This window comes from Natrix helvetica (assembly GCF_964273705.1).
Source record: "Natrix helvetica genome assembly, chromosome: 3".
NCBI lineage: Eukaryota > Metazoa > Chordata > Lepidosauria > Squamata > Natricidae > Natrix > Natrix helvetica.
In genome coordinates, this window is record NC_138549.1 from 32,498,184 (window position 1) to 32,570,272 (window position 72,089).

The 72,089-nt window shown below is 37.5% G+C and overlaps 1 protein-coding gene across 1 annotated transcript; it reads right to left on the reverse strand.

Moving 5' to 3' along the window:
- Positions 1–4,273: 4,273 nt before the first annotated feature.
- SLC5A7 (solute carrier family 5 member 7) lies at positions 4,274–34,222 on the reverse strand. Its single transcript, XM_081947621.1, has 9 exons — positions 34,098–34,222; positions 32,725–32,949; positions 25,707–25,820; positions 23,917–24,072; positions 18,838–18,986; positions 11,116–11,259; positions 9,426–9,579; positions 8,424–8,641; positions 4,274–6,824 (listed from the first exon to the last, which is right to left on the reverse strand). The coding sequence occupies exons 2-9, from the start codon at positions 32,900–32,902 to the stop codon at positions 6,204–6,206; spliced, it is 1,734 nt and encodes a 577-aa protein (XP_081803747.1). The 5' UTR covers positions 32,903–32,949; positions 34,098–34,222; the 3' UTR covers positions 4,274–6,203.
- Between the last annotated feature and the right edge of the window lie 37,867 nt (positions 34,223–72,089).

Below are 72,089 nucleotides of genomic sequence, written 5' to 3' on the forward strand. Positions count from 1 at the left end.
CATCTTGAAGGTCCAGAGCCATCTTCACGGTCTTGTCCTTCTGAATAACATCATTAGATAATTGTTCAGATTTCTGGTACTTGCTAAGATATTCCTCAGCCTGAGTTGTTTCCTCATGACTGATTAGAAAAAAAGCAGTTTATTTACATACAGATACAAATACATGTGTGAAAAATTCTCTGAGTAACAAATCAATTTGTTAATGCAGTTAATAGTTGAAAAAGTTAGGAAAAAAGTTAGACTTCCATATGCTTGGCAAAGAACCTGGTTATTCGTTGTGTGTCTAAAGAGAAGTGCAGTTAGAACATTGTATCTGGTTTGTTCAGGTTCCTGCCTTAGGCATGAACGTTGTATTCAATATCCTTGATCAAATAATAATTACTATTATTTTTGCAATCTAACATGTTTTACTGGATTCTGTAAGACTACAGAATAATCTTGATGAAGATGGTAATTTTAGGGGGGTTCTCTTTTTGACATGAAATATGAGTCGTGAGTTGTGAGACCTATTTGGGATACATCCTGGAAAATTACTCTAATAATCACATCTTAATAACTTTGCAAATGTTTTTACCAACAGAGCAATTCAGTTCAATATATTGCATTGTAGAAATCATACACAGTGCACACTGCTTAATGTTAAAAATAAATGTATATATATTTAAATAGCTGGACAAAAATGAAGCCAAAGTAGACAACATTTGATATTTTTTCCTGAATTTGTGGGTATTAATATACTGCTGTACATGCAGAGAGAAACCGCGATATTGACAGCGGAATCCTTATTTGAGTCAAACATTTTTAAAATATATATATTTATTACAGACAATATATATTTATTTATATAATATACATTAATAAATAATAACTATAACTATTACCCTGTTTAAATAGCAGACTTACAATTATATACTGACACATTTTATTGGATCAAATCAGCACAAAGTGTAGACAGGTAATTGATCATGTTTCTTCCTATGACTTAAAATATTTTAAATGTTAATGATCACTCTGAAATTAAATAACTAAAATCCAACCGTTAGAAGTATTTGATTAATATATTTCAAGTTTACATTCACTTCTGTCTCTCATAACATTCATAACATAGGAATTGCCAGTCTTGTCGCTAATGAAATGAAGTAATTTTTTTAAAGATTATTTAGAATTACCTGCCTAAGCATAGGAGCTATGTAACAGGAGTTACAACAGGATGTTTTTTATCTACTTCTGTTACTATTTCTAAGCAAGCAAAGCCTTGGAACTTCAAGTTTATGCAAAATTATACTACTGCGAGCAGGTACAATGAACTTATTCTCGAGTTTCAAAATGAGCAAATGGCAGCTTATTTTCATCTCTGATGCTATTTTGCTCTGAAGAAGTCTTTTAATGGAATATTTTACTTGCTTGACGCTGCAGTCCTAGATCAAAAATAGCTTTTCACTTTTGCTAGAATTATATTTTAACAGCCACATCAGAATCATGACAAATTTCCACCAATAAATATAGAAATAATGCTAATGAATAAGTTTAAGGTCATGAACCAATCTTATTATGAGTACAAGGCCAACACAGAAGAAGTTCATAAGCTTAATAGAATTTGCTCCCTCCATTTTTCTATTAAACCTCTGAGTTTTCATGGTTGGGTGAATTGAGAGCATGTACATACTTGATATAGAATGATGGTCAGCTACCAGTACAAGTTACAGACTTTTCCATCATATGAAAAAATAACCTACTTTGTTTCTGTGACCCTGACTCTGTATTGTTTCAATAATATGGTATAAGGATCATAAAGATTGCAGATTTCTCTTTTTATGGAAAATTCTGCTTGGACATTTTGATAAGATGTTTCTCCTAAAAATATCTAGTGCAATAATAGATGCTGATAAAATATATTAAGTAAGAAGTGTGAATAATAAGCTGAACCATCTCCTTTAGGAGATCAATAAGGACATTCAAACATTGAATATACACTTCCTATACACAAATTTGGTTTATCCTATTCTACAATGCAGTATTGTGTGATGAAATATGTTCATCTTTCTTATCTTGAAATCTGAAAATAATATTTAGGAAGATGATCAATGTTAGCTGAGTCATAAAACTTAAATATGAAATTTGGATCTGCTGTTGACTATGAAATGGTACCTGGGTTTTGCAAGATGCAAAATATAAATATTTAAAAGCAACATGTATACACATTATCGCTAACTCCTAGAAATATGTATTTACAGAAATTAATATTAGAAGTTGTAACAATATATCCTGCAGAATACCCTTCAGGAAATCTTTAGACACACACACACACACACACACACACACACACACACACACATATATATGGAATACTTTGGGATATTGACCTTTAAACCTAAAAAATGGAAGCATATTTCATTAACTGGATAAAGTCAGGAATAACCAATATGTTACATTGGATTTTTAAAAAATCAAAAAATATTTTAAAAAGACATGACAATATGCTGCATACCAATCATATAATTTCTTTGGCAAAGGAAAATAGAACTGGAGAAATTTTACATTTCTCCCTCTGTAACCAATGGCAGATTGCTGGGGCTGATTTAAGTGAGGAGAGAAATACAATAAGAGATTCACGCATCTTTTCCTTTGTAAAATCAGGTCATGCTCCTATAGTATTTGGTAAATTTCATTTCCTGTCCTACCATTTTCCCATGTCCCGTGTACAGAAGTGGAAGTAATACAATTAACTAGCCTCACTAGTTAAATACATGACCAACTTGTTGAAATAACAATCTATGGCTTGTAGCAATCCATGGCTGGTTTATAATTTGTTTAATTTGGTAGGCTTGGAAATAAGGCTATATTTTTCTAAACCTAAAGAACATATGGTGAGGATGTTTGTTGGAGACAGTTTGCCAATAATGTTTCAGTTCATAGACAGAAATGAAATTACAGGTTTTTAAAAAATTAAATATAGAGACAATTAAATTTGCTAACTTATATATGTATTAAAGAAAATTTGCATATAGACTTCAAATTAACCTCTTAAAAACTGATGAAAAGTGAAAATATTCAAAATCCTGATGATTTGTTTTCTTTTAGCAGCAATTTTATAGATTTTACCACAATTTTATAGATTTTAATCAAAACATGCAATTGGTTAATGTACTATATCTTTCCTCCCTCAAGTTTAAAATGTCTTTTAATAGACTAGCAAGGCTTTTATACATATACAGTTTTAGGATTAAATTGTCTTCTTACAAGCATTTCAATTTGAGGTGTGTCACAGGGAAAATTGATTTGGTTTACTTTTATGTTTTTTTTTAAACACATGAACTGCCTATTTCGCTATGATGTTAATTGTACTGGAGCTGATAGTCTGTGTATTTCTCTAATGCTATGGTTCAGCAATGCTCATGTAATTGTAGCAGCCATTTTCTATCTAGACTCCACCTGGAAAATACTTCATGAAGAGCAGGAAAGTAATGGGGAAAAGGCAGCAGCTTAGGGAAATAATGGAGTTCATGAATCTCCTCCAATTTTATGACTCATTTAAAATTATCATTCTTTTGATGATTTAGTCATTTGTGAATAGCATAAAATGGGTGTGTATGTTCTGATTATCCTTAGTAGTTTTCACTTTCAAGAATACAAGCCATCTTTCCAGCTTTTCTTCTCCGATTGAATTCTAAATTCAAATCATTGCCGTAATTTATTTATTTTTACTGCTGAGACAAGAATATCACACATTAAGATATTTAATTACCTTCTGATGGAGTATCTAGTGTATAATTCACACTTCAATAAAAATTATATTCTGACCAAAACTAATTTCTTTACCATAAATCAAAGAATTGTTGCCACACTGGTATTGATCCATAAGAGAGGCAAAAATAATGCAGAGAGAATGACTTGAGACATCCAGCGAAGGGAAAGAAGTCACTAGTTGTGGGAAAGCAGCAGAGGGAATAAATATAATCAGCCAATGGAGAAAAGCTTTGGGGTGTACTGGATCTCAGTTAGTAATGTGACAGCATTTCTCTCTTTCCCTCTGCTTTTGAGAAGAAAGGAAATGTTATTCAGGAAAATATTCCCTAATGGCTGAGCACACTTATAGCATGTGAAATATACAAAACTATTGCTTTATGGATGAGAATTCAGTGTGGAACCCAATTTAAAAGTAACAATTCACTCTTTTTAAAAAATTATATCTGAGAATTTAGAAAAACTGTCAGCAACCATGAAGGTTTCTATTTTTTATTTTGCACTGATTGGTCATTCTAGATCAGATTTTTGGACTTCAACTCCCAGAATTCTGGGAGTGGAAGTCCACAAGTCATAAAAGGGCCATAGTTTCCCACCCTGTTCTAGGTATTGGTGAATGGAGGATGTGTTCTTGCTTCCCAAAAGCCTAATAGTTCCATCATATATTTAAGAGAATGCATCAAATGCTGAAACACATTTTTCTGCTATTTTCCTGTAATAAACTTCAAAAGGGTGCATAAATCCTCTTGCATACATACAAAAGCTTAATAATGGCCTTGCTCAGAGGACAATATACCACATTTATCCAAATTAAAACTGCTCTGGAGAAACATGGATATAATTAGGTGAATGCACGCATGATATCAAGTTATCAAGGCTTATATTGATACTGACTACAAAAGGTTATATGAGAAGCACACATATACACACACTGAATCCACAGTTAGATGTTATACAAACTTATGATATGAACGCAAAGTCAACGTAGTCCAATCAAGCAGTTAGCTACCTAACAATGTTCCACAATGGGAAAAAAAAGCTGAAAATCCAGACAATTCAATGCTGCCAAGGAATATCATTTCAGATGACAAAAGGGATAGCAAACGTTTGAATAGTGTTTTACATAAAATAAATTCTCTTCACATTTAAAACTAGCATGCTTGGAAGGAATTAATGAGCTAGATTTTTTTTTAATGAATGTTTTAAAAATAGAAAATGTGAAGAAAGAGAGATGCTAAAACTTTTGTTCTCTTCCCAGGTCACTTTGAGCACCATTTAGGAATTCTGAATATTTTTAAAAGCCCTCAAGGGGCACTTAAGATATCACTACTTGAAAACCAGAGTGGTTACATCATAGTTGTTATTTTTTACACGCTTTATAAAGGGGTAACTGATGACAGAAAAACCTTAATTTTCATGAAGGAAAGGAATGTTATTAGTAGAATATTTCAATTTACTAATTGTAAAGGGCTGGATCTATAGTTTAAGAGATATAAAATATACATGTTTTTTAAATCTATTAATTACAGGAGCACGATTTATTGCTGGAGATCATAGAATCTGTAAGTTCCTTTCTTCCTTATTGAATAACTTGCTACCAGATAGGACACACAAGCTGATATCGAAGACTTGTTTCCCCATCTATTCTGAAGGCGAGGGGACAATCCTTGTTTTTTCCAATCTAGAGAATTTTTTTTATGTTGATTAAAAAAGATCAACATAATTTTTCCTATTAAATGTGACACAAATTAATTATATATTTCAATGGTTCCTCTATTTGAGAAGATTCCATCCAAACTATAAGCTTGGACAGCAGTCGATGATCTCATTTTTTCCAATGACATCACTAAAATAGCAGTGCTACATCTTGGCTTTGTGTTATTACATTTTGTTTAAAATGTGCACGTTAAAATGTTAGGATCTTAACACAACATTTGGTTTCTTATTTCTAAAAAACCCAAGAAAGATTCACTACTAAATGTTTATGCTTGAAGTTAACGTTCAGTGGTGCAGTTTTGGGAATGCTGCTGACTTTCAGCAGCTCAATCTTGCTCCAGGATGTGCAAAATAAAAGCTGTCCGTTAGCAGATGGAGGCGAACTGGGAACACGGGGATTCTGAATTTGCAAATTACTTCTAGCTGTGCAAATTAGTGATATAAATTTTAAAGAAACCAATTTTTTTCCCCTGGATGTTGCATTTTTCTCTTATTGACATTCAGATACTGTGGTGGAATGAGATAAATTCTACCCAACATGTTTTTGATAATACTGTATAAGAGTTTAATCCAAATTGTTCCTCTTTCAAGACACAAACTAAAAGAGCTACATGGTAGTGGGTGGTTTTTGTTTTTTGGTCTCCATCCATTTCTTCTCAAGCTACGTTTAATTTCCCATGGCAGCATATCCTGTTGCATTATGGGTGAGGCAAAAGCAGTGTTTTTCTTCATCTGGGCTGTTGTCATTTCTCCTCTGCAGTGGATATCTCTGGACTTGAATCCATATCACTGAAGGCCTCTTTATTTGTAAAAGTAGAGGTCAGAGTCAAACTGTGTCGAGGATTCACTGGTGCCAGTTCATTCAAAGCTACATTGTCACTTTTCACAAGAGTAGCCTTGTCCATGTTCTCTTTACTGTACTTTGCAACAACAGCATCAAGGAAGTCTAGTTTGGGTGATAAAGTGCCACTTTCAAATAAGTATTTTGCTAGATAGGATACTGCAATATTTGTAAAGAAAGAAGTAAGCATAGCCAATGACTTAAAAGGAAATCTCTGAACGTATTCTCCCTCATCACGATACCAACCAGGATACAAAATTAGAGGCTTTAAGGATAGATAAGGTTCTCCTCCAGTAATTCGAAGTAGGAGCCCCAATAAGTATCCTACAATGGCACCATAAGTATTTGTTCCTTTGACAAAAAGAACACATAGAAGTTGGGGAAAGATGATGATGTAAACCAGGTCAGAGCTGAGGTACCAGAGACCATATATGGATTTAGCTAGCAGAGCCATCACTGTCGCTGCAGCTCCAAACATAAAAATGGTAATTCGCATGACCCAAACTATTTCGTTGTCTGAAGCCTGTAAAATATAGGAACAGTATGATTTTGCTTTCTACTACAAATATTTATATAATACATAGGTATCAACAGAATTATATGAATTCAAAATGATAAAAAGTGTTGTTAATTAGAATACTTATGACCCATAAGCAATTTGACACCTATAAGATGACCAGCAATTAAAGAATCTTAGACATATAAGATATATCTAACACAAACAACAATTTAATATACTGGATCATGATAATGCCCCTCCCTTCACAATTCTGTTCTGTTCTGGCAACCAATTCTGGTCTAAAAGGAATTTTTCCTGAAAGGTAGGAAAATGTTATTACAGTTTTATGGTTGGTTAAAAAGCCATCTGGACTGTGATTAGAATGGATTTGACATTTTTTATCCATCTATCAAGTCCTTCCCAAGGACCTAGGATAAATAGATGTGTGAATTATTATTATTATTATTATTATTATTATTATTATTATTATTATTATTATTATTATTATTATTATTATTATTATTATTATTATTATTATGTAGTAACAGTAATATATCCTGGAATTTTATATATATAAAACTCAAGATAGCAAACTATTCTCTATTTGTCCAACCTGGAACGAGATTATTATATGTAACTTTTTCAGCCTGTAAACTGTTGGGGAAATTATCTGATTGTGAATGTGGCCAGCAGAAAAAAATCCAAATGACTGAAAACTCCTTTGAATACATGCAGGAGAATCGTTTTCAGCTGCATTCAGGTCAAAAAGGCACTTTCAAAATTTTGTTTTAAATGCCGTGCCTTCATAAATGGTAACATTGCATTTAGCGCAAGTTATACAGCCGTGGAAAAGTTTTCACTTTGCAATTCTTTCTTTGGTCATAAAGCCAAAATCCTATAAATTTTAACTCCAATATTATTCCTTCTATTTAAAGAATTATTCACCTGGCTATGTTTCACTTAATTCATAGTTGCCTACTCAGTTACTCATAATTAAATGAAGTAGGTTTCTATACAAAGGCCACTTATTTGGAGCATATCTGCCTATCTCACAATTTTCAATATGAAATATACAATAAGAGTGCATTGAAAAGATTTGCCTGTATAAACCAGGGGTAGTCAACCTTTTTATACCTAACGCCCACTTTTGTATCTCTGTTAGTAGTAAAATTTTCTAACCGCCCACCGGTTCCACAGTAATCGTGATTTATAAAGTAGGGAAGTAACTTTATTTATAAAATTTATAAAGCAGAGTTACAGCAAACCCCTACCGCCCACCATGAAAGTTGGAACGCCCACGAGTGGGCGGTAGGGACCAGGTTGACTACCACTGGTATAAATCATTAACTCAATTTTAAGAAATAAGATTGCATCTCATAAGGTATAGGATTGATTTTTCCCATTTCAATTTTGAAGATTAAAAGACTTTTGCTTCCAGAACATCCAAAAGTTTGGAACATCAGAAGAAAGTGAGCATAATTCCTTCACCCTTTAATGATTGTCATAGATTGAACACAAAATGGTTCAAGATACTCTTTCCTTCCTATATATGTGAAGTATCAACTGCCAAGTACAGCTCTTATAACATTACAAAATGGTACTGTGTTTATAATATAGTCTTACAGTTTGCCGAAATGAAAGCTGGTATATATTCCGTGCAAACATAGAACTTGCTGATAAGATGGAAGAGTCAGCAGAGGACATTACAGCAGCAGACACCGCCCCAAGGCCAAAGAACGAAATGTACACTGGACAAAGATATTGAAGGACAATTGGTAATATCATGTCGCTTTTATCTTCAGCTTTAGGGTCGTGACCAATATATTCAGTCTGATTCCAAGCTGTAACATAAACATACACTAATTACGGTACTAATGAATAGACCTGTACCTGAAAAAAGAAATCAATAACTAGAATACTTATGCTCATAAACAATCCGACATCTATAACATGACCAGCGATTAAAAAATTGTAAACATATAAGATGTAGCTAATGGGAACGTTTATTTAATGTACAGGATCATGATAATGCCCTTCCCTTTACAATTCTGGTATCTGTTCTGGTATCCAGTTCTAAAAACAGGTATTTTTTTAAAAAAACAAACAAATAAATAAAAAGCTGGATTTAATTGCTGGATTCTGTGGTCTATGCCTATATTCACAATCATATGTTACAAAATATACCTTCGCTAGTTTTATATTTATGGTTTAGATGTCAAATTTGGCTAGTATTATGCCAAATTTGCCATTGTGAAATCTAGTAGACTTTGAAAGGCTTCAGGTTAAGCATTTCATTCATTTTCATAAAGGTCAACTATATCTCATGGGTATAATTAACATTTAAATAGATCAGTTGCCCAAATGGCCTTTCCAAGCTGAATTCTATTCTTCTATGAAAATGTTTAGGATAGTATATTTGTTTTAATAATATTGGAAACTACACCATAATGATAGAAATAGTACTGATATATTACAAACATTGTAAGGTTACTACAGCTTTGAGATAACACATCTCTACTCTGGATATTCATTTATTGCCAGATATTCACTTTCAAAATGTGTAAAGACTCATTTCTTGAGCCCCCAGAACCATTAATTTGTTATTATAATAAATGCTTGATGTACCTGTTGATGCACCAATGGCACCAATAAGCACTGGAGGTATTGCCATTATAAGACATCCAAATGCTGCCAGAAAAGAGAGCATTTGTGCATACGTAGCTGATGAAGAAGAAAGGACTCGCTGGAAATAGGCTTGCCATGGGATTCCTCCTAACATCTACAAACAATCATAAACATTGCAGTTATTCATTCCTGGTAAATAGACACTCACATGAATACAAGCAAAAATGCATTTAGCCAACATGCTCCTTTATCAAACCTATTTGCCTAGCAGCCAATCCTACACCTCAGCAGTAAAACAGTGCTTTAAACCTTGTAGGCACTTTCTTCCAAGCAAAGTATGGAATATGACTTTTAAGCTGACCCAGAAAGAAGGTTGTCCCTTTAAGCTAGATTTCCCCCCAAATCCCATTATTCTTTGGGTTACATATCAAGAAAGCAGCAGGGGAGAAGATTTTTCATGATTCCTTCCTTCTTGGCTTGTCTCTAATTCAGTGCTTCTAAACTTCAGCAACTTTAAGATGTGTGGACTTCTAGTCCCAGAATTCTGGGAATTGAAGTTGAGACATCTTAAAGTTGACAAGGTTGAGAAACACTCTCTAATTCCTTTTCTTCTGGACAGAAAATAGTTCCAGAAAGGGATCTTCAGTGATAGGATTGGCAAATCTCAAGAAATAACTGTGTGTAGAAGCTGTTATGTTAAGCTGTTTATGCACATAGAAGCTGGTTTGGCTTTAAATATTCACTGGGTTAAAAACCAATTAGTGATGCATCATTTTTCTGTTAATTTTGCACAAGGAGTTCAGGCATGTTACAGAAATTGTATTGGAAATGTTATATATTAAACCTATTTCATACTGCTCCCTCACACATTTCTATCCTGCTCTGTAACCCAGAAATACTGTATATCTTCCTACTTCAAGATTTTAAGTGTTTTTTTTCTAAATACGTTTATCCAATCTTTCAAATATGCATCTATCCAATCACACTTCTATTGCAGATCTACTGAATAGAATAGAATAGAATTCTTTATTGGCCAAGTGTGATTGGACACACAAGGAATTTGTCTTTGGTGCATATGCTCTCAGTGTACATAAAAAGACAAGATACATTCATCAAGAATCATAAGGTACACCACTTAATGATAGTCATGGGGTACAAATAAGCAATCAGGAAACAATCAATATCAATATAAATTGTAAGGATACAAGCAACAAAGTTACAGTCCTGCAGTCATAAGTGGGAGGAGGTGGGTGATAGAAACAATGAGAAGACTAATAGTAATAGTAATGTAGCCTTAGTGAATAGTTTGACAGTGGTGAGGAAATACTACCATTTGAATCCTATCATACTCACTATTAGAAGAGTACCTAAGATACTTGCAACAATCTTTCTGCTTTTTTCATACAAAGACTGTTGCAAAAAGTCATATAACTAATTACTTATCTTCAGCATACAGTTAAATTTAAAGGGTTTTTTGTGCAGTTGTTCAAAGTTATTTTGCTAGGGCACATAATTGTACAGTTCAATCATTTTGGATTATAACCAACACAAGTCCTTGTTGGTTGGAGTTGATAGGAGCTGATCTCCAAAACATCTGGAGGGATATAGGCTGCCTCTCCCAGCATTAGACAATTTGTAGTTTAAGAGTTTGGAAAATAAAGTGGTTTGTGGTCTTTCACAAAAATCTCACCAGTAAGAAGAAATTGTCAATCCATCTGTATGCGTCAGGGGATTTAATGGTTCCAAGCCAGGGTTTTTGATATACTTCATGCACAGCGGTGTACCCAATGTCTGTTACTGCAGGATGGGTCAAGGCAAATGGGATGCTGATCCACTGTAAAAAAAAATGAAGCAGACAGTAAAAGAATGGCATAAACATGTCTTTGTTTTATTTTTTTCATTCATCATTTTTAGTTGCAAAACATTTTTTGCAGGCAAGAAAATACCAACATGGTTTTGTTTACATTTCTTCTCATCTTTCTACCAAACCTAACGGAAAAGATTGGTAACAATACTGTAAAATGGAAATATGATCATTTAAAGATTAAAATATGCCAATGAAAAATGCATGGAAAGAAACCCATCCAGAGAAAATAAACACTTTGTACCCGCTGGCTGCAACTTTCTCCTTCACACAAATTAGATTACATATCAGAGAGTCATATCTTAATTTTTTTTAAAAAAACAACCCAAGGTCTTTGAGATTAAAAGACAGCAAGCATGGAACTAAAGTGATCTTTTTTGGCAGGAAGTTTCAAAATTGGTAGCAGAAGGTCCTTTCTCTGATTCTACTATGTGTGTCTCTGACAGTGAGAGAATACGACCTAAAACCTAAACAAAACTTTTTTGTTTAAATGGCTTTCCTTTAATCACTTGGGAGAAATGGTAGGCAACTGAAATTATTTTCCTGAAAACATATTGCTCACATTATCTTCTTGTGAAAGTAGGAGAATTCTATTTTGAATTCACATTCTACTTCTAGAATGAATTGGATCAGAGAATGAACATTGCTGTTTTAGGAACAAAAGGTATGAAACTATAGACTCTTACTTAAAAAGGGAACACACAATACTAGGAATACAGAACAAATTCAATGGCCCTACCTGTTTCTTGGGACTGGGAACTCCTGGCTGTATTTATTAGGAAATAAGCATCAGTGAATGCAGCTCAACCTACTTAAGCAGAGGACTGAGAGTGCCAGTTTTATAATAGTATTCAGTTCTGTATGTGTGTCTGTGTATACGGGCATGTTGGAACTGTAGAATGAAAAGGAAGCATTATGTGAAGAGAACAGAGGCATCGGCCCACATTTGCTCTCTTGCACACACACTCCTGATACAAAGTCTCCATTGCATTGCATTGCATTGCACTTATTGATGTGACTGGGCAAGTCTTTTTAAGAACACAATAAGTAAATGTTTGCAACTACACATCTTTATCAAGTCTTTGGTGCTCTTTGAACTTGGTTGTTTGCTTGCAGATGTTTTATCACCCAACTAGGTAACATCATCAGTGCTATTGGGGTTTGTTCTCTGTTATTAGATACAGCTTGCACTATCATTGTTGGTGGTTGTGGTTTTTTTCCTTGGCAGTTTCTTGATTAGAGTTGTTTGGGGTTTTTTCCTTGATTGTTTGCCTAGTGTTAATCCCAGTTTATTGGGTATAGACTGCTATAGAGGATCCTTCTTAGCTTTTTTAATTGTCTTTTTTGAATGGAGTGTAAATGTGATTTATCTCTTTGTCTATTGATTTATCTCTGTGTGTCTATTGATGACTGATCTGTTTGAATGACGAACTCCCACGAATTCCTTAGTGTTTTTGAATTTAAATTGGTCTAGGATGTTTCCCAGTTTCCCAGTTGAAACTATGGCTGAGTCTATCCATGTGTTGTGAAATTAAGGAATTTTCATTGTGTCTTCTGCTTGCTAATTGGTGTTCATGAATGTGCTCACCCAGTCTTCTGTCTGTCTGTCCTATATATTGGCTGTTACAGTCCTTACACTTTATGTTGTAGATGAATCCTTTTTTAAAAAAAAATCTTGGACTACTGGATCTTTTGGTTTAAGATGTTTTGGTTTTTTTTAGTTAGTTTGTGTACCACCATAATGCCACCTGGTTGTAATAGCCTGTTGTTTCTGAGATGTTTTTGATGTATGGTTTTTAATGTATCCTTTTCATAGCTTGTGTTGTGAGATATAGTGTTGGAGTGGTTAAGCACTTTTTAATAAAGTTGCATGCTATTTTGTTGGAAAGTATTTTATAGTAATGAAGCAACTGCAAGCAAGCAACCAAGCTCAGAGAACACCAAGTTCTCCACAGTTCATTTCTGAACTAAATATACTGTATTCTTTTCTACTGGATCCAAGAATCCAGAGATATAATGGCAGCATGCAGCATTAGTGCTGTTGCACATAGATGCTAAGTGGATGTTGACTATATGTTGTTGTTATTATTATTATTATTATTATTATTATTATTATTATTATTATTATTATTATTATTATTATTATTATTATTATTATTGCATCAACAGAATTGTATCACAGCGGCCAGTTGTTTTGCCGGATTTGGCATTAATTACTAGTCGAGCCCCACCCAGGGGCCTAGGACGTCGTAACGTATTTTCGTAATATGTGGAGAGCAGTGCGGCCTTTTGCTTTTGACTGATGGTGATTTTGTCAATTTTTAACTGTTTTAAATGTAATTCCAGTGCTTTTGGAATAGCACCCAGTGTGCCGATTACCACTGGAACTACCACTGCTGGTTTGTGCCATAATCGTTAGATTTCGATTTTTAAGTCATTATGGCACGATTTTCATCTGCATTATTATTATTGCATCAACAGAATTGTATCACAGCGGCCAGTTGTTTCGCCGGATTTGGTATCAATTACTAGTCGGGCCCCACCCAGGGGCCTAGGATGTCGTAACGTATTTTCGTAATATGTGTGCGGATCCAAGCAGTGCGGCCTTTTGCATTTGACTGATGGTGATTTTGTCAATTTTTAACTGTTTTAAATGTAATTCCAGTGCTTTTGGAATAGCACCCAGTGTGCCGATTACCACTGGAATTACCACTGCTGGTTTGTGCCATAATCATTGAATTTCAATTTTTAAGTCCTGGTATTTTGCGATTTTTTCATATTCCTTCTCGGCGACCCTGCTATCACCTGGTATTGCGATGTCTATGATTGTAACCTTATTTTTCTCAACCAGTGTGATGTCTGGTGTATTATGCGCCAGTATTTTATCCGTTTGTATGCGAAAATCCCACAAGATCTTGACCATCTGACCCTCGACGACTTTTTCAGGCTTATGTTCCCACCAGTTTGTTGCTGTTTTAATGTTATAATTTTTGCACAAATTCCAGTGGATCATTTGTGCCACTGAATTGTGCCGCATTTTATAGTCAGTCTGCGTGATTTTTTTACAGCAGTTGAGTATGTGGTCAACAGTTTCATCAGCCTCTTTGCAAAGTCTACATTTGGCATCATCAGAGGATTTTTCGATTTTGGCCTTAATGGCATTTGTTCGGATAGCTTGTTCTTGCGCAGCCAGGATTAGTGACTCTGTTTCTTTCTTTAATGTACCTGTTGTTAACCATAACCAAGTTTTTTCACTGTCCACTTTATCTTTTATTTTTTCCAGAAATTGGCCATGCAATGCTTTGTTCTGCCAACTCTCCATTCTTAATTTTATCACATCTTTTTTGTATTCTTGTTTCGTCTGTTGGGCCTTCAATAGATTTTTGTTCTTTACTTCGATTAATAGATGTTCTTGACTTTCTTTTAGATAATCAGCCAGTGCATGTTTTTCTTCTTCAACTATTTGCTTCACTTGTAATAATCCTCTGCCACCTGATTTTCGGGGCAGGTATAGTCTATCAATATCACCACGTGGATGTAAACTGTAGTGCATTGTCATTAGTTTCCTGGTTTTTCGGTCTAAAATGTCCAAATCAGCTTGTGTTCAGTTAACTATACCAGCTGTGTATCTTATAACTGGTATTGCCCAGGTATTTATGGCCTTGATTGTATTTCCACCATTTAATTTAGATTTCAAAATTTTCCTAACTCTGTTGGTGTACTCTCTCCTGACAATAGTTTTTACTTCTCCATGTTTGATGTTATCCAACTGCAAAATGCCTAAGTATTTGTAGGCTTCATTTTCATTGCATTTAATTAGTTGGCCATTGGGCATTTCAATTCCCTCACATATAGTGATTTTGCCCCTTTTTATGGATACAGTGGCACATTTTTCCATGCCAAACTGCATTGAAATATCGGTGCTGAATACTCGGACTGTGTTTGTCAGTGATTGGATTTCTATTTCTGACTTTTCATAGAGTTTCAAATCATCCATATATAATAAATGTGAAATTTTTTCAGCTTCTTTGGCTGTTTGGTAGCCTAATTTCATTTTTTTTAAGATTACTGATAGTGGGATCATCGCGATGATGAAGAGAAGAGGTGAAAGTGAATCACCCTGGAAAATTCCTCACTTGATATTAACCATTCCATAGTTCTCATTCCCTACTGCCAACTCAGTTCTCCATTGTTTCATCGCCTTTTCAGTGAAGGATGTAATATTTTTACTAATGCCAGTTGTTTCTAAGCATTTTATGATCCAACTATGTGGCAATGAGTCGAATGCTTTTTTATAATCAATCCAGACCATATTCAAGTTCATTTTTCTTTTCTTACAATTTTCTAATATCATTTTATCAATTAGGAGCTGATCTTTTGTGCCCCTACTCCTTCTTTTGTTGCCTTTTTGCTCTACTGGCAAGATGTTGTTTGTTTCCAAATAATCCATAATGTTATCTGCAATAATGCCTGTGAGTAATTTAAAGGTTGTTGGCAAGCATGTTATTGGTCTGTAGTTTTCAGGTATTGTTCCTTTAGTTGCATCTTTCTGAATCAAGTATGTTTTTCCAGTTGTCAACCATTCATCAATTTGATCATTTTGTAAAATTTCATTCAGTTGCCTGGCCAACATTGCATGTAAACTGGTCAGATATTTGAGCCAGAAACCATGTAATTGGTCATTTCCAGGTGATGTCCAATTCTTTACTTTTTTTACTCGATTTTTGACCATCTCAGTTGTTATTTCTAATACTTGCATTTGTTTGTTACCAATGCTTTCCTCAAAGTCATGTATCCACTTTGCTTCCTTATTGTAGTCCTTTGCATTTCCCCACAATTCTTTCCAGAATTCAGCTGTGGCCTGCTTTTCTGGTTTTTGACTTTTGGTGCCACCATTCACATTAAGACTTTGATAAAAACGCCGTTGGTCTGATCGAAATTGTTGATTTTGTTTATACTGGATGATTCGTGCCTCATATCTTTCAATTTTTCTAGCTGTTGCTGTTATCTGCTGTTTTACAGTCTCTACAGCTTCATTGATGTTTCTTGTATCCAATCTATACCTTCTGATTAGCTGATCTATGATTTTTCTGTTTTTAAGCCGTTGCTCATGCATGTTCTTTAAGTTGCTAGCATCTGCCCTTAATTTTTTGACTTTTTGTTCTAATCGGATTTTCCACTTTGGCTTTGATGCTTTTTCCATTGTGTGATTAGGTACTTTGATTTTAATGCCTAGTTCATTAGTGACTATTACAGCTGCACTGTACATTAACTGATTTGTTTCCAAGATGGATCCCGATTCAATTGTTGAAAGCACTGCATTAACCATTTTCATGATAGGACCCAAAATTTTCTTAGGGACAGTTTTTAATGATGGTAAACGTTGCCTTTCCTCCCTAGCCAGAAAATGCTCCATGATCTTGTCCTTCAGTTCATTTTGTTTTTGAGTTGGTTCATCAGTTGGTTCAATGGTAACTAGTTCTGGTGGTAGTGTTTTTATTTCCTCTCCGGCAGCTTCCTCTAAGAGTTCTCCTATGATTTCTTTAGTTGTGTCATGAGTATCACTTATTTCCTCTTGTGATGTTTTTTTTTTTTTTTTTTTCAATTTGCCTGAATTTCCTCAAGTTCAACTTCGGTAAACATTTTATTTCGTATAATAAATCGCCTTTGATCTGCTAGTCGTTATCCACTAACATTTGAATCTGGATATTGTTGTTTCCATAAATCATACATTCGCTTTAAATAGCCTCTTTTTTTTGGCTCTGAGTTGTAATAACAGGCCATTATGGCACGATTTTCATCTGCACTATATTTCTGTCGTTTTGTTGGCTGTTCCACTTGTAGCCCACTTGTCGACGGATGCCCAGGGACCTCAACATCCGCCGCGGCCCTTGTTAACCCGCGCGACGACCGATGCGGTATAGAATTTTTATTCGTTTCTTTCTATTATTATTATTATTATTATTATTATTATTATTATTATTATTATTATTTAAACATGAAACTCAATCAACTGAACATTCTCACAAATACCATTGACTGGTGCTAATGGTTGATACAGGTTGCTGCCAGCGTCCTAGGTATCAACCAAGTACCTTCTTAAAATATACGATGTTCCGAGTAACACAGTTTTTTGCAGTTCTGCTGATATTATTGCAGGAAGCTGCAATTTGTTGATGTATCTTATAAAATTCTTGGACATAGTACCAAGTGCCCCAATGACAATGGGTATTATTATTATTATTATTATTATTATTATTGTTGTTGTTATTGAAAGACCTTCTTAAACATGTGATCAGTCATGCTTAAATCTGATCCATAAGGCAGCAGATAACCATAAGGTTAAGATCAGATAGTGTATTTAAAGTTGAAGACAAGTCTTTTCTAGCGTAGGGAAGAGGGAATGGCTAAACAAAATATAATGGAAGATAGAAATGTGTCAATTCCTCTAACATTGGGGGAATGATTTTGCTGCCTGGGGTCAAGGGTATTTATTTCATTTTGTATTTGGGATTTTGCTTCTATAAGTTACCTGGAGTCACTGTGATTGAGTTGGGTGGCCATACAAATCTTCTTAATATATAAATAATAAATTAAAAAACCATAATCTATAAAAGTTTATTTTCTGGGAGAGGTATATTCTCTGATAGGGATCTTTACCTTTTTGTGCAAAAATAGATAGAGAATAATATTTCTTTGCATATATTTTCTATAAACAAAGGCAAACAAAAGTTTCCTCCATCACAGTGCCTCCTTCTGCATCAAAGAAGGGTATCTTTTCTCTGTGGAAAGAAGATACCTGTTTGCCTCATTGTGCACAAAGAGAGGCAGTACTGAGGGTATGCTTTACTGGACTAAGCAGAGTTTAACTGAGAGGCTGGGATTTTGCTTTCAGTTTTACCTATTGACATAATCGATAGAGTGGAAGGGAGATAATTCTGATCTTGAGCTAAATGAAGGCATTCTCTTCCTATATCAAATGTGTGCACAATAGGAGTAAGAACAGAGGGAGAAGCAGTAGCAAGGTTTAGAGAGCTGTAGATATCGCATGCCTGTAATGCACCCTCTAAGTAAAGATGGTGCCCTTGGAAAACATTATGTGGCAAGAAGTGAACGATTTAACTCAACTGACAGCCCAATCAGATTCTGTTCTTGTATCCTAGATAGGTGTTCAGAGCACTGGCAAATCAAGAACCATCATTATGTCACCATCCTTCCTGGCCATTTCTCACAACATTTTCTCTTGGGTACAAATCAACTTCTCTAATTATCTGCAGTCTTGCAATTCATCAGCAATTTTTAAATTGATTTCAATCTATGCTCATATTTGATCCTTAATTAATATAAATCACAATTATGGTTGGTGCTGATTTATTCTAAAACAGTAGTTAAGACAAGAATAATATAGACTCTTAATATTACCTTTCTTCCACCCATTAATAAGCATGTTCTTGTAATCTGTATTGGCATAAAGCATCTATTTCCTGTGCTTGACGTAAAATACAATTACCCTGGTATTACATATGGAAAAGTAAATAAAAAACTCACCAGTCCAAAGAAAATGCAGAACAGTTGGACCACATCAGTGTAAGCAACTGAATAAAGTCCTCCCATTAAGGTATATAGGGTTGCAATGGAGGCAGAAATAATAACTGAAATGGTGTTGTTGATGTCAATTATCACACTTATGGTGGCACCTGTAATAAGGCAGAGAAATAAATGTCTGCTAACAATTTGTGTACTTTTCAAAGAGTTTCAGTGTGACTGAGAAGTTCATTTTTGTACCTGTTTTTCTCTGTTTCAAAAACAAGATTATAGTTTCATGAAGAAAAAAAAAGGATTGACAATATTTGCAGAAGACTCATGTAGTCTGATGTGTATACTATCTTCTCAAGGATATAATGAAGCTCATAACTTTCTAAATTAAATGTCAGTGAAAAGATCTCCAAGTGGAGAGAGAGAGGGAGGGAGGGGGAGGGAGAGGGAGAGAATAAGAAAGGAAAAATACAGTGACTCCAGAGAAAAGAAATAGGGGAAAAAATAGGGAGTGTTGAATGAAATTCTGTAGCAACGAACTGGAAGAATATAATTGTTATGCTGGTAGATTCTGTTTACAGTGAAATATATTACTCTAACCATTGTTTCTAAACCAAAAGTTAAATATGAGAATTGTAGGGATTGCTCAGCACATTTGAAGTGAACATGTGGTATCCAGGATATACTCCTGATAATGTTACTTAACCATTCAAATGATCCTGTTAATATTCAAAGTTTCATGGACAAAGCATAGTGCTTTAATGTGCTTGAATGTGACGCTGTCCTTGGTCCTGACTCAATGTGCGTATAAGTAGCAATCATTCCTCAGCATCTAAAGCAGTTCTTAATTATAAGTTGTCTTTTTGTGAGCATAACAGGCTTTTAAAATATTTGCTTCCACAATGTGAAACATGACAGAAAGCTTTCACGTACAGTAACTTGTATTAAAAGAGAACTTGCATTTTAAATTTCCTGAAAATTGTTTAAGCCACTCAGTTTTCATCACCTCAGCATGCAGTTTATTCTTGGTTTCTTGAGCTCTTGCAACAAAATTATAGTTAAAAACCTCCCTGTTGCTTTCTAGATAATCAAAACACAGTTGGAAGTAAGGCTGATTATTTTATTTATTTTAAAACATTTCACTGGCAACCCACTCTTTATACATTCCAGTAATTATTGGTTGTTGGGTGAGAAAAGTTGCAAAGGAAAGTTCAGAGATTTATCAGAAAGATTCCCTGTACACTTACTTGATTTATTTATTATATAGTTTTGTATATTAGCCCATTCAAGCTATACAACAGGAAAATAAGGACCAATTATTATATTTAACTGAGTTGATAAAGTGAGTTTGGAAAGAGGGCACAGGAATCTGTGGTAGCAATCACAGTAGTGGTGGGAATAGTAGATTGGTATTGGAAATTGTTAAGTTGTTATTAGGAAAAAGATATTAGAACTATAAGGGCTATTTTGTCTTCTGATAGCTGTGTCAGTTTTAGAAAGTTTCCAGCCATCCAAAAAACCTGGTCTTCCTTTAATGAAATATGAAGGAAAATAAAAATAAAATAAACAAAATAAAACAAATCATCCATCATGGATGAGGTGGCTTAAGAAGGCAGGTGAGCGGTTGAGGGTTTAGTTTCTTCCTGCAGCATCCCACTAGAGGGCAAGTAGGAAGGGACATGAAGCAGTTGTCTTCATAAAAACTTACCTTCCTTACCCAGATGTTTCAGAACAGTGATAAATATTAAGTGTGTGTACCTCAGACTTTTGACAATCTGGATGCCACCTTGCAAACAGTTAACCTTGATTATATTTAATCACTTCTCTTGCATTGTTAGAACATATCTGCTTCAGGTTGTGATATTTTGTATTGTCAGTTGTAACTGGAAGGATATAACATATGCCTTAGTTATAATAAATAGCCCCCTAAGGCTATTTTCTTTCTGAGGCTTGTTTCTTTGTTTAAAGGATGCAATTCTTAAACCTCATTTGAGAAGCCCATTCCAGATACCTTGGAGATAAGGAATTATAGGCAAATTTTAACTCTTCTTATTTAAAATGATCAAGACAATGGTGGCAGCTTCTTCCTTGCAGGCAATCCTGCAGGAACGATTTTCTTGACCCATTTCGGTTGACCTATGGGGTTGAGATGACCTTAAAATGGCTTGAAGAATGATTTTTGTTTGGAGACTGACAGAGGGTGCATGACTTTCTTGATACTCCTGGACTTGCTTAGTGGCATTCAGTACTATTGTACATGGTAACTATGGGACGGATTTCTCATGATGATCCCGATAAAAAGAAACAATCGCTACTAAAATAAAGAACAGGTACAGATTGCCTCACTTTTTACAGAAAAGGCAAATCTTATCCCTTTGATAAAAGCTGCATTTAAAAAAGCTTGAAGAAAAGGGTAAGAGTTTCACTACCATAGGCTATTGATATACAGTATATCTGGGTTTTTTTAAAGTCATCACTAGAATTCTTGTGCTATGACCTTAATCTACTGCCTAATAAATACAGCTAATTGGAGTTCTTAGATTCTTGTGCTATGAATTAACTGATTTCAGCCTGGATTATTAGGAGAGGAATTTGAAGGAATTCTTCTCAATCACTAGAGAGATTTGGAAAGAGAAGGCATGGTTATACAGGTTTTCCATTTCTATCTTTCAGTTATATTTCAGATAATATCATTTTTAGATATTTGTTCCTTGAAACAAGAGCCATTATATCAGTTTGTTCAGGACTCCATTCTGTCTCCTGTGTTTTTCAATACCTACTTGAAAACATTGGGGAAGATTATCTGATTTTGTTTTGCTAGGCAGTATCAGTATGCTGATGCCTTGAAAAACCCAAATGAATTTCTCTGTGACATTTTAGGAAATTGTATACTTTCCTTCAATTTCTGCCTGAAGTCAGTAATGAACTGGAAGAGGGATAATGCATTGAAATAAAATCCAGACAGGATGGAGGTGCTCATTGTGAATGTCCAGACTTCCAAAGTTATGGTAAATGTGTATATTCAGAAAGGGATTACGTTCTCCTAAAAAGAGCACATCATAGTTTAAAAGCAAGCTTCTGGTGCAAACCTTTCTTCATCTTCACAGATTGAGGAAATAGCCCAGAGTGCCTTTTATCAGCTTTTGTTGATATGCCAACTGAGTTCATTTCTGAAAGATAACGGCCTTAAAAATGTGGCCTTTTTATTATATAGGGCAGCCTTTCAGAAAGGGGTTTATACAGCTCCTTTTAAAATTCTATAGAAAGCAGCTCAGGATTGAGCCTTTGCATAGTTTTGGATTGTATTTCCTGTAGAATGGAGGCGCCTGACATCTTTGTTAGCTATTTAAAAATCCTTTAAAGCAATTGTTTTTCTTGTAAGCTTTTAATAATATAAATACTCAGTACTATCAGTCATTAACGTCTCTTGCTTGCTGAAGTGGCATTTTAACCGCTTTTAGCTTCTCAATTTTACATTTGTTCATTTATTTTAAATTACAAAATTGGCATGAGTAGTCAGCAGTATACCTCTTAAATAAGTAAGCAAATAAATATCAGGGAAAAGAATCTGCCAGCTGGGGATTTCAAATTGCTCACTCTACGTAGGAAGTGGCTTTCTTTAGAGCAGTGGTTCTCAACCTTCCCAATGCCACGACCCTTTAATACAGTTCCTCATGTTGTGGTGACCCCCAACTATAAAATTGGTTTCTCAGTTCCTAAGACCATCAAAAATATGTGTTTTCCGATGGTCTTAGGCGACCCCTGTGAAAGGGTCATTCGACCCCCAAAGTGGTCCCGACCCACAGGTTGACTGCTTTAGAGCTTCTTGTTGGAGTTTGCCTTTAAAGCCATACATAGCCATCTTAGATGTCTGATGAAGAACTTAATTGATGGGCATTAAGATCTTTTGATAGGTCTGGAAGTTGAGACATGGTAACTGGACTTAAGTTCAGTTGCTGTCAACTTGTAAAGAGTTTCCATGACTATTATCAAGTTTACACGGGAGGGAGAATTCCATGCATACCTTTGACCAGAGTTGGATCTCAGACTCATGACTCAACAGACAACTCTACCTGGATAACTGAAAAACTTCATCAACATCTTTAGATAGGTTTTTCTGAAAATGATCTTGCAATCAGGAGCTTATTTATCTAGCATATGAGTAAAGTCCTTCTCTATATGACTTTTGGGTGGTGGAATGTCTTCCCTTGAAGTTTTGTTCATTCCATCTCCCTTTGCTTTCAGAAGAATGGTTTAAAGACAGAGCAGGCACCTTGCCAGGCTGTAGGTCATAAATTTAAATTTATATGACATATATTATTAGTTGCCAATCTGAGTGAAAAAATAAAGTGATATAATCACTATTATTATATCAGGGTAGTAGATGAACCATTGTGCTATGAAAGGGTTTTGTAATATCCAGATTTGTCTTTAAATTGATCGTGTTTTGTACTGTGTTTATTTTTTGACTTTTATTGTGATTTATTTTTACTGGTGTAGTTCACCCAGAGTCATAAATTGTGAGTTGAATGATTTGATATAATCTAAATAGATAAATAAGTAAAATTATTCAATTTTATGTCTTCAGTGGGGCTCAGGCTAGTTATTCATTGGGTACACATTTAAATGGCTCTACAACTTTGCAGTGATAAAATTTCAGCCTGCACAAACCTGTATGTTGCAACTAAATAGCATATATATATGTATGATATATGCACAAGTAGATTATATAAACTTTCAGATATTAAAGTATTAGCTACATAGGCCAAATGTTTTAAATGTTTAAAAATACATTTTGAATTGTGCCATCCCCACTCAAAATCTCTCTAAATCCAATTGTACAGCTAAATCCTTATGATTACTCTCCTCAAATATTACTATAAAAAGAGAACACCTGGCTTTTCTACACAGTATTTTACTATCAGTGTTCTGATTAGTACTACTACCACACCATGGTTACCTTTTAAATTTGGGAAGGCTTGTTCAATTTTTAAGCTTTTTTTTTAAAAAAAGAACGTTTTTATCAATTTGCATATTTTACCCTTATTCAGACTGATTGTATACAATTGATTTGTTTGCAGAATTTCTTACCTAGTGCTGAAAAGATGGCTGCTGCCCAGAACATTTCTCCCATCAAGGCAGGTATGAAGATAAGCCCTCCCATCCGTTTTCCATACATTTGCTGAAATGGATCCAACATTGTCACATACCCTTTGGAACGCATGGGCTTTGCAAAAAACAAGCCACCTAAAAGATTCATTTAAAAAATTGGATTCGAATTATTTTTCTGGATCAAGTAGCTAGCTGTAAAAATGGAGGAGGTTTGGATTAATATATGTAATATATTATATATATATTTATTAAATTAATAAACCGCTCCCTCTCCCCGAAGGGACTTGGGGCGGTGTACAAACACAGCTAAAAACCACATACAGAATACAATATTGAATACCCATAAAACAAATCCAGTATAAAACCGTTCTAAGACAAAAATTAAAAACAATCTAAAATATCTATCCCCAGGGATTAAAATACCGGCCAGAAGGATTGGGAATTAAAACTACGGTTAGGCCAGGCCAGCTAAATGGAACAGGTGGGTCTTTAATTTCTTGCGGAAGGAGCGGAGATCGGTAGTTGTTCTAATGTCGGGGGGGGGGGAGGTCATTCCAGAGGGTCGGGCCCATCACAGAGAAGGACCTACTCCTGGGCGTCGCCCGTTGGCATTGCCTAGTGGACGGCACCCGGAGGAGTCCCTCTCTGTGAGAGCGAATTGGTCGCAGGGATGTATGGGGTAGGATGCGCTCCCGCAGATAACTAGGTCCTGTGCCATGGAGCGCTTTGAAGATGATAGTCAGCACCTTGAAACGCACCCGAAAAACCACAGGTAGCCAGTGCAGCCCGCGCAGGAGAGGTGTTATATGAGAGTACCTAGTACATCCCATGATTGCCTGCGCGGCCGCATTCTGGACCAGCTGCAGTCTTCGGGTGCATCTCAAGGGGAGCCCCATGTAGAGAGCGTTGCATATCAGTCTGCTTATGAGAGACATAACTGGTATCTAAATAATTTTCCATAATATAACAATCCAATAAGTCTTTTCCAGGATTGTTGAAGTAGCTATATAGTAATGGAACTGAGGTTCTTATACTTGTTACTATTACTGATAGATAATGCAATGACTAGTGGAATGTAATCAGTACTAGGTCTTTTAGTAAAAGAATAGAAATTATCACTTGGACACAGGCTTAATGTATGCAACTCCTTTAGTTAGTCTTATGTAGAGCAGTCATCCCAACTGAGGAAAAAAAAATGTAGTGAAAAGTAATTCGTTACAAAACTGGGTTGGCACTATTAAAGCAAATGTTGTATTCCCATTTGCTTAACTGCTTTAATTTGTACTCCTGGCCTGAACAGGAAGTTGGACAATGGCCTAAACTATCCCAATCTTTTGATTCTATGATTCAGAAAAATGAACAGGACTTAATTTCCACCACTTTTCAATTTAATCTAAAAGTGACTAAAAGTTTAATCTAATAGTTTAATCTAAAAGTGACTAATTTTTGATGCCACTCAATATGGAGAGGAAAATAAGAGAAGGATCCCCCTCTAAGTTTCCCATACATTAAAAAAAAATGCTGGCCACAACAAAAACACTAAATACCAGGCTTTGACAAGAATTTTGTACTTAATATCTTGTTAAAAGATAGTAGTGACCATACGGTGGTTTTGCAGATACCATCTCTATTGCTGGCTCCACTCATCCTCCCAAAATCCATTTACAATGAAAGAGAAACACAGGAACAGATATTATATTGACTTCAACTTTATCTTTGTCATTTTAACAAGATGTGATTCTTCTGCTTTGTTTCCATCTTTAGCTTACCTACAATTAGGCTAAGTGAATACCCAATTGGTGCCTGAGCCCAGGCAAGTCCAAACTCTGGAACATACACTGCTTCAGCTGTTCCATTTATATAACCGCCTCCAACCCAGGTGGCTGTGGAAGAAGTGAACGATATCCATTACACATTGGATAGAGAAAACAAAATTAAATAACCGATTTGTGTGGCAAAATAACATAATGAAGAGTATTGCACAAAATCACATCTCATCTAAAGACCTATTTGCATCTACGTAATTTGCAAATTTACATTATACACTAAAAATTAGTATGTTTAGTCTATTTACATAAGTAATGGGAAAGAGAGAAAGAAATAAAAGTAAAATTTAACTGGCATACATACATACCTCTAAATACTAGCCTAAATGTTCTTGTTTCTATGCCTTTGCTTAGACTCTTTTTTAATTTCTTAGGCTCTGTATTTCTACAAAAGTCTCATCTTCACTCACAGAACAAATGGCAGTGAAGTACTGTTAAGTAGCTCTTTTCTGAGTACCTAGTTAACTGACTCTCAGTAGAATCACTATCATACCGAGCACTTTAGCGCAGCTCACAAAGATATGTATCCTTAGTCTGGCTGGGATAATGTTCAGATATTTAGTGAAATACTGCATTATAATGGCAGTGATTATGTCTCCTACAGGTTGCCCTTCAAAAATATTTTAAGAACTAAGAAATACATCATGGATCCACACTAATTCATAAGTAATGGCCATTGTTGGCTCTGTCATTTTCTGAAGAGATATTCAAGATAATTAATAGTATAAAGTTGTTGAATAATAGGGTCTTCTATTTTTGGACTGAAATTGTTGGTTGGACACAAGGAGAATGCAGACTGGTATCATCATGAACTAATGAGCCATCTCTGGTTTCCAAAAGGAGTACAGGTAATCCTCAACCTATGACCAAAATTGAGCCAAACATTTCTGCTGCTAAGTGAAAAATTTGTTAAGTGAGTTTTGACTCAGTTTATGATTTCTCTTGCTACAGTTGTTAAGTGAATCACTACATTTGTTAAGCAACATGGCTGTTAAGTAACATGGTTGTTAAGTGAATCTGGCTTCCCCATTGACTTAGAAGAAGTCATACATTTTTCAATGCCACTGTGACTTTGAAAGTCATTAAGTGAACTGTTGTAAGTGAAGAACTACCTGTGGAGATATTCCAGGTGAAACCTCTGTACAGGTGGTTCCTCAACTTGCAACAGTTCACAGTGACTGTTCAACGTTGCAATGGCACTGAACAAAATGACGTATGACCAATTTTCACACTTATGACCATTGCCGCATCCCCATTATCACATAATTTACATTTGGATGCTAGGCAACTGGTACATCTTTATGACGGTTGCAATGTCCCAGAGTCGTGTGATTCCTTTTTGTGACTTTTTGACAAACAAAATCAATGGGGAAACAAGATTCATTTAACAATGGTGTTACTAATTTAACAACTGCAGTGATTTACTTAACAAATGGGGCAAGAAAAGTTGTAAAATGGGACAAACTCACTTAACAGATGTTTCACTTAGCAACATAAATTTTGGGCTCAGTTGTGGACTACCTGTATTTCTATGGGCAACAATCAGTTTGGCATTCTCTGACTATCTTCCTTCTTCATTTCTGTGTACTAATCACTTCCTTCAGTTGGAAGTACAGTTTTGAGCAAACTGATTCAGTGTAATTCTTAGGGCTCCATTGCTTAGCCTTAGCCTTTTCTTGATGATCCCTGGAAGAACTGACCCCCAGTTGTACCAAAGGGTATTTCGCACAGAAACTCAAATTAAAATCTGATTAAGTTCCCCTAATCTGGTCCAGGTCCTATGTCCACATTTGCTAGCTGATACAAGTGACATATTTTTCAGAACAGGCTGCTTTAATGTTTTATAAATGTGCCTCAATAAGCCCCATAATTCTGAACCTGAATGGTACTACGTTGGGAATTTTTAACAGCTTAATGTAGATTTAAAAAGAAGAAAAATCCCTCCCCATTGGGATAAAGGTAAAAGTAAAGGTCCCCCTCTCACATATGTGCTAGTCATTCCAGACTCTAGGGGGAAATGCTCATCTCAAAGCCGAAGAGCCAGCACTGTCCGAAGATGTCTCTGTGGTCATGTGGTCAGCATGACTGAAGGTGAAGGTGCATAGAATGCTATTACCTTCTCACCAAAGGTGGTCCCTATTTTTCTACTTGCATTTTTACATGCTTTTGAACTGCTAGGTTGGCAGAAGCTGGGACAAGTAACAGGAGCTCACTCAGTTATGCGGTGCTGGAGATTTGATCCGCTGAACTTCAGGCCTTTCTGATTGACAACCTCAGCATCTTAGCCACTGAGCCATCATGTCCCTTTTCCCCATTGGGGTAGCAAGCAATAAATCTCTAAAATCTCAATAAAATAAGTGAAAATAGTACAAACTGTACTATTTATTGGAATGACTTCCTAGGATCATAGTGGAGATTAATCTATTGTCCAAATATAAAACATTGCCTAATTCCTATGCTTAATATTGAATAATACCCCTATGCAGAAAATAGGGGGATATTATAAAGCACTCTGTCCTATGTATAAGTAGCAGAAATGGGGAAAAATAATATAGATATTATTCTGATATTCCTTCTTACCAAAGAAATAGGAAATTGTAAAATCAGTGGAATGTAATCAGTCTGCAAATTTTAATACTTTACTTCTAGTAAAAGATGAGAATATAAATACTAACAATAATATTAATTTATATCCCTCCTATTTTCTGGAGGCTTTCCAGCCAGATTTATAAAACAACAATTTAACCAACAATTCAGACAACAAATAATTTAACTCACTGTTAACTAATTCCAAGGGAAAGGCTTGATTAAAGAGAATTTCTCCCCCCCCCCCCCAAGAAATAGAAGTAGAAGCAAAGTATGTTAGGAAATTATGACTATTGAATGAAAACAAAGTCCTATTGTTTATTCTCCTTGTGTTATTATGCCACATAATAGAGTGAAAAGAACATGTAATGGAATGGCTCTTAAAAGTCAATGAAAGCTAACAGAATTTTAACTGCATGATGGCAGACAATTGATATAACAAGAAACATGGATAGGTCTGGCACATTCAGATGGCATTGCTGGCTTTTGTAGCAAATCTTACATTATCCATATTGCGGTCCTATTTATTGCCAAAGTAGCACTTTCCACAAACAAACCAAGAATAATAGGGGGGGGGGAACCCTATAGATATTGTCCTCAAATTATGAACATTTATTCAACGACCATTCAAAGTTATGGCAGTGGTGTACAAATGCTATTTACGCCCAGTCTCTTAAGTTATAACCATTGCAATGCCCATGAAATCTTGTGATCAAAATACAGGTGTTTGGAAGCCTGCCCACACTTATAACCAAAGGGTTGCTTTAGCTCTCCCCACCTCTCTATTCCTCCCCAATCTCTGGTCCTTTGCTGACCGGCATTGTAGCACTCCTTAGTGACAGTAGTGGCACTAGGACTGAAGTAGAGCCCTGGGGCCATCAGCAGTCTTAGCGCCATTACCATAAAGTGCTTGAAGCCCTGCAGGGCTGTTAGGGCCAGTAAGCACAGGACAGCAAAGGTGATAGAATGCGAGGTAACCGAAAGGGCAGAGTTATTGGGCAGGGGAAAATAGTTGGATTTTTTTACTTCTGTGATGAGAGTATTTTCCAGTGACATCACTGATGCCTGGAGGACACCCAGTTGGGGGCTCCTTTTGTGTCCCAGTGAAGTTGTCTGCTGAACTGGTACCCATTAATCTGCTTGTGGTCACTGCTTTTGAATTGCTGGGTTAGCAGGAGCTGGCGCATGTGATGGAAGGTCACCTTGCCCTGTGGCAACAGTGGATCTTGAATGCAAGCTGCTGATCATCAGCCCAGTATTTTAAAGCTCGTGAACTACCACGCTCCAGATAAGTGGATGAGGACAATTGAAGAAGAGGCAGTCCCTTGCCTTATTGAGGCTCAAGGCTGGGAGGAACCAATTCAGAAGTGATATGGATTGTGGAAGGTCCTTGTCTAATGATTGGTCATATTTAGTTAACGATAGCAATGGGCACCACTGGATTTCCATTGCTAAGTGATACGGTCACATGTGGGTTTCCGATCACATTGCTTACTGATAGTCCCAATTACCATTCTAACCTGAGGATTACCAGTAGTGCTATTATACTGGGAATTTAGCACACTGAGTTGGAATTTCATGGATAGGATAGGAAATTATGTAGAAAAATGGTATAGAAAAATCCTGCAATAGAACATAATTGACATCACTGAAGAAAAGAATTCTATACTCCAATCCTATACTCCTATTGGTATAGATTCCTTTTAAAAAGAACATCAAACAGACCATTTTTACATCACTGTTCAGCTGAACTAATAGAACTATTTGTTTTTCTAAATATTATTATTAAAATATTTTTTTCTGGAGTCTATTCTCTTTCAATAAATTGCAGATGACTTATTTATTATGTTTTCAAATTCTCCATTACCAACATCTTCTGGGCAAAGAATAAATAGTGAAATCCAAGATATCAACACCATAAAAACAAGCCCTCAATTAAAATAAAGATAAATAACAATTAAATAGCACATCATGTAGCAATAAAAAGATATTTTATTCATTCATGTCCTTGTTTTACATCCATCACCCCAATCTTATACCCCACTCCTTTACAACTCAATACACTACAGGGCATTTATATTAGGGAGAGCCTGTTTTCTATTCAGTGCTATTATAATTGTTTCATTCATACATTAATGTTATATCTCATATAATTATTTCAGTTATACGCACATTAACAAACTGTGCATGTCATATTAGCTCCCATCCTTTGGACCTTGATGGATGGAATATTTTTCATAAGCTTATGGTAGAAAATGTAGCAAAAAGTCTTTTTCCACCCTTTTAAGATTAGTTTTAGTTGTGATTAGCAGAGTTTTGATTTTAGTTTCAGTAAATTATTATTACCAGTTCTTTTTTTTAAAATTGAAAGTTATTTTGAAATAAAAATTTAAAATTCAGGCAAAACATGAATAACATACGTAACAGTAGAGCTAAAAGGGAAAACAAAGAAAAATTAAGGGAAAAATTAAACTTATCAGTTATATTAATTTTATTGCTTAATATAGGTTACAGATTTAATTGTCCTAATTTCAGGACAATTAGAGAACAGCTATTTTTTAAAAAAGTGGAAGGCACAGTAAAACCAGATGTATAATTTTCATATCAATATAATTACATATTAGAATGAAATTAAATATTAACATACATGCATAGACAAAGACACACACATACAGCTATAAAAATAGGGAAATTGAAATAGGGTGTCACTTATTTTATTTTCATTTTATTGCTCAATGCTTCTAAATTGGTCCCTCTAATTTCTTGTTAACTCTGTCTTTTGTGAACGAATACATTCATTTTTTTTAAAAAAAACCTCATTTTTAACATTAATTGGTTGAAGAATTTATTTTTCTATTATAAATATTAATGTAGATACTTTTAGACAGTTGGCAGTCTTCTGCCCATAACAGGCTACAAAATTCTGATTGTTCTCTGGTATTCAGTTTGTGGACAAAATTAAGTACAATTTTATCATTAAATAGGTATCTTACATATTGTAATATATGTAAGTCAAAAATCATTGTGGAATTACAGTTTGTGGCAAAAATACTTATGGGACTGATAATCTACCAAATAATTTTCCTTAGTCCATATGGCTTCAGAATCCAGTGATGGCAATTGTGTCTCTGAATGACTGGAAAATAGCAATCGAGTAGCTGAAAGCAACTACTTGTGCATATTTATTTATTTATCGTAACAGAACTATAGATTCTTGCAACAAATTTTTATGTTGTAAAAAGCACAGGATTTTACTTAATTTTCTTTATTATAAATTTGTACTCTTACCTGTACCAGAATATATATCATCACAATTACAAATACTAATATAATATTGAAATTAATCCTTCAATTAGAAACAAAACCCAAATAATGTAATTTTGAAAACTGAAGGCAAAGCATTAAAAACTCAAAGATAAATAAAAATTAATATAAAATTGGGGACTCTGGTGAATTTTCTTCAGAAAACATTAAGCACTTAAAAGACAAATCCTTTTGTTTGATTGGTGTCATTTCATATCTCATTGAATTTTATACAATTCTTACATGACAGTTTGTAACCCTGCCATAGTCTTTTTATATATTTTGGTGCATTTAGTGGAACTGTGACTCATTGTTTGACATGATGGAGTCCAAATATTTTGAAAAAATAGAGACTTCATGGTCCATCATTTCTGATATTTGTGAAAATAACATCAAGGGGCACTCTTATCTAGACAATCTACTTGCCAATTCTACTTAGGCAAAGTCCATTACATAGAATAATAATTTTGTTGAAACATTTCCAGGATTCTCATCCATTTCTACTTATGGTGGCTTAACTAAAAATATTTAATTTGGGAATCACCCTGTTCAAAATGAGCTGGCTAAATCATGATGAAGAAGTTTAAGTACATTTCTCATGTAATTGTGTTGAAATGAATAGAGGTGTCTGGCTGGAACTAAAGTGTATTAATGCATTATATTTTAATCTTTCCCCGTTGTGGTCATTATGCAAATAGCTATGACTTTTTTGTTTACATTTTTTTTTATTTTACCAAAAGTGATACAAAAACGGGAAATGTAATGCATTCACTAGATAGCTTTGTAATAAATAATAAGAGGATGTACAGAAGAAATTGCTCTATGTTTATACGGTTCATGTTGCATTATTAAGTAAAATTCAGTGGGTTGTAATTTTCAAAGACAGATATACAAATCACCATTTTCAATACAAATACTTGGTAGCAACCTGTTGAAACCTTTCAGAACTATTCAGATCTTCTAGTTTAAGTGAAAACAAATAAGCATTTTCTCTGATTACAAAGTTTCATATTTGAAAAGGATACTTTATAAATGACACACTTGAATAATAGGTAAAAAGCGTGAAACATACCAGTCATGGTAAATCCACCAACTAGCAAGCCAATATCTCTTCCACCAACTATAATAGCTTCACTACGATCTCCATCATTCCCACAGTTTTTTGTCTTCCAAGCAGCCCATATTCCAACAAACAGGATGGCCAAGTAGAACACAATGATAGCTATCAACCCTTCCACGTGAAAAACCATTTTGAAGTCACAACAGGTTTCTGGATTGCTATTTCATAATATAGGAACTATAAAAAACAATCACATATTATGTACTTGCTGAACCTCAATTGTATATACAAAGCAAATCACATCTTATAATATCAGAATCCAATCTTATGTAGTTGCTGAACCTCAATTGTACATACATAGCAAATCACACCTTATAATATCTGAATTCAATCTACAATTCTTTATGGTATTATTTTTTATTTTAAACATAATCTTATCAATGTTCCAGACAATCAGTGTCATATTAATATATTATTAGCTATTAATATATTATTTCCAAGTTTTAATCTCGAGGTTAAAATGATGACTTTGTTTTAATTTAAGCAAAAGAAACTGATTAGAAATCTTTTAAAAATATGTAAAACCAACTTTTACAATGAGAAACCTTTCTTTACTGTCCTTTTGGTAAATTATTAAACACATTATTATTAAACACATTATGCCAATTGAAAAACTATAAAAAGTAAAGAACAAAATCTGAAAAGTAATATTTTCTATTTTTAAACCAGTAATTTTTGTTGACAAAAATGATATTTCTATCCCCACACAACTGTTTCAAGTTTTCTATTATCATGATAAAGTCAGCTTCAGCACAAGAACACTTATAAAATAAATACAATCCAGCACAATCAAGAACCCCAAGAAATAAACAATGAAAGTGTAGAACTATTGTGAATATATGATGTACTTTTTAATTAATTTTTTGCTATTCACTTAAATTTATGATTACTTTAAGCTGTTGTGTTTTATCAGAACAGGAAAAATGTGTTTTTCAATCAAAGCAACAGTGTATATGAGGCTTCTATGTATTATAAATATTTATATTTCCATAATAATGAAAAGAAAACCCAAACAACTACTACAGCCCTGGGATTCAGCTGTAGAACAGGAATTTCTCTTCCCAGCCAATCTTTACTGACAATTCTCTTAGAAATTCAGTTTTTGAAGTTGAGTTTAAAAAGGTGGCTGAGAATGCTATTTGAGTTTACACAGACAATTCTTAACTCCCAGAGTAGCTTCAATAACAAGTTAGATTAATTTTATTATCCCTCACTCTCCATGAAAACACAATTATTTTTCCTATGACTATTAAATAAAAGCTCTCACCTCCCCCCCAGGCCCTGTTGCCTTTATTTCACTTATCTTCATTTCTGCCCCAATTCACCTCTTTCTTTTTTCCAGCAGGTTTTCCCTTCTTCCTCCTTCCACTGGATCGTCTTTACTCTCTCTCTCTCTCTCAAGCAGCTCAATCTCAGCACCTTGTGTTCACCCACAGAGGCAGAATGTGAGAAGCAGCGTTCCCTTTCTTTAAAGGGACAGGCACATTTACAAAGCACTTTTGACTTAAAAGACCCCTGCGCAGGTTAGTTTAGGCTCATGTAGGGTCTGGTACAGCACTGAAAGGAAGCTGGATATCTGGCTTTTCTCTGGGGTCTTGAGAACTGTTGCCTTTCTTGCCATTTTACCAGCTTCTCAGCTTCTCTTTGAGACTGTGACTATCACTATCCAGCGAGGCATCAGTGAACTAGCCATCCATCCATCCAGGCATCGCCACTGGAAAAGAAAAATTGAGAGAAAAATTGCCTTGAGGAGAATAAACTGTAAATCAGAAGTACTTTGGTCTGAATGCCCTATTTTCCTCTAGTCCACTGTGGTGTAAACTTATTCTTCTTCCTCCTCCTCCTTCCTTTCTCTGGTCATTGTGCTGATTCTCAAATTTGGGCCTTCTGTCATGACTGGTTTCAAAAAGGAGATTCCATTATAAAGGCATTGGATGAGATGACTATGCCCGTCAGAAGTGGGAGAAGTACGTCAGAGGGGAAAGAAAGGTCTGTGGAGGTAAAGATGACTCAACAGATGGTGATCAATTATGGGGGAAAGATTGTGGGTGGGGGAGAAGCAAAGGAGTGACAGGGAGAATTAAATGTAGAGACAAAATACTGAGCAGCTTCTTGTCAGTTAGTCATGGAGATCAAGATTCTAAGCGAAATGCAGCATTGGTTCCATTTGGAATATTGTGCTTTAACATTCAAGATTAATTAACTGAAATTCATAATGGTTTTGTAAAGTTTGCTTATAGAATATTCTAAATTGCCTGGATAACTGAGTCCTCTTGATTTCTCAACAAATTCACGCCGAACTGATTTTCTGCCATTCTCCTTATGTCAAATTCATCTAGCAAGATAACTTATTCGAGACATACGATGTTTACTCACCAAGCTATTTCTTTTCTATTAACTCTGATGTACTGATAAACAGATCTATAGAGTAGCAGTTTATATATATGTGTGTGTGTGTGTGTGTGTGTGTGTATGTATGTATTTGTGTTACAACCCCTGGTATGCCCTTTATTTATTTATCAGCACAAATACAACACAAACACACACATAGATAGATAGATAGATAGATAGATGATAGATAGATAGATAGATAGATAGATAGATAGATAGATAGAAAGACCCGAATATAACCAGACAACTACACCTGTGAAAATCTATGAAAACATATATACAGTATACTATATATATATATATTGGATGGTGGTTTGTAAAGTTGAATGAAATTTGCTCTTGGTCTTCTAATTTTTACAAAACCATTATGAAAAGGAAGTCAGACACATTGCTCTGGATAAATTGGTTCTGAATATCTTATAATAAAAGAGGCAGTGAAAAAGCTTATTTGCTCTAAAACTTTGCTTGAACAAATAATGTAATATATTCAAATCTTTCAATCATTATTGCTATTTTTCTCATAATCTTTGTAACTTTCCTCAATATTTTTCCAAATCTTTAGTGCTTGAGATGGGCAGAGGTGTGTGATTTTACTTGTTATATAGCATATAGATAACAATTTTATTTAATAAGTAATGACTAAATAATTTTTGTGGCAATTCTATTTATTATGAAGATCCCAATTCTGGTCTGCAATGACAATTATGTTTTATCTAGAGAATTTAAGCATAACTGGTTAAATAATCTTAATCATAAGAATTGCATTAAGCTTTCAGCCACTGCAGCCCAGTGATACACCTTAGAGCTTTTGCACATGTTCATTTAAATAGGCATAGGAGTAGCTTTAGAGGTCTGAAGTGATAAGGATGTTAAAGGCTATTGCAAAAATACTGACATGATAATTACAGTTGCTATTTACATGGCGGAGCTCCTTTTCTTTTGCATTTTATCCAAAATAGAAACATTTAATATATTCTAGTTTAGAAAACTTGGTTGGCTTCACAAATAAATATTGCAATGCTTGAATAAATGTCATGTGTCCTTATCTTTAACATCCCTGTGACTTTAAATGGATTCTTGCAGGTCAAATATTTGGCATATGTGACATAATATAACTCTTTGACGAAAATGATGTCTGCCTGCCTGCCTGCCTGCCTGCCTACGTATCGTATCTTGTCTGTCTGTCTGTCTGTCTGTCTGTCTGTCTGTCTGTCTGTCTGTCTGTCTATCTATCTATCTATCTATCATCATAAAAATCCTCATTCTTCATAGCTCAGGTTGCTGTCTGTCTGTACATCATTCAGGAGATGTAGGTCAACATTATTATATCCATATTGCATTTTTTTTAAAAAAGTGATGCAATATGGCATATGGTGTATGTTATAAAATGGCAGATGGCAAAATTTTTGTCCAGGTGTTTTTAATTGCTTATTTGAATTTCTGTTTAAACGAAGTGCTATAGTGTGATTTCACATGAAGTATAAAGTCATTATCTAAATGATAAAAACAAAGCAGCTCTCATCTGCTCTTTTTGAGTTTATGACCAAAAACGTCATCAGTGTGATATATAGATGTTCTGGGACCTCAGCACTGGAGCAATGCAACTGTAGCGACATTTTTTCTTCTTTTTCAGAGTAATTCGCAATTGCTGATTTGCTTATGATATATTTGCATATCTGCATTCCCCTGCTCCCAATTCTAAATAGGCAGGGATTTTGTAAGCAGTGACTGAATAATGTCTGTGGTATTGCCACTTATAGTATCTATCCTAGGAATTGCAATTCTAGTCCGCAATGACAATTTTCTTTTTATCTTCATAATGTAATTATAACATTAAAAAAGTACCCAAAGAAGAAAATATTTGTAGCAGAATTTAAATTTGGTTAGATGAGAAAATACCAGGAAAAGTCTTTTTTTTTTTAAGACTTGACTAGATAATCTAAGACCATTGGCTACTTTTATATTCAATACAATAGTAGAGTTGGAAGGGACCTTGGAGGTCTTCTAGTCCAACCCCCTGCCTAGGCAGGAAACCCTAAGCGTTCCAGACAAATGGCTATCCAACATCTTCTAAAAGACTTCCAGTGTTGGGCCATTCACAACTTCTGGAGGCAAGCTGTTCCACTGATTAATTGTTCTAACTGTCAGGAAGTTTCTCCTCAGTTCTAAGTTGCTTCTCTCCTTGATTAGTTTCCACCCATTGCTTCTTCTTCTACCCTCAGGTGCCTTGGAGAATAGTTTGACTCCCTCTTCTTTGTGGCAACCCCTGAGATATTGGAACAATGCTATCATGTCTCCCCTAGTCCTTCTTTCTCTTAAGCTAGACATACCCAGTTCCTGCAACCGTTCTTCATATGTTTTAGTCTCCAGTCCCCTAATCATCTTTGTTGCTCTTCTCTGCACTCTTTCTAGAGTCTCCACATCTTTTTTACATTGTGGCGACCAGAACTGAATGCAGTAATTCGTTTATTTACTCTACAGGAAATATTTTTTGTAACTATGTGTGGAAAATTTAAGATTCAACAATAAATATTGCATCCCACACTGGTATAAGTGTGTCAATTTTAAGCTTGCATAATTCAAGCCCCTCTGGTGGAAGGGTTTAGGAAGGATCATGGAACTGCTGAAAGAAAGTTCCACACCCATTTGCACTGTTCAGGTGTCCCTGTGGGCACAGATAAACCTCCAAGTGACCTCAGTGACTCTGAGAAAGAATGCTAATGACCAGATAAGTGCAAGGAACACAAATCCTTCCATCCTCCACCATTGAGTCAGAACTGAAGAAGCTTCTTGAATAAGAAGTGAAATGTCTTCAAGGAAAAACAAAGTCCAGTTGCCTTTTGAAAAAACACCTTTGGGACAACCAGGATCTGGATGACTGAGAATCTCCAGAGACAAACCTGTGTGTTCAAAATAGATTTATATGATGAATGAGTATGTGAATTTGCATTGTAATGAGTATGTGAATTTGCATTTCTCTACCTTGGTAACCGAAACATCCATTACTCATACTCCATATAGAATTTTTGTCCTTATTAATTCAGACTTTAGGATTTGTACAGAAGTAGCCTTGTGCTCCATCTCTTTATAGACAGACTTGCCTTTAAAAAGTGAAGAATTAATTCTACAGCTGCTAGAACTAATACTATCTATTAAATTCTGTAGCTGCAAATCCGTGGTTTCAAGTTTTGTTTGCAAACATCATAAAACAAATTACATTAAACACTTCCTTTCTTCTCCTTGTAAACTTTTCACAAAAAACCTTGAAAAACGGTTCAGAAATAATAAAGTATACACCTGTGCTAAATAAGCTAGCAATCTTCATAGCTGTTACTGTTAATAAAAAATCACCAAATACCTTTTACAACTAGTATAAAACACCTACAAGAATTTGATATGCATTCAACTAAAACTCAGGAAACTCATCAAAGTAAAAATCTATTAAGATTTATTACTGTATTACATTCACATAACTTCTTTATTCTATTTATCAAGAAAAATTTTATATGGTGATATCTTTTTATTTAAAATGTTCTAGAGCTGGAAAAAATTCTGTGTAAGAAAATGCTACAATAAAATTTGGCTTCTATTTTTAGTTCAGAATTTTAAAAAAATTGAAAAGATGAAATAAAATAGTCCAAATCATATATGATATCAAGAAAATAATCACACTCTACATCTTTAGAAGTGATCATATAATGAAGCTGAATTATTGAGGATTTAAACTTAAAGAAGAAAATACTTTCATGCAACCTATAATTAAATTCAAGAATTCACTATCAGAGGACAAAATGATGAATATAATCTTGAATGCTTTTAAAGGAAATTAGATTATATCACAAAGAACGATCATGTTATGATAAGTATGAATTACCTCCAGGACAAGAGATACATAAAGTTTTGGGAACATAGTAGGAAAATCCTATTGTTTCCTGCCAACACCTGGTTGACTATTGAGGGAACGAATAGTTGAACTGGTAAGCTTTCGTTTTAATCAGCATACCTTTTCTTCTGGTTTTTAATTGCCTCAACTAAAGTCTAGCAAGACAGTATTTTGGCTGAATACATCCAGAAAGAAAAACAACAGATGGGGTGGGAGATAGACCTGGTTTATAGAGTGAACTCAGCCTATGCTAGAACACACAACGTACCCAGGGAGGTACACATTTCTTAGAAAAAGCACAAGAGATGAAACTCTGAGTGCACAAAGGGGGCAAGCCTTGACATATCAAAATAGGGAAATAGCCATCCTGAAGCAGATCCCCAAGAAAGTGAGGGAAAAAAGAAAAAATTATTCGCAACTAGCGAATAAATTGTACCAGAAGGGGGTGTGGTTCAGATGGCTGATGCCTGAAGGTATGTTAATATTTTGGGAGGAGACAAGAATTAGAATCAATACACCCATAGAGGCGCAGGCCTTTATGGAAAAAAACAAAATACACCTAGAAAAAACAGAAGATCCTATAACAGACATACAGGACACGGGAGGGGCCGGAGCTCTGTCGGCGGGGGGAGATGGGGCAATACCAAGAAAGCTCAGATCACAAAAATGAATAAGAAAATCTTTTTTGACATAAACTGATTGAAAATACCAATGGAATTAATATGCTGACTACATACCACTATGTATTAATGATTTTTACTTAGATGTATACTATGAGTATGGAGGGAGGGGGCGCCTGCCACACTTTGCAACTGCCAAAATTTGTATACCTTTTCCACTACCTTTTCCCTTGTAAATTTTTAAAAAAACCAATAAAACTTGTTTATATAAAAAAAAAAGTCTAGCAAGACAGCTTTAATTTGTGGGATTTTATGTTATTTTATTTGTTTATAAGACACCCAACTAAAGCTTATTCTGAGCAACGTAGAACTAGAATAGTCATTTAGCATATCATGTTCTTCATCATCATCATCTTCATCATATCATTATAAATAATCCAATATCTAACATGACAAGTTGAACGAAATGTTGAGCTTCCCAGGAGAAGTTGCTTCAACTTGGTCTCACTAGTACTCTTCCACTTTTATTTAAAAACAAAATGATAGTACTAATGGTCAATATTAAAAACTTTTGTAAATGTTTTCTGGTACTTATTTTAGTTTTCCATAAACTATTTTTTTTAAAAAAATGTTTTGATACTTCATGAAAAGCCTCAATGCATGTGGCCAAGATAACTGATGGCCTTCTTTTGGCAACTGATCCTTGCTGGAACCTTCATTCTCTAATGCTTCACTTTCAGGAATTGTATGCCATAAACAATCCCTGAAATGCTGGTGGAGGAAAATGAACAGTGGATTAGACTCAGCAAGGTACACACACCCTCATTTAGGTTTGCACACATAGTAAGATGGTAGGTAAAATGTGTTCCTTTTACACTTATTGTGTCGGTGAACTATTTTTCATTGACTTTATTTAAATAACCAACCTTCTTCTCTGAAGAGCAACATGAAGATGTTCTATCTGGCATCCATGACTGATTTGCACAGCATGTCACTGATAAAGTTACTCAGATTCCTTCATCCTTGGCACCCCATGGGAAGACTCCTTAATGATGATTTAGGTACCATCTTATAATGTTACACAGATTCTTTCCAACTTGTGGTTGTTAATTGGTGGGAAGGGGAGTTTCTGTCAGCCTTGAGGGAAGCTGTGGTGCAGTTCCATTGAAATATAGGATTTTGGACAGGGAGCTTCCAAAACTTTCCTTTTTTAGGGAAAATTGTTGAGACAGTAATAGTGGGTTAATATTGCAGTCAGAAACAGGATTGATCTATTTGCTTGATGACCTTTGATGGTATGTAGATAGGAGTAATTTACACCTCCTTATCTGATTTGGAGCTTTGGGTTGCCTTACCTCATGGTATCTTACTGGACTGCCCACAACAGGGCTGTCAAACTTGCGGCCTGTGGGTCGGATATGTCACATGCTGGCCACGCCCACACCCAGTTTAGCGAAGGAGAAAAAAGTCCCAATACATCATGTGACGCCGCCATGATGATGTGAATTTGATGATGTGACACCCCTGGCCTCCAGGGACTGGGAATTGCAGATTATATTTTGCAGTAATTTTGCTCTTTCCCTAGAGGTGTTTCAGTCAGTCATGATGAGACATGGAGAGGATCTTAGAGATTGTCTCTCCTATATGAAACCACTGGTTGTTAATGATAAATGTTTGTTAAATAAAGACCATGGTAATAAATTTTATAATGCATCAGCTTTGACAAAATGAAAGCATAAGCCTTTTAATAAAATTTGCACTCTGACAAATCAGTCATCAGTAGACACATAGACATTAACAATATCTATAGCGTATGCAAAAGAGACAATCACCAGTCCAAAAGAGAAAAGACTCCAGCATCTCTCCACCAGTAATCAGCAACCAGATCAGCATAGTTTATCTCCAAGATTAACTTCAGACAGACAAGCAAGTACAATACAATACAATACAATACAATACAATAGTAGAGTTGGAAGGGACCTTGGAGGTCTTCTAGTCCAACCCCCTGCCTAGACAGGAAACCCTATACCATTTCAGACAAATAGCTATCCAACATCTTCTTAAAGACTTCCAGTGTTGGGGCATTCACAACTTCTGGAGGCAAGCTGTTCCACTGATTAATTGTTCTAACTGTCAGGAAGTTTCTCCTCAGTTCTAAGTTGCTTCTCTCCTTGATTAGTTTCCACCCATTGCTTCTTGTTCTACCCTCAGGTGCCTTGGAGAATAGTTTGACTCCCTCTTCTTTGTGGCAACCCCTGAGATATTGGAACAATGCTATCATGTCTCCCCTAGTCCTTCTTTCTCTTAAGCTAGACGTACCCAGTTCCTGCAACCATTCTTCATATGTTTTAGTCTCCAGTCCCCTAATCATCTTTGTTGCTCTTCTCTGGACTCTTTCTAGAGTCTCCACATTTTTTCTACATCGTGGCGACCAAACGTAAACAATACCCCAATCAAGAAACTGCCAAAGAACTACCAGTAAATAGCCTAACCAAAAATATCTAAGATCACCCACACAGAGAAGCAAATCACCAGAATATAAACTGACATCAAACAGTCCTCCTTACTAGCACTGATGATGTTACTTAGTTAGGGTAATGCAATGTCTGCAGAAAAACAAGCAAGCTCAGAAAGTACCAGGGACCCTTAATAACATTTGTTAGTTAGAAAATGTACTACCGATATTACATGCCTAATTAACATAGCTCCCCTCCTACAATATATTTGACATTTTTGTTTAGAATAGAATGAATTTCTACTAATATTCTTTGATAGCAGGCTAAACACATACTCAAAAATCCAAAACTACTATACTAAACTATTTAGTTTTGAACGTCACATTCTGCTATTTAATTGCTCAGTATCTTGCAAGCTCAATATCTTGCAGCACCCTGTTTATGTTCTCTAACAAGGGCTCCTGCTGAAATTACATCTCCAGCAATCAAATGGAAATGTCTCTGCAGAATTCTCCTGATAGCAGCTGCAAATATGAGGACTCAGAGAGCAGGATTTCTCATACTATTATTAGTTTGGATTAATTCAATTCTGGGGGACATAATTTTTTAACTTGCAAAATTAAGAATTAGATTCTATTGATACCAGATGTTTTCTTGGCAATGTATTTAACTCAGACATTTGTTCTTTGCTTCTAATGGGATTGGTGGTGAAAGGTTTTGCAGGAATAAACAGTGACCTCCAAACTAGCCATTATTTTAGGTAGAAGAAGAGGGTCGGAAAGCCAGTTTGGCATTGTGATTAAGGCATCACGCTAGAAACTGGGAGACTGTGAGTTCTAATCTTGCCTTAGGCACGGAGCCAGTTGGGTGACTTTGAACCATTCTCTGTCTCTCTTAGTCCTAGGAAGAATTAGGGAATGGCAAATCAATTCTGAAATTTTGCAAAGGAAACTGCAAAGACACAAGGAAACAGTCTTCCTATACTATACAACAGTGATGGCGAACCTTTTTTGGCTCGCGTGCCATAAGTGGGGGGAGTGCAGGGGGGACATATGCAAGCGTGCCGCACCCATAATGCAATGTGCGACCCCCCCCCAGTGTGCATGCCCCCCCAGGCTCCAGAGGCTTTATAGGAGCATGGGGACCTCCCTCGACCCACCCCGGAAGCCCTCCGGAGGCTTTAGGGACCATCAAGAGGCTTCCCTGTAGCCTTCGGAGGGCTCAAAACGACCCTCCAAGCAAACCGGAAGTGCATCCCCAAACGTCCAGTTTGCCCATAGGGGTGGTTTTTGGTGCTCCGGAGGCTTGAGGGAAGCTCATGAAGCCTCCGGAGGGCCTCCAGAAGGGGCGGTGGGGGCTCTTTTCACCCTCCCCAGGCTCCTATAAAGCCTCTTGAGCCTGGGGAGGGGGAAAATGGCTTTAAAAAAGGGTGAACTCAGCGGGCCAGCATGCACATGCGTGCTGGCCAGCTGACAGGGCAGCGCCTCGCGTGCCCTGACAAATGGCTCCGCGTGCCACCTGTGGCACACGTGCCATAGGTTCGCCATCACTGTTATACAACATGTCCCAAAACCATGCAATAAGTGAAGAATGGTGAGGAAAAACGAGGCCGGACACAGCTGAGGAACTTCCAACTAATTTATTGTAACAACACAGCAAGATGCAATACAGGAGAGAAGCAGCGTCCCTCTGCTTGACAGCTATTTATACAAGAGCTGTCAAGCAGAGGAACCAACCAGGAAGCGCAAACAGCCCGCCTTCAGCAAGCCGCGCCTGATTGGCTAAGACGCGGCTTGGCTGTTGCTAGCCTGCAGCAAGGGAATCCCCCGGCGCGGCTTGGCTGTTGCTAGCCTGTGCAAGGGAATCCCCGGTCGTAAGTCGGGGAAGAACATAGGATATAACACTCCTCCCCCCTAGCGAGGGCACATGCGTGATGGCTGAGCATGCGTAATCGCGTAAGTACGCAGGGCGGCGTCGGACCCGCCCAGAACGCCTCAGTACAGGGCAGACCATCGGAGGAAACGCCTCAGTACAGTGCAGACCATCGGAGGAGGAGGTGGTGCTCGTGGAAGCTCCTCCCGGAAGGGAGTGGAGCTCCGGGCGCCATCTTGGAGGCCTATACCTGAAGGAGGCGGAGACACAGGAGCAGGTAGGATGGGCCGAGGGGGCGCGGGCGTTTCCGGGCTTGAGGTAGGTTGCTCATAACGGCGAGCAAAATAGGGCTGGCCTGATTGTGGGAAGGGGCAACACGGGAGCTGGTGTTCCAACGGGGTATGGGCAGACTGGTGGTAGTGGCCAGTGAGTGGAGCCAGGCATGGGCACGATGGACAGTTCAAGTTGTTGGGGCAACAGCCCAGGCGGCGGTAACAGTTGTGGCACCGGACCGGGGGTTGTTGTGGGGGCTGCGGCGGTCGACCCTGCAGGGTTGTTGGTCGGCTCCAAAGGCAGGCGGCGCCTTAACTGATCCACGTGGCGGCGCCAGTCTGCACCGTCGGCGGTCCGGACCCTGTAAGAACAGGGGCCAGTTACGGAGGTGACGGTGGCAGGCACCCACTTCAAATCCCCTGAGAAGGCCCTTGCTCAGACAGAGTCGCCCTCAAGGAAAGAGCGGGAAGGGGGCCCCAGGTTGCCCGGCTGTTGCTCAGAATAGGACGGGTGCAGCCTATCTAAGGTGGTCCGCAGGCGCCGGCCCATCAGCAGCTCGGCAGGAGACTTCCCAGAGAGGGGGCACGGGGTGGAATGCTGTACCAATAGGTAAGCAGCCACCTCGTGGGCCAGTCGCCCGTTTCCATGCGTCCAAGAGCGTCTTTGGCCGACCGAACGGCGCGTTCCACCCGGCCATTGCTGGCCGGGTGATAGGGGGCTATCGGGGCATGACGGATGCCCTGGGAGGCCAGGAACTCCTGGAACGCAGTGGACGCAAACTGAGGGCCATTGTCCGAGACAACTACGTCCGGCAAGCCGTGGGTGGCGAACAGGCGCGTTAGTGCCCGGACAGTGGCCTCAGCTGTGGTGGAGGTCATAAGCATGAGCTCCACCCAGTGAGAATAGGCGTCCACTACGACCAGGAAGACCTGGCCTCGGAAGGGCCCCGCAAAATCAAGGTGGAGGCGTGACCAGGGCCCGCGAGGAATCTCCCACTCCCGTGGCGCGGCTGCCGGGGGCGCTGGCCGGGAGTGTTGGCAGGTGGAGCACCTAGCGACCCAGGTAGCGATCTCGTCGTCAAGGCGGGGCCACCAGACATAGCTGCGCGCGAGCGCCTTCATGCAAGCTATGCCTGGGTGGCCCTCGTGGAGTTGAGAAAGCACCTGTTCGCGGAGGGTGGGTGGGATGATCACCCTATCACCCCACAGGAGGCACCCACTGTGGAGTGACAGCTCCATCTGCCTGGCCTTGTAGGGACGGTGGTCGTCGGACACCGCCCCGCCAGGCCATCCTCGCAGAACCCAAGCCATCACCTGGGAGAGAGTGGGGTCGGCCCGGGACGCTGCAGCCACCTTGCTCGAAGAGAGCGGCAAGGCCAGGTCCGCGATGGCCAAAACAGACTGGCACGGCACAGTCTGCGGATTGGGCACAGGCAAGGGGCAGCGGCTGAGGGCGTCAGCGTGTCCCAAATGCTTCCCAGGGCGGTAGACCAAGGCGTACGAGTAGGCCGCCAGGAACTCACCCAACGGGTCATGCGGGGAGACAGGATGGGAGGGGTCAGACGGTCACCGGCCAGAAGCCCAAGGAGCGGCTTGTGGTCGGTGTAAAGCGTGAAATGCCGTCCGTAAAGGTACTCGTGGAACTTTTTAATTCCGGACACAGCAGCCAGAGTCTCCTTGTTGATCTGGCTGTAGTTCCTCTCCGCCGGAGAGAGTGTCCGCGAATAAAAAGCTATGGGGGCTTCCGAGCCGTTGGGGAGGACATGGCTCAGGACGGCCCCCAAACCCACGGGGGAGGCGTCACAGGCTAGAGTCAGGGGCATCCTGTCACTATATTGGACTAGGACTGCCTCTGACGTCAGCATGTCTTTGACAGCCGCGAACGCATGCGCTTTGCGGCTGCCCCAGTGCCAGGCCGTGGATCGGTCGAGCAACCGATGCAGTGGCTCGGCTAGTGACGCCTTGTGCGGCAAAAATGGCGCGTAAAAGTTCAAAAGCCCTAGGAACGACTGCAGCTCCGCCTTGGAGGCGGGGGTGGGGGCGTTCCTAATGGCTGCGACTTTGGCAGGGGTGGGGTGGATTCCCTGGGCGTCTATAGAGAAACCCAGGAAGTCCACTTTGGGCACAGCAAACGAACATTTGCTGCGCTTTAATTTGAGACCAGCGCCCCTAAAACGGTCGAGGACCTTCCCTAACATTTCGAGGAGTCCTGAGCGGCTGGAAGCCGCGATCAGGACGTCGTCGAAAAAGGGTACCATGCCAGGGAGCCCATGGAGCAACCGCTCCATGAGGCTCTGGAAGATCCCCGGGGCAACGGAAACGCCGAATTGGAGGCGGCGACAGCGGAAAGCCCCTCGGTGGGTGACGATGGTTTGCGCAGCCGCCGCATCGTCATCCACCGGGAGCTGCTGGTAGGCCTGCGCCATATCCAGTTTCGCGAAAATACAGCCCTGCCCCAAGGAGTGGAGCAGGTGCTGTACCACAGGGACTGGATAGGGGTTTGCCTGGAGGGCCAGGTTGATGGTCGACTTAAAGTCGGCGCAGAGACGTATGGAGCCGTCGGCTTTTACGGAGACCACTATGGGGGTCTCCCATCGTGAGTAGTCAACAGGCTCCAGCACGCCCTGCGCCAGCAAGCGGTCGATCTCCGCGTCAACCTTGGCCCTCAAGGCAAAAGGCACCCTGCGGGCCTTCAGCCTAATTGGGGCAACCTGGGGATCTAGGTTAAGGGAGATGGGGGTGCCCTTGTACAATCCCAGCTGTCCGTCAAAAACGTCCGCGTAGGCGGCGATGACGGCAGCCACGTCAGGGGGTGTGTCAGATATAGAATGCACCCCGTGAATGGACAAACCCAGGGCAGGGAACCAGTCCAGGTCCAGTAATGCGGGGAGGGGCTTCTCAACCACCAATACCGGGAGGCACCCAGAAAAGTCCCCGTATTCTACCCTCACGGTGTAGCAACCCAGGGTTGGGATAAGTGTCCCCTGGTAGTCCCTTAGGGCCACGGTGCTGGAGGCAAGTTGGCGTTTTAAAACGCCAGGGCAAATAGTATTAAAGTCTGCCCAGGAGAGTATGGAGCGGGACGATCCCGAGTCCACCTCCATCACACACGGAGCCCCCTCGATGAGGACTGTCGCCTTGATCCTGTCAGCACCTGCGGAGGCTTGGTAGACAGCTTCATCAGGGGCAGCCGCTGGTGCTGGCTTGACGGCGAAGCAATTGGCTCTGGTGCGCTGCTGGCGGCGAGGTTGCTGCGGTCCCGGGGTCATCTGCTGGCCGGAGGAGCCCTGGGAAGGGTGCTGAGGCAATGCTGCCCAGCAGACCTGGGCTAGGTGTCCCTTCTTGGAACACCGGCAGCAGACGGATGCCTTGAACGGGCAGGCTGACCGGTCGTGGCTGCCCCCGCAGCCGAGGCAGGCAGACGTGGGTTGACGAGGAAGCTGCGCTGCCCGGCACCTTTGCAGCACTGCTAGACGGGCCATGAGCTCTTCCTCCTCTTCAGCCGGGCTTGGCAAGGGCACCAACTGGTCAATGAGGCAGGTGCGGCCAGGTTGGTTTGGCAGCTGATAGCGGTCCATCTTCGTGGTTGATTGCTCGGACAATTCAACTGCCCGCGCCTCTGACAGCTTCAGCCAGGGTGACCTCCGGCCGAGCTAGGAGGCGCCTCTTCAGCCTGGGATCTTTGACCCCGCTGACAAACTGCTCCACCAGGTTGTCGTCAAGGTCCAGGAATTCACACGGGATGGCCGTGGTCCTCAGCGACTGGAGGAACTGGCTCACATCCTCGTGAGGCTTCTGAACGCACTGGCGAAAAGCGTATCTTTGATGGCGTTGGTGCGTAGTGGCTGCGCAATTTGGCCATCAAGGTGTCCCAGTCGAGGGAATGGACTGGCAGCGGCGCGGCTAACGCCCTGGCGGCGTTAAACATTGGGGGTCCACAGCAGCTGAGGAAAAAGCTGCACTTTTCCTCCATCGGCACGTTCCGCTTGCCGCTCGCGGTCATGAAGCACTCAAAGCGCTCGAGGAAGCCGGCCCAGGACTCTCCGGCTGTCCCGAAGGGAGCGAAAGGAGGTAACGAGGCCATGAAGACTCGGAGTTTTGTGGCTTGTAGATGAAGCTGAAAACTCGAGTGGCTCGTTCGCGGTGGTCCGTTCCGTCAGTGTCTCCAGTGAAGAATGGTGAGGAAAAACGAGGCCGGACACAGCTGAGGAACTTCCAACTAATTTATTGTAACAACACAGCAAGATGCAATACAGGAGAGAAGCAGCGTCCCTCTGCTTGACAGCTAATTATACAAGAGCTGTCAAGCAGAGGAACCAACCAGGAAGCGCAAACAGCCCGCCTTCAGCCAAGCCGCGCCTGATTGGCTAAGACGCGGCTTGGCTGTTGCTAGCCTGCGCAAGGGAATCCCCGGTCGTAAGTCGGGGAAGAACATAGGATATAACAATAAGTACCTGACTATTGCACCTACTACATCAAAAGTATGCTAAGCTATGAAAAGGAAAACAGGTACCATGCTTCAAAAGCATCTCAGAAACAACCAACACTTTCAATTATATATCATTACTGTAGCACACAAATGAACTAAAGCCCTTCAAAACATGACTTAAGTAAAATGAAACAACCAGGAAGAAAAAAAAAATAGGAGTCATCCACAACAATGTAACAGCCAATAAGTAGGACAGACAGGCAGAAGCCTAGTAGAACACATCCATGAACACCAACAAGCAATCAGAAGACACATTGAAAATTAATTTTGCAAAACATGGACATAGACAACCATAGTTTCAACTGAGAAACTGTGAGAACCCTAAACTAAACAAAATCCAAAAATACTATTCTTGGAAGGTTGGTATTCAGACAAATTAGTCATCAATAAACACAAATAAATAAACCATACTTACACATTGTTCAAAAGAGACAATAAAAAGCTAAGAAGAAAACAAAAAGACTAGAACATATCTTCTCCAGCAGCCAATATTCAGATAAGCAGGGATTAATTCCAATCAAACAAGAGGAAAACAGTACAAGGAACTATCAAGAAGAAAAACATAGCTCTACCAAAACTGGGAGGGCAAACTACTATACCAGCGATGGCGAACCTTTTTTGGCTCGCTTGCCACAAGTGGGGGGAGCACAGGGGGGTCGTGTGCGGGCGTGCCGCACCCATAATGCAATGTGCATGTGTGCACTACAGCCACTCCCCCCATTTTTACATGCTTTCTTCGTTCTCCCCAGGCTCCAGAGGCTTTATAGGAGCCTGGGAGGGCGAAAAGAGCCTCCCCCGCCCCCCAGAAGCCCTCCGGAGGCTTAAGGGACCATCCGGAGGCTTCCCTGAAGCCTTCGGAACGCTTAAAACGACCCTCCGAGCAAACCGGAAGTGACTTCTGGTTTGCTCGGAGGGTTGTTTTAAGCGTTCCGAAGGCTTCAGGGAAGCCTCCGGATGGTCCCTGAAGCCTCCGGAGGGCCTCCAAGGGGCGGGGGAGGCTCTTTTCACCCTCCCCAGGCTCCTATAAAGCCTCTGGAGCCTGTGGGGGGTGAAAAATGGCTTTTAAAAATGGTGAACTCAGCTGGGCAGTGCGCGCATGCGCGCTGGCCAGCTAACAGGGCAGCGCCTCGCGTGCCCTGACAAATAGCTCTGTGTGCCACCTGTGGCACACGTGCCATAGGTTCGCCATCACTGTACTATACAAAAACAGGGAATAAAACCCATGCTGAATCACATTGATTTTATCTTGGATAATGGAACATCTGTAAGAAAACAACCAAGCTCAAAGAGCACCAAGGACTCCATAGTTCAACCCTAAGAAACTTAGGGTTTCTTAAACATTCAGCATTAAAAATAGATCCTAATTTTCTAAAATAGATTATCAATATGTACTGTTTGTCAATAATTGAATAGGTTTTGGTTTTGGTTTTGACAAAGGGGCAAGGAAAAGCTTTGAGCAACATGGTTTTCTTTAAAATACAATTTTTCCACATCTTTCCCTCTTTACTATTGCAATTATCAATGATAATAGTGTTAAATTATTGGTATTGTGTGTTATAGATATGTTTACTCTGTGTATCGGTTTGATGTAATGTTTTTCTTTCAAAAAGAGGACAGGTAGGGAGGTTATTCTGGTTATTTGCATTGGGTGGACCAAAGCCTCAAATCATCTGCACTGATATTCTCATTCCATTAAGAAAAAAAAAGTGGAGGGGGGGGGGAGAGGAAGGATTTTCCTGTACCTTTTGCCCTGGCTGAAAGAACTGCCTCATCACCCCCCTGATGGCAATTATAATTACTCTGCTCATTAAGTTGCACTTTATTCCTACTGAAATAAAGAAACCTCAAGTCATTACTAATTTTACATGTTGCTTTCAGAGGGACCTAAGTGCAATTAACTTAATTGGAATCAGCCTATTCAATGCATTAAAAATGTGACTAATACAAAATACACAGACAGTAAATTCTAGTCAACTGTGACCACTTTTTTAAATAAAAAAAAGGAGGCATCCTTTAGTCAAACATACAGCTAAGGACACATTTTTCAGAAGAACTTGTGCAAATATATTTCACAAAACATGAACCAGACCAAATATTTTTGTTAAAGATATTGTTATGCCTAGGAATTTTATGCTACAACACGGGATATAAAGCGGCCTGTTGAGAATAGTTGAAGAGATAGCCACAAGGGACGTATTTATTTAGATGTGGCTATATAGTATTCCTGACTGGAATAGGTTCCAACAATTCAATTGTTCTACTTTTGTTAACTTTAATGACAGTTGCCTGTGCTGACTTGGAATTGTAGTCCTAACAGCTGTAGGGCTATGAGATAGGGAAGGCTACTATAGACTGTCATGGATTGGCCGCATTATCTTCCCATCAACTCCTTGGTAATTTTTATTCTCCATGTGAGTTCAGGAATAAAAGTTTCTGGTTAGCACCAGGATTTTTCCAGGTGTGATTGTTACAAATGTTATATGTCAAGAGGAAGTTGCAAGCTTCCATGAATATACACACACTAATATGACAGTAAGAATGGGTTCAGCAAGTTTTTATTAGTGGGGTTCTAAGCACTATATTGGTGCAGATTTTGTAAATGTCTGGACATTTAATCTAGATGATAGCTTGATTGCATCCCAAGATATTTGTGCCATCTAAGAGCCGTGGTGGGGCAGTGGTTAGAATGCAGTAAGGTAAAGGTTCCCCTCACACGTATGTGCTAGTTGTTCCCGACTCTAGGGGGCGGTGCTCATCTCCATTTCAAAGCTGAAGAGCCAGCGCTGTCTGAAGACATCTCCGTGGTCATGTGGCTGGCATGACTAAATGCTGAAGGTGCATGGAACGCTGTTACCTTCCCACCCAATACTTGCATTTTTACATGTTTTCGAGCTGCTAGGTTGGCAGAAGCTGGGACAAGTAATAGGAACTCACTCCATTACATGGCACTAGGAATTCGAACCGCCAAACTGCCAACCTTTCTGACTGACATGCTCAGCGTCTTAGCCACTGAGCCACCATGTCCCACTAGAATGCAGTCTTGCAGGCTAATTCTGCTGACTGCCAACTGCCAACAGGTTGACAATTTGATTCTCACCAGCCCAAGATTGACTCAGCCTGCCATCCTTCTGAGGTCAATAAAATGAGGACCCAGATTGTTGGGGCAATAAGTTGACTCTGTAAACTGCTTAGAAAGAGCTGTAAAGCACTGTGAAGCAGTATGTAAGTCTAAGTGCTACTGCTATCTTTCAAAACTTTTAATACTAAACATATAGAAGTTACTTAAAATAGAGCTTATTTGTCCCTGCATGTTTTGTAGTGCTACAGATGCTCTGTTGATATCGGAATGTAATATATCCTACATGTTGTTTCTAATAAAGATCCTTTGGAAATTTCATCTAGAGCATAATTCAGATACATAATTGATAAGGGAAGAATATGGTTCCTATCTGTACGTGAAACAGTGGCTGTAGTTTTGTGTCTCCAATTTAAAATGCTAATTGTAACCTTCAAAATCTTAAATAGTTTGAAAAAAAATCTTGTTCTTAGATGACCACCTTACCAATAGCAATGTATCAAGCACATTTGGTAATTTCAAGACTTTCAAGTTCATTCTGCTCTTGGACACCATGCAGTTAGCCTTTAAATGGTACTCTATACTAAAGAGGGAAAAAAACAGGCACATCTAGGAGCAAAACATTAAAAACTTTTAAATCCTTTAAAAATTAAAAATCTTAAAATGACAAATTCAAGAAAAAAAAAGAATTAAAACTAGATTAGAATTGGCATCACAAGGGGTACAAGTAGAATGGTGGTCTTATTTACAGATACAATCAAGGTTTGCACAGGACAGGAAGAAGGAAGGTATTGCTAAAGATTACACAGTATTAGATAAACCTTTGATAGAGGCAGAAAACAAGTTGATCAAAGTGCTGTATAGATTTTTATTGGAATATAAACTCGAGGAAGAACATGTCAAAGAAACTATGGTCGCCTGGGCAAAAGATTTTGATTATAATGTGGAATTGGCTAAGTGGGAAACTTTGGATACTTAATCGGAAACTAACATTGGCTATGGCTCATAAAGAAAATCTTTATGAGATGTTCTACAGATGGCATCTCCTCCCAGCACGGCTCTCCAAAATGTTTAAAAATCTGGCCCCAAATTGTTGGAAGTGTAAAAAAAAAACACCAGGTACTTTTTATCATATGTGGTGGACATGCAATGAGGCCAAAAGATTCAATCATGCTTGGAACAAATGGTGGAAGACCAAATTTTGTTTAAACCAGAATTTTTTCTCCTAGGCATAATACCAGAGGGGTTTAAGAAAAATGTACTCTATCTAATTATACAGGTACTAACTGTGGCGCGCATAAGTTTTGCACAGTATTGGAAAAAAGAAAATACACCATCAGAGCTAGTTATAATCAGAAAAGTGTTGTGCGGAAGCAGATAGGCTCACTCTTGAATTTAAAAATAAAGGGGAATCAGAATGTTTTGAAGTCTGGAACAGATTTTATGATTGGTATAAGACAAGGTGATGACTGGAACAAACTGTATATATTGTGATTGGACAGAAGGATAGATAACGCACTAAGTAGGCTAATAGTTAATGGTTGAGACTAATTGTGTATAATGTGAATGTATGGTCACTTCGACTGCGGTACTGCATTGTTTTAAATGTAAAAATAATAAAAATATATTTTAAAAAAAAAAAAAAGAAAAGAAAGAAAAAGAAAAAAGGGAAAGCATTGCAGTCTGAAAACAGCACAGACCTTAAAATTGCATTGTCAAATTCTTCAGTAAACGGTAGAGAGGTCTCTGATTCACGGCTATATAAGCATAATAAATCCTCTTCCATTCAGAACTACATGCACAATGGCATCAAGTGAACAGAGCAAGATAAATTCACCCAAGTATGATAAGGAGTAACTGATCACATGCAGCCAATAATGTTCCGTAGCTCATAGACGTAATAAGATTTTTTAAAAGAATTTCAAATGGAGCAATGATTTCCCAGATCAGCAGAGGATAAACCCTTTTTTTAAAATTAAAAATCAATCAAATATTCCCTGGTTGTCATCTTCTAGTGGCACCTAGGGGAAATTTTTATTAAGCTAATAGAAAAAACATGAAATGAATGCCTGGCTTCTGAAGATCCCAGATACTTCTTCAACAGAGACAAATAAAAAATAAATAAATAAACAATTTGAGTGGGAGTGAAAACAGTACAAAGAGCTTGCTCACAGTTTGGAAACTGTGCTTTCCCCATTCATAAATTGATGTCCGGGTAGAGTTGGAGGGAAACTCAGTCCACTTTTTTGCTTTAACTCTTTAAAAAGTTTTATTAATCTCTCTCAGGCTGCTCAGTGTTGTGCAGGTCATGTGGGAATATATTTTAAGGGGTGAACAAAGATTTTATAAAATATTTCTCAAGTGCTTTGGCTTGATCTTCTCCCTGGACAAAGTGAAGTTTTGGAGATTCTTCATTCACACACAGCTCAGTAACAGTACATTGCTGGCCATCATTGCTGGGATTTTTTAATGTGATTTTTTTTTATTATTGTGAATGAGCCAGTGGTCTTCGTTAAGTTTAAGATAAAAGTTTGGAAGCTTTCAAAAACTTATCCTGCCAATTTACAGAACTTGTGGAACCATACCTGACTTGGATGTAGTATAAAGATTGTAAACTCTATCTACAATCGTGAAAAGAATTGTTTCTTCTGCATGAGTTAATAAAATTGGAAGTTGTTTAATTGTGGTCAAGTCCTAACTGGTCCCAAATATAAATAGTCATTTCTGGAAATAAGGATAGACATGTTTAGGATTACAGGATATTTAAGGAGTGAATAAATATGTAGAATATGAAGCTTATAGCATTGGCAGATTTGTATCTATTTAGCAACAGCACTTAGACTTATATACAGCTTCATAGTGCTTTACAGCCCTCTCTAAGTGGTTTACAGAGTCAGCATATTGCCCCCAACAATCTGGGTTCTCATTTTACTGACCTCGAAAGGATGGGAGGCTGAGTCAACTTTGAACCTGGTGAGATTTGATCTGCCAAACTGCAGTTTGAGTTGGGTGAAGATTGAACTCTTGGCCGTCAGCGGAATTAACTTCAATACTACATTCTAACCCCTGTGCCATCATGATTCTTAGCCATCATTTTTATTCTAATCAATGATGATTTTCCAGCATTTTTAAAAAATATTTTTATTTTACCTTCATTATTTTTATATACAATGTAAGACAACAGGTATAAAGGTATATTCCTAATGCTCCTTCCTCTATTTATTTTTCCTACAACAACAACTCTGTGAGGTGGGTTGAGCTGAGGGAAAGTGACTAGCCCAAAGCCACCCAACAGGCTTTCATGGCTAAGACAGGATTAGAACTCACAGTCTTCTAGTTTCTAGACCAAACTGCCATACTGGCACTGGCACTGCTGCTAAATGAGTATTAAGGTTGCTTAACTGAAGTTGTCAGGAAATTGAACCTTTTACCTTAATCTATATAGAGAAATTATTTTCTCTTTTCCTAGTTTGGGGCTTCTCCCAGGAGCTCCCAGAACTCTTTAATTCACATAAAAAATAAGAAATTGCTTTTGAATTAGAATGTCTGGCATATCTAAGATTTTTTTTAATCCAATGTTTTTATTCCATATTATAGTGAAACAGACACAGACACCTGTGCATCCATATTAAACAAACATAACATTCATATCCTGCTTCACTAATTAAGTTTATCCTCATTGCCCAACACCAATTATTGATTATGCAATTATGTGTACAGTTACAAGATAGGATGTTGTAGGAAATTCAGATGAAATCTATTTCTGGGTAAATAAATGCAGACATTGCTGTTGACTCCTTAATTCTTCCAGGCTCTGTCTAGTTTGACTGAAGCATCTAGCATGTCTGTATATTTTTCTGAGTTGCTGACTGAATTTGCCATTTTGTTCACTATTTTTTAAATCTTGTTCTCTATCTTCTTTCCTAACTAATAACTTTATTTTACTTTGTTTCTTATATTGAAAGCTGCTCACAGTTGCTCTGCATTTGGTAGCATCTAAAATAATAAATGAAACATTAAATTAAATCCTGTACTCACTTTCTTATTCTATAGTCAGCATTTTGTAATATCGGAACAAGATTATTAGTAAGCCTTTGGTCTGGCAACCTTTTTCTAGCTGATGATCATGCTTTAAAGATTTGGTTTGTTCTGGTTTTCCTAATTGGATGCCCTCCAGGGTAATTTGATTATTATTCTTAATAATAATTGCCTGGGAGTTATAATCTCACATCTCTATACTGTAGGTTATCAAATTGGAAAGGTTTATATCAGTGTTTCTTAACGTTGGCAATTTGAAGATGTGTGGACTTCAGCAGCAGCCTGGCAGCATAGAAATGATCATAAATTCCCTAAATTTCAATCCCACTTAACTCATTGGTCATTGATTTTGGATGTATTCTGTAATTAGCCGATTCGAGGATCTTAGTTCAAAGATTGTTGTCCTATGACGCACTATTTTGCCCAGTGGAGGTTGCAAGACATGATACTTTTAGCATATCATTTATTTATATTTATATTCATATTATAGCTTTCTTCCAGGCAGCTCAAGAAAGTGTACATTCCACATTTTAGCATCACAGCCACAGTCCTCAGAAAAAGCAATTGTCCCAGTAAGTTCCATATCTGAATTAGGTAGTGTCTCAGTCTCCTTGGTTCCAGTCTGACAATTTAATCACTACCATACCATTGTTTCCCAACATGTGAAAAAGTCTTATTATCACCAGTGTTTTCATGAGTGTCCCAATTAAAGCCCTGCCCCTTTTATATATGCACTGACATTGTGCACATGTACAGTACAAAGGGACAGGCTTCAGTAATCCTGTCACAATGACTGTCATGGCTGTTTAAAACTTTTCACTCAGAGGTCACTGCTGCTTAATTCAATTCCTTGACTATTTGCAACATTTGTGTTTTTGCTTTAAATAGTTTAAAGGTACATCAATGTACCTTAAGCAATTCATCTTTCTTGCAATGATAACTAAATAGCATATTGGAGAACCAAAAGAAGTATAATCTAAAATAATTACATTTATAATGCCAATATCTTGGGAAAAATGAGTTATGAACTTAGCTAGTAATTTGCCATTACGTTTTTTCATAGTTCAATCCCTCTATGCACATACATACACAAAGTGTACACAAAATCTTTTATAGTCAAGTATGTTAAATGATCTGAGGAAACATGGACAGAAGAACAAGATGATTTCAAAGTTTATGACAAGACAAAAGAGCAATAACTGGAAACCAATTGAACAAGCCCAACTATTAAGAAGAACAAAGTAGAATGAAAAGAAGCTTGGTTGGAGTTAACCATGTAAATTTATCTAGCTGATATTCATTAGGTCAGCCGTTCTATCAGATTATCACATTTATAAACTTACATGTGCTGTTAACCACAATACAATTGTCTGCCATGCTTGTAAATGCCATTTTCTATTTTTTTTCAATGCTTTCAAATCATCCTCATACTTTATACATTTATACAGAGATATGCTCAAAGACGTATTAAACACATAATTAATGTTCATGTAGATGCACATCTGGATGCAGATCAATTGTGCAATGGACTCCTGCAAAAGCAGATGTTCCCCAAGCTCATACTGTGTAATATCTCAATTTTAGTAGGGTAATATAACTATGCATTGCTGCCTGTTAAAGTGTTGAAATTCCGTCTCCTGCACAAGTATTCTACTGCTATTCAATCTGTCTAGGCTTTCTGTTTGTTTTGACAAAGGGAATATATATATATATATATATATATATATATATATATATATATATATATATATATATATATATATATATATATATATATATATATATATATAGTGTGTATGCTGTCTAATGTAATGTTGACTGTGATATTAAAACCATCAGTCTATCTTCCTTTTTACAGCAAAGAAGTGGTACATTCTCTGCTGTTTACTCTCATGCAATTCCCATCAATGTACAGTCAATAAACTGATTGTGTTAGAGGAAATAATTTTGCTTTGTGCAAACATTTAGTCATCAAGTCCCCCCCCCCCCTCTCTCCCACTGAATCTTAAAAATATGCCTGCTTGGCTGTTTAAATGCCTAGATTTCTTGACATGTCTGCATTAATTCTTTCAGGATGTCTGATGACAATTTGAATTAAGGTCTTGTGTATTATTGTTCTTGTTTGATTTGAGTTTGAGGGATGAAAATGAATATTTTAATTTAAGTCAATGGACCCAGAGAGCACAGTTTGTTTGTTTTTAAACCATAATTTGATGTTCTGAATATTAGACTATGAAAAATTATGCATAAATTGGTTGGTAAATCTTTAAGTTGCTACAAGATTCTTTGTTACTTTTGCTGAAGCCATTTACTTGGCTTCTGGGTGTCAAAAAAGCAATATAATTATTCAATGAGGCCAATTTCCAAGTTCCAATAATACATTTGGGGTTGTCTTATATACAGTTCCCAAAGAGGCAGTAGTATTAGTTCAGCATTAATCACATGAAAATTGATGTCCTTTTAAGAGGGAATCCATTTACTACAGCATTACATTTTGTGAGCTGAAAGTAACTGTTGAGTTTCTATGTTTTAGCTTAAAGCTGAAGTATAGAAATGATGAAGAATCACTTTCCTATGGCAGTGAGACTTCATTGATTTTATTTAGCTTTTCTGTCCCAGCTTTCTATGACAAGCAGACTCAGGGAAGCTGACATGCAAACATACACCGTAAATCATACACCTAGTTAAAATACAAGCATGCCTTCGGGTGATACTCCCATGAGAGACTTTTGCACTTGTTTGCACACCCCAACTAAAAGAGCCCTCTGTTTCATTCTTACATGCTGGTCATGCAGATTCAAGTTTATGGACAAGAGATAAGGGAGAATGCCATGCTTTATATTAGACTTGTCATCTTCAGATTCGAAAAATGCTGTAATCCTGCCCATCCCCTAATGAATGGAGAGTGTCACACATTGTTTATTTTGTCAAAACAGATCTCTGTGTCTTGCTCCTTTAATAGCTAATATTCATTGACTCTCCATCCCATGCAAGAGTTTATTAAGAAATTTCCAGGAAATTGTCCATCAAATTGTCTAATTGGATGTGAAAATAAATTGCTCTTTCTGCAGAAAAAAAATCCAGAATCTTTTTTCATGACTGCTTGCAGATACATGTAGATTTAAGATCAAAATACCAAGATCATAAAATATTCCCAGCTTTCATATGAGAATATATGAATGGAAACAAAGCAACTGGAAGTGCAACAGTGTGTTACAATATAGTTTCCCCCCAGTTCAGAATTACAGATAGTCTTTGAACTTATATCCATAATAGAACCTGGCAAATAAAATTGTAAGATGTGACAGTTGTAATGTGAGTCACCATATGACTGATCAGATTTTACTACCTTTTTTGAAATGATTGCTAAGCAAATTCCACAGTTGTTAAGTGAGCCAAAAGTTTGCCTTTTTTTTTTTGCCATAAACTGGAAGCAAATGTTGATTTCTGGCAAAAACCTTGTAAATTGGCAAATGGCCATAAATATGGACTGATTGTCAAATGCCCAAAATGCAATCACATGATTGCGGGAGACAGGGTTGGCCATTGGAATTTCAGAACCAGATTGCAAATAGATTTTGGGGGTTCCATTGTAACTTCAAATGGTCACTAAGCAACTGGTCATAAATTGAAGACTACCTGTATAAACACTTAGGTTTCCTTTCCCAATCTTAGCATTTGATTTTTATTCAACTTCAACTACCAGTTGGCATATTGCAATAACTGATTATGTTCAGTCATTATTGAGCTATGCCAGGAAGTGAGTATTGGACCTCTCTTATTTTTCTATGCAAATAGTTATATTTTGTCTACATAAGCATGGAAATCAGAATATTCAGAGTTGCTAAAGTACAGGTTGACCTTTTCCTGTACTAAAGTTTTAGCTTTAAGCCAAAAGAATGTTTTTAAGTAAACATTTCCGAATCCTTAGCTTTGTATAAGTATCTGTATTGCTTACATATTCCATTGAATGAACAATTACAAACCAAAACCTCCAAAGAAGTGAAAGTATAATTGTCTAAAGAAATGTTGCTCAAATGTTGTCTCAGCAATAGCAGGAGGACTTTGCATGGTTTCCCAAAGTGACATTTGAAGCCCTATTCGCATGCAAATCATCCCAACAGGAACATCTGCACACTTACTAGATGCCATCACTTCAATGAGCTGATGATTCCCAAGTTGGCATGAGAACACAGGAGGGGAGAAAAGAAAATAGAATAGAGAGCTTGGGTATTTGTCTTGAGAAGGTTTATTGAGCAGGGATTGCACAAGTGTAGTCAGAGTTGACTGAGTGGAGGTACACTGAAGCTTAATAATAATAATAATAATAATAATAATAATAATAATAATAATAATAATAATAATAATAATAATAATAATAATAATAATAATAATAAATGAAATCATAGGAGAACTCTCAGAGGAAGCTGCCGGAGAGGAAATAAAAACACTACCACCAGAACTAGTTACCATTGAACCAACTGATGAACCAACTCAAAAACAAAATGAACTGAAGGACAAGATCATGGAGCATTTTCTGGCTAGGGAGGAAAGGCAACGTTTACCATCATTAAAAACTGTCCCTAAGAAAATTTTGGGTCCTATCATGAAAATGGTTAATGCAGTGCTTTCAACAATTGAATCGGGATCCATCTTGGAAACAAATCAGTTAATGTACAGTGCAGCTGTAATAGTCACTAATGAACTAGGCATTAAAATCAAAGTATCTAATCACACAATGGAAAAAGCATCAAAGCCAAAGTGGAAAATCCAATTAGAACAAAAAGTCAAAAAATTAAGGGCAGATGCTAGCAACTTAAAGAACATGCATGAGCAACGGCTTAAAAACAGAAAAATCATAGATCAGCTAATCAGAAGATATAGATTGGATACAAGAAACATCAATGAAGCTGTAGAGATTGTAAAACAGCAGATAACAGCAACAGCTAGAAAAATTGAAAGATATGAGGCACGAATCATCCAGTATAAACAAAATCAACAATTTCGATCAGACCAACGGCGTTTTTATCAAAGTCTTAATGTGAATGGTGGCACCAAAAGTCAAAAACCAGAAAAGCAGGCCACAGCTGAATTCTGGAAAGAATTGTGGGGAAATGCAAAGGACTACAATAAGGAAGCAAAGTGGATACATGACTTTGAGGAAAGCATCGGTAACAAACAAATGCAAGTATTAGAAATAACAACTGAGATGGTCAAAAATCGAGTAAAAAAAGTAAAGAATTGGACATCACCTGGAAATGACCAATTACATGGTTTCTGGCTCAAATATCTGACCAGTTTACATGCAATGTTGGCCAGGCAACTGAATGAAATTTTACAAAATGGTCAAATTGATGAATGGTTGACAACTGGAAAAACATACTTGATTCAGAAAGATGCAACTAAAGGAACAATACCTGAAAACTACAGACCAATAACATGCTTGCCAACAACCTTTAAATTACTCACAGGCATTATTGCAGATAACATTATGGATTATTTGGAAACAAACAACATCTTGCCAGTAGAGCAAAAAGGCAACAAAAGAAGGAGTAGGGGCACAAAAGATCAGCTCCTAATTGATAAAATGATATTAGAAAATTGTAAGAAAAGAAAAACGAACTTGAATATGGTCTGGATTGATTATAAAAAAGCATTCGACTCATTGCCACATAGTTGGATCATAAAATGCTTAGAAACAACTGGCATTAGTAAAAATATTACATCCTTCGCTGAAAAGGCGATGAAACAATGGAGAACTGAGTTGGCAGTAGGGAATGAGAACTATGGAATGGTTAATATCAAGCGAGGAATTTTCCAGGGTGATTCACTTTCACCTCTTCTCTTCATCATCGCGATGATCCCACTATCAGTAATCTTAAAAAAAATGAAATTAGGCTACCAAACAGCCAAAGAAGCTGAAAAAATTTCACATTTATTATATATGGATGATTTGAAACTCTATGGAAAGTCAGAAATAGAAATCCAATCACTGACAAACACAGTCCGAGTATTCAGCAATGATATTTCAATGCAGTTTGGCATGGAAAAATGCGCCACTGTATCCATAAAAAGGGGCAAAATCACTACATGTGAGGGAATTGAAATGCCCAATGGCCAACTAATTAAATGCAACGAAAATGAAGCCTATAAATACTTAGGCATTTTGCAGTTGGATAACATCAAACATGGAGAAGTAAAAACTATTGTCAGGAGAGAGTACACCAACAGAGTTAGGAAAATTTTGAAATCTAAATTAAATGGTGGAAATACAATCAAGGCCATAAATACCTGGGCAATACCAGTTATAAGATACACAACTGGTATAGTTAACTGGACACAAGCTGATTTGGACATTTTGGACCGAAAAACAAGGAAACTAATGACAATGCACTACAGTTTACATCCACGCGGTGACACTGATAGACTATACCTGCCCCGAAAATCAGGTGGCAGAGGATTATTACAAGTGAAGCAAATAGTTGAAGAAGAAAAACATGCACTGGCTGATTATTTAAAAGAAAGTCAAGAACATCTATTAATCGAAGTAAAGAACAAAAATCTACTAAAGGCCCAACAGACGAAACAAGAATACAGAAAAGATGTGATAAAATCAAGAATGGAGAGTTGGCAGAACAAAGCCTTACATGGTCAATTTCTGGAAAAAATAAAAGATAAAGTGGACAGTGAAAAAACTTGGTTATGGTTAACAACAGGTACATTAAAGAAAGAAACAGAGTCACTAATCCTGGCTGCGCAAGAACAAGCTATCCGAACAAATGCCATTAAGGCCAAAATCGAAAAATCCTCTGATGATGCCAAATGCAGACTCTGCAAAGAAGTTGATGAAACTGTTGACCACATACTCAGCTGCTGTAAAAAAATCGCGCAGACTGATTATAAATTGCGGCACAATTCAGTAGCACAAATAATCCACTGGAATTTGTGCAAAAATTATAATATTAAAACAGCAGCAAACTGGTGGGAACATAAGCCTGAAAAAGTCACCGAAAATCAGATGGTCAAGATCCTGTGGGATTTTCGTATACAAACAGACAAAATACTAGCGCATAACACACCAGACATCACACTGGTTGAGAAAAAGAAGGTTACAAACATAGACATCGCAATACCAGGTGATAGCAGGGTTGAGGAGAAGGAACATGAAAAAGTCGCGAAATACCAGGACTTAAAAATTGAAATCCAACGATTATGGCACAAACCAGCAGTGGTAATTCCAGTGGTAATCGGCACACTGGGTGCTATTCCAAAAGCACTGGAATTACATTTAAAACAGTTAAAACTTGACAAAATCACCATCAGTCAAATGCAAAAAGCTGCACTGCTTGGATCTGCACGTATATTACGAAAATACGTTACGACGTCCTAGGCCCCTGGGTGGGGCCCGACTAGTAATCAATGCCAAATCCGGCGAATCAACTGGCCGCTGTGATACAATCGTATAATAATAATAATAATTTAATTTAATTTATAGACCGCACCCTTTCCTAGACAGGACTCGGGGCGGTGTACAGTCATATTAAAAACAATGTGAATACAAAAATATAGATATACATAGATAAATAGACGGAGGAGGTAGGATATGCACTGTACAATAATAGATTAAGATTCGAATAAAAAATTAAAAATACCCTTAAAAACTACCCCAAAATAAGATGTTTGCCAGGAGGTTGAAAGTGGGACTATAAAGCTTTGTAGAAGAAACCATAGCAAATTGGCAAGGAAACGGAATGTCAGTGCAAGAATGATAGGGTGGCAAATGACACTGTAGAACGGAATGGATAATTAATTTTCTCAAGTGTCCACATGAAAATAACACTTGCAATAGCACTTAGACTTATATACTGTTTTACAGTGCTTTACATCCCTTTCTAAGTGGTTTATAGAGTCAGCATATTACCTCCAACAATATGGATCCTCATTTTACTGACCTCGGAAGGATAGAAATCTAAGTCAATCTTAAACCAGTCAGGATTGAATCACTGACAGTCGGCAAAATTAGCTTGCATTCTAACCACAGTGCCATCATGGAGACACTGGGACTGTTATGGAGGTTGAACCAATAGAGCTGTGAAGGTGTGCAGACACTAACATGCATAAATTGAAAAAAATATATAGCAGTTGCCTTCAAAATAATAACAATCCATGTGAGCTGGATAAGGACAGCTAAAGGGCACGATCTATTTTACCTGGGCCATAAAAGGCCGAGATCTGCTGTAGAGTCACCATGTCAATATTAAATCATTATTTTGGATCCTGTGTCCACCATAATGTCTGTAGATATAATTCTTAGCATTTGCAATTTTTCAAGTTCTACTTTGAAAAAGCCACAAATGGCCTCTCTAGGACCATGTTCAGTTGTATTCCGCAAACCTAGATACTTAAGTATATATGAGATAGAAACTAGAATGAAGAACAAGATCTCTGCTATTCTTTGATCAGACCTGGAACCATTTTAAAGAATGCCTTTGGTATTTTTATTTGAAAAGAATATACCTAGCTCAGGATTAAATTATGCAGTTTGCTTGCAGGCATTTCCACACTTTTTAGTTTTTAAATATGTGAAGCTATGTCTGCTAATTTCATTCCGCTGTAAATATGATCTGATTTGGTAGCATGAGCAAGAGCTGTCTAGTAATAAGATCACTTCATGATAGAGACCTTAAGTCCTCAAAAAACCTACAGTCTAAAGCCCTAAAGTGGCATTACATTAAAGATAAATAAAACAGTCAACAATCAGGCTCACTGAATGCTAGAATCTTGTGTTCAAACAACAAACAGAAAGATATGTCATTCAAACCAAGAATTTCATAGTTCAGAATGATATTATTAATATTTAAACGTGCTTTATATTGGGTGTTTTTTATTATTGTTATTATTTATATAACAATTTGAAATCACAGCTGCCACTTCTTTAGCTGATATTGGCCTTCATGTGCTCAAATTCTTCCTAAGAGCTAGGATGTCATAATACATCGGCATATCATATGTGTGAATCTAAGCAGTGTAGCCTTTAGTAATTTGTGGAAATTTTGTCAATGAACAGATTTTTCTAAGTGCTGTCCAAGACTTTTTCATACACCATCCAGTATGCCAGGGGTGTCCAAACTTGGGAACTTTAAGACTTGTGGACTTCAACTCCCAGAATTCCCCAGCCAGCATGGGAATTCTGGGAGTTGAAGTCCACAAGTCTTAAAGTTCCCAAGTTTGGACACCCCTGCAGTATGCTGATAATTTCGAGGACTACCATGGATGCTTTATGCCCTAATCTTCCAAGTTTGATTTTCAGATCCTGATACTTTGTGATCTTTTCCAATTCTTTATCTTCTATTCTACTATCCCCTGATATTGCGACCTCAATTAACCATCCTTTCTCTTCAACCACAGTTAAATCTACTGTGTTATATGCCAAGACTTTATTGGTTTAGAAATCTCTCAATATTCTAACCTGCTTATTTTCAATTACTTTTTCAACCATACGTTCTTACCAATTTTTCATTACCAATAATGAAATTACATCACGTGATCCTTTTTACAGATGTTCCAGGGAATTATTTTGGCAACTGTGTTATATTTTAGTTTATGATCAGTTTGTGTAATCTTCTTGCACAAGCAGAGTGTATGCTCTACTATTTCATCTGTTCTTTGCACAATCTGTACTTTGAATCATATTATAGTTTTTTTTTTTACTTCTGGTCTCAATTGCATTAATTTGAATAGCTTGTTTTTGAGCCTCCAAAATCAAGTCTCCAGTTGTGAGTCATTGACCATGTAATGCTTTTCCTTGCCAGTATTCTGTTCATGTTTATATTTCAGCGTTTCAATATTCATGTTTTGCTTTATGTACACTCTGTAAGTTACAATTTTGAACTTGCATCAATGTCTGTTCTAGACTGTCTTTAACTTTGTTCTTTAACAATTTCTTAGACTTAAAGCTCTGCCTCTATTTCTGCAGGGCAGGAATAATCTATCAAGATGACCGTGGGGATGTAATACATAGTGAATAACCATCAATGTGTTGTTTTTCAGTCAAAACTGTCCAGTTCAGTTTCTGTCCAGGTAATAATTCTGGTAGTATATCATATCCCAGGTATGGTCCAGATACTGATAGCCTTGATGAAGTTTCCACAGTTTTGTTTTGTTTTTAGCAATCTCTTATCCTTTAGATGTATTCTTTACTAACTATAATTTTATCTTGTCCATGTTTAAAATATTTAGATATGGCATTAGGGGGCTAAAATATCTATTGCCAGCTGATATGCATATCATATTTCTGATATGTATATCCTCCTACAACTCCAATCATTTCAGAGTGGCTCAAAAATAGGAAGAAATTAGGAAAATATTTCTTGGATACACCCCCCTTGCTTTGATGAATGAACATTATTTTTGATTTTGCTTAATAGAAACAATTTATAACAGAATGACAGAGTTGGAAGGGACCTTGGAGGTCTTTTAGTCCAACCCCCTGCTCAGGGAGGAAACCCTTTACCATTTCAGTCTCTTCTTAAAAATTTGGAATATCAACAACTCCTGGAAGCAAGTTGTTCCACTGATTAATTGTTCTGTCAGGAAATTTCTCCTTAGTTCTAGGTTGGTTCTCTCCTTGATTAGTTTCCATCCATTGCTTCTTGTCCTGCCTTCGGGTCCTTTGGAGATTAGGTCTCTCTTCTTTGTGGCAACAAAGTGATGGTGAACCTATGGCACGCGTGCCACAAGTGGCACGCGGAGCCATTTGTCAGGGCACGCGAGGCGCTGCCGTCAGCTGGCCAGCGCGCACCTGAGTTCACCTTTTTAAAAGCTATTTTTCGCCTTCCCCAGGCTCCAGAGGCTTTATAGGAGCCTGGGGAGGGCGAAAAGAGCCTCCCCCCCCGGAGGCTTCAGGGACCATCCCTGAAGCAAACTCGGAGGGTGGTTTTAAGCGCTCCGAAGGCTTCAGGGAAGCCTCTGGATGGTCCCTGAAGCCTCCGGATGACCTCGGGGGGGGATCAGGGGAGGCTCTTTTCGCCCTCCCCAGGCTCCTATAAAGCCCCTGGAGCCTGGGGAGGGCAAAAAAAGCATGTAAAATGGGGGGGATCGTGCGTTGTGCGCGCATGCGCACTGGGGGGGGGTCGCGCGTTGCATTATGGGTGCGGCACGCTGCGCTCCCCCCACTTGTGGCACGCGAGCCAAAAAAGGTTCGCCATCACTGCCTTAGATATTGGAACACTGCCATCATATCACCCTTAGTCCTTCTTTTCATTAAACTAGACATACCCAGTTCCAGCAACCGTTCTTCATAAGTTTTAGCCTCCAGTCCCCTAATAATCTTTGTTGCTCTTCTCTGCACTCTTTCTAGGGTCTTAACTGTAGATATGTAGATATGTAGCTCAGATTTGAATTGTGGAATCCTTTGTGCTCTCTGAGCTTGATTGTTTGCTTGCTGACATTTCATTACCCAACTAGGAAAAGCATCAGTGTAAATGATGCGGGTTTTGTTTCCTGTTGAGAAACAGTAGCTTGCCCTGTCAGTTTTGGTGGGAGCGTTGTTTTCTCTTTAGTAGTTCCTTGATTAGGATATTGTTTTCTGCTTGATTATTTGTCTGATGCTAATCCCTGCTTATCTGGGAGTCGGCTGTTAGAGAGGATGTGTTCTGTTCTTTTTGTTTTTTTGTTTTCTTAGCTTTTGTTATTGTTTCCTGAGTAGTGAGTGGTGAGTAAATATAGGTAGTAATTTTGAACAGTTTGTTCAAAATTAGAATGTTACAATGGCAATGAAAAGAGTGACTTATGACCGTTTTTCACACTTATGACTGTTGTAGCATCCCCATGGTCACATGATCAGATACTTGGCAAGCTTGATTCATATTTATGGCGATTGAGGTGTCTTGGCCTTATGTGATCAACTTTTCCAATCTTCTGACAAGCAAAATCAATGGGCACACCAGATTCACTTAACAAACATGTCACTAACTTAAACAACTGCATTGGTTTACTTAACAACTGTGGTAAAAAGGTCATAAAATGGGGCAAAACTCACTTAACAAATGTCTCACTTAGAAACATAAATTTTGAGCTCCATTGTGGTTGTAAGTTGAGGACTACCTGTATGGTTTATTTCTATGAGTCTGTTGGTGGCTGATTTGTCTGAATTCCAAGCTTCATTTTGGAATTCTGTAGTGGTTTTAGATTTAGCTTATTCTAGGAGACTCATAATTTCCCCGATGATATAAGGACTTCACAGAACTTTTCTTAACTCTGACTTTTTGGGTGGGATCTGAATATAGCATAATTCATCTCCCAGCAGCTCTGTTTTTTACTAGATATTTGGCAGTTCTTGGTGGATAAACTAGTAAAAAGAAAAGTATATCTGTCAGCAGGAATAAATTTCTGTTGATATAAATGATTGTTCTTCATTCTAATCCTCTTCAGGTACTGAGTCAGGATTAGATATCTCATCTAAATGGTGCTGTGTTTGTGGTATGTGACAAGCACATCATGGTGGAGATTATGGCTTTGATTATTTATATTAATGTCAGTACTGGAGCATTTTTTATTGAACCATCCTTTGTCTTATTGTCTTATATCTCTCTATCTAGTTATATTATTTGTTTGTTTCTTTGTTTGTTTGTTTGTTTATTGCCCATCTCACTAACCAAAGTAATTCTGGCATCTCCCCCCCCCTCTATCTCTCCATAAATTTGAGATATTAAAAGCTACTTGCCTATAATGTAATTGTATAAGCCCTCTAAAGTTGCAATTTATTTATAGCATATTTGTGCATATTATGCCGGTGATAAATTTGATGATTTATAGAAGGAACTTATATAACTTGTATAGTGCAGTCATATACTGTAGGACAATAATTCCAACAGGCTTTATATTTTTGAAATTAATTCCTCTGATTATGTTATTTCAGTAGGGGTTTTTATTTCTGAGGTCAGAGCAAATTAGAGACTTGAAAAAAAAATCTGCCAACTGTTTACGAATGGCATGAAATGTTGCCAAAAGATAAAATGCAAACTATGAAAAACTGATCCTTACACAAATATTGTGATTGTTATATGTACTGTATTAGTGAAACAGGTAGCATAGCATCCTCTGCTGGTCACATAGATAAGAAAAATCTGTATCCAAACAGAAAATATAAAATAAATACAGCGTGTGTATGTGTGTGTGTGTGTTTGTGTGTGTGTGTGTGTGTGTTTGTTTATTTTATTTATTTATTTATTTACTGTGCTTCTAGACCGCCCCCTCTCCCAAAAGGGACTCGGGGCGGTGTACAGTCCATACAAGAAATACATCATAATATAATTAAATAACTGAACAATTAAAATTGTTAAATAGGTAGATAGGTAAATAGGTAAATATGGAGGAGGTTAAAAAGAAAGTTAAAAAGAACTGTACAGCTGAGTAAAGTATATATAAATATAATTTTAAAACCCCTAAAAATATCACATAAATTAAATTTAAAAGCAATTCCCCTAAAATAACCAGTTAAAAATATGTCTGCCAGGAGGTAACAGTTATAATTATGCCAGGCCTGCTAATCGGAACAGGTGAGTCTTCAATTTTTGTCGGAAGGAGCGGAGGTCAGTGGTTGTATGTAAGTATGTATGTATATACGTATGTATGTATGTATGTATGTATGTATGTATGTATGTATGTGTGTAGTTTATATATATTATTACTTAGAAATGTAGATCAACATATGAAATAGGTTAAAGGAGTGAGCATGAAAATATAGTTTTGAACCTGCTCTACCTGAAAGAGCAGAAGAACAATAGGTTTTGTGAAACCACTTTACAGTACAGAACTATGAGGATAGTATTGATGTCCTCCTTCATAGATTCCCTGGTGGGACAATGCATATTAAGCTCTACATAGATTCCAAGTGTTCATATTTACTTCTTTGTTTGTTTTATTTTCTCTCCTATTATACTTTCTAATTTAATGGGTGTTTATTTTAAAACTAGCCAATAGCCCGGTGTTACTAGGGTATTTATTAATCCTAATTCTATATTAGGTTGGAGCCCCCTTGTGGAGTACTGTGAAGCCATTACCATGGCAACTTCACTGTGCTGTACAGTAGGCACCATCTTAAGGCACAACAGGCTGTATCCTAACACTATCACACTAATGCACTCTATCACTGTCAAAAGTACTGTGATTTGACACTATAGATATAATTCATTTCTTTTCATTTCAGCGGCATTCCAGAGTTAGGGTTAGGAAAAAACAGAGAAAAACAGAGAAAAAGAAGGAGAAGTTTGTGAATTGAGATGATATTTAGCAAAAGTTAGAATACATAATTAGTTTCTATATATACTGCCAACTGCTAGTAAGCAGGAGCTCTATTATGTTTTTCTAAAGGTTGTCTCACTATCTTCCTATAGAATATTTGGAGCAGAATTTCCTCTCTGTTCAAGTCATCCTTTGACTGACTAAGAATCATAATGTAATTTGCCTATCTCATGACTTGTAGCTACACCTAAAATTTTGCTTTGGACTTTGCTGTTTTTAATTAAGAGAGGAAGGATGTTTCTTACAAAGGAAAACAAAATGTATACCTAATACAGAATATATATTACAGAATACTGTGCACACAAAGAGATTCCAAATTAATTTCAACTGGGTTCTTTGAGCTTACCATACATTGATCAATTACAGTGATCTTCTTTTTGTCTGCAGCTAGTTGTGTGCATCAGATTTGAAAGACCATCAAATTCATTACTAATTTGGTGAATTCAGGAAATTCCTATGAAGCTGTCCTTTTAAGAATGGGCAGAATCAAAATATTTTTGGAATAAAATCTATTTTGCTAGTAGCTCTTGAGAATTCTGGACATAATATATTTACAAATCCATTTCCACATAATTTTTCATATGAGGAAAATATATGAAAATAGGAGGATACAATTTTGCTAAGCAGGCTTTTTCTCACACTTTTCTCATTGTTGTTACCCTGTTTTCCCCAAAATAAACCCTCCCCGGATAATAAGCCGAATTAGACTTTTGAGTGCATGCGCTAAAATAAGCCGTCCCTGAAAATATTGCAACACAGCAGCAGCCATGAGGTGATCACATTCATCGCCTCCTGCACCTCAAAAATAATAAGATCTCCCCAAAATTAAGCCAAGTGCTTATTTTGGAGGTCAAAAGAAAATAAGACCATATCTTATTTTCAGAGAAACCTGGTTTTAAAAAGTTCAAACTATATGGATTTTTGTAATCAGATATAGTAGCCCTAACACAGGGATATTTCCCCACCCTGAATTTCCCCAATTTATGGATAAGGCTAATTATGACCAAAACTGAGTTGATTTGAATTAAGCTGCTTCACAAAACATGGGGATATAATTATTTGAAAATGGGCAAGCTTAACAATTATATATATTTTAAAATAAAAGCTTTTATTTATCAGTCATTAAAAGCACAACCACATTTTTGGAATTTGTTGGGCTTCATCCCTTCATGAGGGACAAATTTAGAAACTTCATCTAGTTCTTTGATCAGAAAATACACTTGGTGTGTACTAATGCTGCAGTCTGAAAGATTTGGATTCACATTCCGATTAAACAAATTTCCCGGAATCCAAACCAAATCAAGTTGACCATGAGAGACCTATTGGTATGAATTATCTAAATAGGAGAAAGAAAGAAAAAAGAAAGGTGGGCTGGATTACCTAGCTTCACAATCTGTTATTCAGAATCAACATACTGATCTATCATTCAGTAATAGATCTGAATATTACATTTGCAAAAGATCAAGGGCTTAATCCATCAGAACCATTGATTCAGTGAACCTAAACTGGAAATTGTTTGGTGATATGGTTTAGTTCCCAGGAAATACTGTGTTGCATGTCTTAAACAATACTGCAGAGTGTACTTCTCAGAGACATCAACTAACATGTGTGTTTTATTATCTGAGGGTTGAGGTATTTTTCATGTCAGTACTAACAACATCTAAATGACATCATACAATGTGTGTTCTTGGCCTTAGATCAGTAAGCCTGTGATGGGCTTTTAAAGGTTCTGCAGTTTAAATGTACATTTTACAGGAAAAGCCTCATGACTCACTTACTGTAAATTTCTGTTTCCCTGCATGCCTTTTCACAGGAGATCTTTGTCAGCCACTGTAAAGAGCTAACTTGGCTGCTGGCCTATATTGTTTCTTCCTGGACCTTAAATTAATTGAGATGCAGCCGATGTTGATGCCAAA

Coding starts and splice junctions, on each gene's coding strand:
- SLC5A7 (XM_081947621.1), bottom strand. CDS start 32,902: ATGGTTTTTCACGTGGAAGGGTTGATAGCTATCATTGTGTTCTACTTG. Junction 25,821..32,724: donor TGGTGGATTTACCATGACTG/GTATGTTTCACG, acceptor CTTCTTCCACAG/CCACCTGGGTTGGAGGCGGT. Junction 6,825..8,423: donor AGCTTTCATTTCGGCAAACT/GTAAGACTATAT, acceptor TATATTTTACAG/GCTTCAGACAACGAAATAGT.